The following is a 72,089-nucleotide window of genomic DNA, read 5'->3' on the forward strand; positions in this document are numbered from 1 at the left end:
GCTTGCTGTATTTCTTAGGCACCTTATTTGTCGCACCTTTCTGCAACTCCGTTAGTTGGCTAACCTCCCTCCGTGCTACTTTGATCTTGCCCTCTAGCCTCCTTCTCCATGGAGGGTACTGCCCCTTGTGGCTGTTCAACTTGTAGCCAAGCATCTCACTGATCACTGCTGCCGTATTGTAGATCAGCTTGTTAGTGTCGGTAATCGTGGTTGTAGGTATTGCCCGTAGTGCTGCATTAACATCATCTAGCAGACCTTCTGAGGGTACTTCACGTAATCTTGGTAACCGGCTACGGGGGATCCAGGTTTCAAGCTTGGCCATGATCCTATTTTTCAGGTCAGTTCCTCTCGCACTCAACGATCCTTCTCCTATCGCACTTGGGGCTATGTACCCAATCTCGGGTGGGGGTGATGATATCTCCCCCCTGACCTGGCGTCCTGACTCCTCCTTGCCGTAGCATTTGTGTTGTACCTCGTCAATCTCTAGCTGTGAGAGCAGTCCCTTCTTTCGAATGTTGGAACACTGAGCTACTAGTTGTTTCGCCGTCATTGTGGATGTTGGGTATCGAAGAATCCATAGGTCCCTCATCCTATTCATGTAGCCCCTTCCACCGGGGTTACTTGCGTAGTAGCATTCCAACAACGCCCTGTTTTCGTCCCTTGCCCACCGATGCCTTCTTGTTCCAGTAGCCCACTTTTCGTCAGGGTGCCCTGGTTCCTCAACACCTGACGCGGACCTTGTTGATCCGGGCGACGTCCGAGCCGGCATGCCTTCATATTTATCTGTCTCGCTCATGTCTGCGGTAGGCTTGCTTAGCATAGGGGGTCTAGCCTTAGGACCCTTACTGGATACAGACGCCCCAGGCAGGAATCGAACTTGCGATCCTCTGTTCCAAAGGCGTGTAGTTTAACCACTACGCTATCCAGCTGCTATAATGGATAGCGTATATATATATATATATATATATATATATATATATATATATATATATATTACAAATAAGAAGCTTTTTTGTTAAAAAGCATTATAAACATTTCTTTTATTAAAATCATCTATCATATATAAAATGTGACACTGAATGAAACAGCAGTTCTTCATAGGAGAAGATTAACAACAACAAAAAATTATATATATATATATATATATATATATATATATATATATATATATATATATATATATATATATATATATATATATATACACACACACACACTACCGACCAATAACCTGACTCAGTACCACATGGAAGCTCCTATCAGGCATCATATCAGCTAAGATGAACAGGCACATGGGTCAATACATGAGCGGGACACAGAAAGGAATTGGCAAGAATACCAGAGGCGCAAAACACCAGCTACTGGTAGACTGAACAGTCAGCTGAGACTGCAAGACCAGACTGACCAACCTGTGCACTGCCTGGATTGATTACAAGAAGGCCTATGACTCAATGCCCCACAGCTGGATACTGGAATGCCTAGAATTGTACAAGATCAATGGGACCCTAAGAGCCTTCATCAGGAACTCAATGGGGATGTGGCGCACAACACTAGAGGCCAACTCCAAGCCCATAGCACAAGTCACCATCAAGTCCGGGATCTACCAAGGAGATGCTCTGTCCCCACTGCTGTTCTGCATAGGTCTGAACCCCCTCAGTGAGATCATTAACAAGACTGGCTACGGATACCGACTACGGAACGGAGCAGTTGTCACCCACCTCCTGTACATGGATGACATCAAGTTGTATGCCAAGAGTGAAAGAGACATCGATTCACTGATCCACACTACCAGGCTATACAGCAATGACATTGGAATGTCGTTCAGACTGGAGAAGTGTAGTCGATGGTAACAAAGAGAGGGAAGGTAGTCAGAACTGAGGGGATTGAACTACCAGAAGGCAACATTGCAGACATAGAGGACAGTTACAAGTACCTGGGGATCCCGCAGGCGAATGGGAACCATGAAGAGGCCGCTAGGAAAGCTACAACCACCAAGTACCTGCAGAGGGTCAGGCAAGTCCTGAGGAGTCAGCTGAATGGTAAGAACAAGATCCAGGCCATCAACACGTACGCCCTGCCCGTGATCAGGTACCCTGCTGGAGTAATAGGCTGGCCAAAGGAGGAGATAGAAGCCACTGACATAAAGACAAGAAAGCTCCTTACCATGCATGGAGGGTTTGACCCCAAGTCCAGCACCCTGAGGCTGTACGCTAAGCGGAAGGAAGGGGGCCGGGGACTGGTGAGTGTCAGCACCACAGTCCAGGATGAGACAAGGAACATCCAAGAATACATTGGGAAGATGGCCCCAACTGACCGAGTGCTCAGTGAATACCTCAGGCAGCAGAAAGCTAAGAAAGAGGAGGGAGGCGAGGAACCATCATGGAAGGACAGGCCCCTGCACGGTATGTACCACCGGCAGATAGAGGAGGTGGCTGATATCCAGAAATCCTACCAGTGGCTGGACAAAGCTGGACTGAAAGACAGCACAGAGGCACTAATCATGGCAGCACAAGAACAAGCTCTGAGTACAAGATCCATAGAGGCTGGGGTCTATCACACCAGGCAAGACCCCAGGTGCAGGCTGTGTAAAGATGCCCCAGAGACAATCCAGCACATAACAGCAGGGTGCAAAATGCTAGCAGGCAAGGCATACATGGAATGCCATAACCAAGTGGCCGGCATAGTGTACAGGAACATCTGTGCCGAGTATAACCTGGAAGTCCCGAGGTCAAAATGGGAGATGCCCCCAAGGGTGGTGGAGAATGACCGAGCTAAGATCCTGTGGGACTTCCAGATACAGACGGACAAAATGGTGGTGGCTAACCAACCGGACATAGTGGTGGTAGACAAACAGAAGAAGACAGCCGTAGTGATCGATGTAGCGGTTCCGAATGACAGCAATATCAGGAAGAAGGAACACGAGAAGCTGGAGAAATACCAAGGGCTCAGAGAAGAGCTCGAGAGGATGTGGAGGGTGAAGGTAACAGTGGTCCCCGTGGTAATCGGAGCACTAGGTGCGGTGACTCCCAAGCTAGGCGAGTGGCTCCAGCAGATCCCGGGAACAACATCGGAGATCTCTGTCCAGAAGAGCGCAGTCCTGGGAACAGCTAAGATACTGCGCAGGACCCTCAAGCTCCCAGGCCTCTGGTAGAGGACCCAAGCTTGAAGGATAAACCGCCCGCAGGGGCGTGCTGGGTGTTTTGTTTATATATAATTGAATACTTTGGTCAAAATTGAAATTTTGACCAAAGTATATAAAGGAGCACACAGCAAAGATGTGTGCTCCTGTGACATACTAGAGGAAGAGAGGCTAGAGGAAGTGGACCACATGTGCCTTGATTTTAAAGCTTGACCGATAATCAGGCTGAGGTTTGCCCTCAAGGCTTCCAGTTTACAAAGAGAAATCAAAGACACTGTTCACAGCAGATCAAATATCAACATTAACAATATAAATAGATCAGTCTCCTCAGCATCTCCTGAAAATAGATGGCATTACATTGGATGGCATAAAAGAGGACTGGTGCAACCTCCTGATGCTACTGTGCAAGACAATGGAGAAGGTAGACATCCATGTCAGTGAGAGTTTATGTATTGTATTTTACCAACTGTATGAGTATTACAATTGGTCTTATGAACAGGGCTGGACTGTCGCTCTCTCTGTCTCAGTCTCTCAACATGTATATAATGTATGCATATATGGCGAGGTGGTCAGGGGAATTATGATCCGAATGCAACAATACCACCTAAGAGAATTTCACCCCTAGGAAATAAAAACAAAACGGATTACACAGGTTCAAAAATACACTACTGAGGCAGATTGGTTCCAATAATAAAATACCTTTATTAAATATATTTGTTTAAAAAAAGGAATTATAAGCAGTTGCAGCACGGATCACAATAAAAGTTGACTGTAGCACAGCCTATCATGTAGTAGTGTCCTAAATTAAGTAAAACAACCAATATATTAATATATATCAATATTGAGTCTTGAGACCTACCAGTAGCTGAGGACCACGAGAAGAGGAAGATCGCACATACAAACCAACCAAACTAATATTCAAACATCACACATACACACTTTTAAAACAAAGAAAATAAAAGGTTCACAATCCAAATAGCTTTTTACACTGCACAGGTGAACTGCAGCCTGCCAGGAGAGAACTGTAGATGTCATGGACCCGGGTCTGGGGACTCGGGGTCCATGGGCAGTGGGGACTATGACTGTTGTTATTCTTATTATTCTTATTATTATTATCATTATTATTGTCATTATTATTATCACTTGGTGTGTCGTCTGCATTGCCTCCTATCTCATCCGTATGTAGGCAGGTGTGTGTGTGTTGCTGTTTTCTGTGGCCATGTTACAGGCACCTTGTGGCCTGGCTTGAGGACTGGCCACACACCTGCTCCTCATCTGGGCTCGTCAGGGGAGCTATTTAGAAGAGCGATGGAGCTTCCACCGACGCTGGATTATTGAGTTTGACTTCACAGCAGTCTTCTAGCATAGTCAGAAAGTGTGAGTGTATGCCTGCTGGGATAAAGTGTGTAACGGCTGCCTCTATTGTTTTCCCTCAGGAGGAATGTGGGACGAGAAGGAGCAGTGAGCACGGGGAGTGCAGGGACACTGGGACTTTTCTGGGAAGAAAACACAACACGGGAGTCTGGGAAACTGGGGAATTTATTGTTGCTTACTTCACCACTCTGTAAATAAACACTGTTGCACTGAAGAGTCCGGCGTTTGGGTCCTCCCCACGGTCTGCCAGCCAGACCGTGACAGTAGACAACACAGTAAACAAAACAAAACAGTTGACAAGACAAGACAGGAGTTTCTCAAAGGACGGGCCACAAAATAGTGACTGCTGCAGGCGGTTTCCTCAACTTGACTGAGCCGGACACTCAAACGGAGGTTATGGCTGGCAGCGATCTGGTTCCCAGAATTAAAAGGATGCTAACTGTCCTCTCCACAACGGCCGGAAATAAGTAAGTCGGCCACTCGGTAACTGTTGCAGAGCCTAAAATGCCCAAAAAAGTACTGGCACCTGATACCATGCTCAGGAAAGGCAAAGGAGCAATTCTTTGTGATTAGTGCTAGCAATAGTAGCCTCCAGTGACTATAAAGAGTTTCTTACTACTTGTTGCTGGTACTGCTGCTGATGGTGCAGCAGCTGCTGGAACACCTAACATGTCAGTTAATCCAACACATTTTGCAGCAAGTTTTTTTTTTATTTTTCTGTCTTAGCTTTTCTGCCTTTCGCCACTTTTTCTACACTAAACTCTGTTCTACAAGAAGCATTTGCAAAAAAAGAAGTGTGCAGCACTGTGAGAAATCTTGGAGTAGTTTTTGATCAGAATGCATCATTTAATGTGCACATTAAACAAATATATTCATTTGTGAAATATCACTAAAACTTGAAACATCCTGTCTCAGAGTTATGCTGAAATGCTAGCTTATGCATTTAATACTTTCAGGCTTGACTACTGTAATTTATCAATATCAGGTCACTTGAAAAGAACCTGAAAAGCTTTCAGTTATCCAGAACAGTACCTTTTTATTCTAACAGAACACTTCATTCTCAGACTGCAGGTTTACTTGTGTTTCTTGGAGTTTCTAAAAGTAGAATGTGAGTCAGAGCCTGTACTTGGATTTGGATACAGGGCAATTGGGATGAATCATAATACCAAAAAAGAGGGTGGTGAAATATAATTGTCGATTTCTCTGCTGGAATCCCTCCAGTTAGTTTTTGCCTGTCTGTGACTCTGTCTGCCTTTCAACTCTCTGACACTTCATATGCTGGCAAAGTCACAAGAGAGCTGAGCAGAGCTGTCAATCACAAGTAAACACATACACAGAAGAATGAGCGTACATCTATCCCTAGGACATGTTATAATGATGCCTCCATGTGAATGGGTTAGTCATGCAGCAGGTGTTTAGTGTGTGTGTGTGTGTGTGTGTGTGTTCACATTATTTTATCAAAACTGAAAGAACTTTTTCTTTTCAAACATCTTGTGTGTGTAGTTGTCCACCATGCTTAGTCCATTAATGTTTCCAAGTAGAAAACCAATAAATTAATTATGCTAAAATAAACACACATATTTTATGTTTGGGGTCGAATTCTTGCCACAGGTTTAAACAAAGAGAATAAAGTGCCAGAACTGGGGGAAATCTGGACCGGCAGCAAGCGGCATACAGGCTACAGAGCACTGAGTAGGCAATTATGAAAAAACTGTGGATTAATAGGAGCTCATTTATTTCTCACTGCCATTTATTTTCTTAAGATATACACAATACAACTCACACTAAACAATGCATTCTTCCAATAAAATAACAGATTTCAAAAACAAAAATAAAGTTAAAGCATTCTTTCAAAAGCAAATTAAATACAAATTAATTTAAAACAAACACTTAAAACACTCACGGCTAAAGCATAACAGCATAAACCAAAACAACCCTAATCTAACAATCATACAACCTTTCCCCACATTCGCGCCATATACACCATTACTTTTGTATTTGGTGTCACCTGTGTAATGATAACAGCAAATCCTTATTTGTCTACAACATGATAATGTTTTATGTTGTTAATACTCCAAGACTGTAGGGGGAGCTAGAGAGCAGAGGGAGTTACCTCGGAGTAGACTGTGATGGTGAAGCTTTGTTAACATGTGAACCACAGTTCGATAAAATACCTTCTCTTCAAGTAATGGTGTCATTCTTAAGAACCCACAACATAAAGAAACAAGACATGGTGTCAGAAGATGGACTTGAAGAAAGGTAACGGACTACAATATAGCAGTACCAACGGATCAGCTTAGCAGTGAACGTAGTGTAGCTAACTCGCCGAGGGAGAGAAAAGAGACCTAGCGACATAAGCATGGACGCTTACACCCACCACCGATTCTTCAGTTGACTGGAAATGTGGCTGAAAATTGGAGAAGATTTAAGCAACGTTTCACATTGTACCTATCAGCGATTGGACTTGACGAGGCAAGTGATAAAAAGCAAGCGTCAGTGTTTTTGCATATAGTGGGTGATGAGGCACTGGAAGTCTATAATAACTTCATGTTTACTGATGGTGACGGAATGAAGCTGAATAAAATAATGGAGAAGTTTGAGGCTTACTGCATACCTAAGAGAAATGTGACATTTGAGAGGCACAGATTCTTCACATGTGTACAGAAGACAGGGGAGACAATAGATCAGTATGTCACAGAGCTGCAGAACAGGAGTAAAACATGTGAATTTGGAGGACTGACAGGCTCTTTGATAAAAGACAGACTTGTGTGCGGGATTCCAGACAACGGTCTGAGAGACAGGCTACTGAGAGAGGAAAATCTTGACCTGGAAAAAGCATTAACACTGTGCAGAGCAGCTGAAGCAGTGAGGGCACAAGCTAAAGAACTACTTAGTGACAGCTGCAGAGTGGATGCTGTGAATAAGAACACACACAGAGTCAAAAAGGAGAGTGCTGCCGCTGAAATGAAACTGCAATTGAAATCGCCAGCAAACAGGGACAGAAAAGAAAAGACTTGTGGTGGAATGGAATGCAACATCCTCCTAAATAATGTCCAGCATATGGGAAAAGATGCAATAATTGTAACAAAAATAACCATTATACTAGGTGCTGCAAAGCTCAAACCCTGAAACAAAGTGCAGTCCATACTGTGGATTAGAGCAGGGCGATATGGCCAAAAATATTTATCACGATATATATTTGAAAATTTGCGATAACGATATAACCGACGATATAATTGATGCGAGACAAAATACAACTCCACAACATTACTAGCGCAAAAAGACAACCTTCCATTTATTTTCACTTAAACAAGAAGCTGGTTTTTATGTACATTAAAGCTTTATAAAAATGTAACAGTGCAAATGCAAATTCCTTGCTGAAAGTTTAACCAAAAGGCATTTCCAGTAGAAATGGGCTGACATATCCTGAGCATAACCATGTATAATATCCACTGAAGTTAAAAAGAGGTGCTTTGCAACATTAAACTGCAGTGTGCAGTACGCATTTTTCGGACCATAAGGTGCACGGGATTATAAGGCACATTAAGCGAAACAAAGCAGTCAGATAAATCAAACTTTATTAAACTCATTCTTCTTGCTTCCTCCACTTCTGTACCATTGATTCATTAATGTTGAATTCTCTGGCAGCTGCTTTATTCCCATGTTGTTGCAGTATATTAATGACTAACCTCGTATTGTGGATGGATTATCTCAGTTGTTCTCCTGACTGAAGTTTGGTCCGTTTACAGCATCCTGCCATGCGATTGCATTTGTCTCTAACCATGAAGAACCTTCACGTTAACTTTTATAAGTGGAAAAGTGTTAGTGTTCGTCCTCCAGCTTCACTGTTTATGTTATGCTAACATAGCTGTGTCGCTAGTGATCACGTAGCACATCATTATATACCAGCTAGCCCAACTTCAGTAACCCTACAAACGTCACTGCTGTTTAGTTTCCTGTCTTCATTTATGTTGGAAGTGATAGCAGAGCTGTACGTTTGATTTTTTTCAGAAATCTCTCAGTCAGAACATGCAATATCATGCTTAGGTAACTAGCGAAACTAGCGAGCTAACTTCCGCTAGCTTCCTGCTAACTTCTAACTCCGTTAATAACTTTTGTTTTCATGGATGCCTGGAAGTTAAACTTTATAGTTACACCTGGTAAAGCAGCAATGCTGATCGTTTTATTAAAGATGAAAGAATTTAGACAGTTTTTAACTCTAAGTGATGCTGCAGTGTTGTTTGACCTGAAGCATACGGAGTTTAGGACCCAGATTACTCCCAGATTTAAGAGCATCTTAGTCCGACAAATATGACAATAACAACGGCCGCTTGCATGTTCTGCAAAAAAATGTGCTTTGTTGTGTATCTGACGGACAAACACCAAACCAGTTCCACATCACGGAAGTTGCACCATTTTTACAAACCAATTCTGGTTCATCTGTTTCACTCAACAATCGGCCATGTGCGTATGAAAACAAAGGCACTGCGCATGCGCGTTTTACTCCCATTCTATCGCGATATTTCATTTTCCTATCGTTGCCTAACATTATACCGGTATTACCGTGAACGGTATAATATGGCCCAGCCCTACTGTGGATGAAGAAGACACAGAGGAACTCTATGTAGCTGCAGTGACAGACAATAAGACAGGTGAAAAGGACTGGATAATGACACTCAAAGTGAATGACACACTCATGAAAGTCAAGCTGGATACTGGAGCTCAAGTGAATGTCATATCAGAAGCAGAGTTCAAGAAAATCAGACCTAGACCTAAAATGCATGCAACGAAGGTGAAAGTGAGTGGATACTCAGGTGCAGAAATACCTGTGAAAGGAAAATGCATGGTTAAATTGACACACAAAGACAAGGAGCACACGCTAACATTCATTGTGGTGCCGAAGACTGTGCAGCCTATACTAGGGTTACATGCCTGTGAGAGTCTGAACCTAGTGAAAAGAGTGCTCGTTGTGGAAACTGATGATGACATGGACTATAATGAGTTGATGAAGGAATATGGTGACCTATTTCAGGAACTTGGTTGCCTTGCTGGAGAACACACAATCAGAGTCGATGAAAGTGTAACACCAGTCATTCATCCATGCCGCAAAGTACCATTTGCTCTACAAAAGCCACTGAAAGCTGAGTTGGACAGGATGGAAAACCTGGAAGTGATTGAAAAGATCGATGAACCAACGGAGTGGGTGAGTTCTCTTGTTATTGTGGAGAAAAAGACTGGAAAGCTCAGAGTTTGCATGGATCCTAGAGATCTGAATAGAGCAATAAAGAGAGAACATTTCAAACTACCTACAAGAGAAGAGATAATGTCACAGCTTGCAAAAGCGAAGTACTTTAGCAAGCTAGACGCTTCATCAGGATTTTGGCAACTGAAGCTGGAAGCTGGAAGCAAGTTCAAAACTGTGCACGTTCAACAGCCCATTTGGCAGGTACAGATTCCGGCGACTACCATTTGGCATTGCTTCAGCACCTGAGGTGTATCACAAGACAATACACATGATCTATGAACACCTGGAAGGAGTAGACACATCAATGGATGACATCATTGTGTGGGGTAGCGCAAAACCTGAACATGACATGAGACTGAGAAATGTTCTTGAAGCAACCAGAAAAGCCAATCTGAAGCTGAACAAAGAGAAATGTCAGCTTGGGGCGAAGGAACTGACATTCGTTGGAGATATCCTGAGCAGTGAAGGCATCAGACCAGATCCTCAAAAGGTGTCTGCAATTGAAAACATGCCGAGGCCGCAATGCAAGAAAGATGTGCAGAGATTTAATGGCATGATAAACTACATGGGAAAATTCATCCCCAATCTCTCAGAAAAAATGGCGCCACTGAGACAGCTAACTGAAAAGAGAATCGAATGGGAGTGGAATCATGAACATGAGAAAGCATGGCGTGACTTGAAAGATCTGCTTACAAAGGAACCAGTTTGGAAGTTTTATGATCCAATGAGACCTATTAAGATCTCATCAGATGCATCACAGAGTGGGCTTGGAGCTGTTCTGCAGAAGTATGATGAGTGGCAGCCTGCTGCATATGCATCGCGATCCATGACAGACGCAGAGACAAGATATGCACAGATTGAAAAAGAACTGCTCAGCATAACATACGCCTGTGAGAGATTTCACCAGTTTGTGTCTGGGCAGGCCATCAGTGTTGAAACTGACCACAAGCCACTGATAGCATTGTTCCAAAAACCACTAAATGACTGTCCGCTGAGAATCCAAAAAATGATGATCCGGCTGCAACGTTACACGCTTAACGTGATGTACACACCTGGCAAGCTGATGTACACAGCTGACACATTATCCCAAGCTGTTGATCCGAATGAGCCAGCAAACACCAAGATGGATGATGATGTAAGAGCATATGTGAACATGGTCACAAGTGCACTTCCTGTTGCAGAAGGGAAGATGGAGCTCATCAGAACGGAGACAAGCAAAGGTGGAACGTTACAAGCACTGCGCAAAACCATCATAGATGGATGGCCCAGCTGTAAGCAAAACTGCTCACCTGTTATTCAAGAGTATTGGAACTGCAGAGCAGAACTGTCTGTAGTGGATGATGTGGTGTTCAAGGGAAGTAAAATTGTCATCCCAAAGAGCATGCGAGGAGAGATGCTCAAAAAGATACACGCAGGGCATCTAGGCATGGAAAAATGTAAAAGGAGAGCACGTGAGGTGATGTACTGGCCACGGATTAATCAGGATGTGACAAATGAAGTGTCGAACTGTTCAACATGTCTGACATATCAAGCAAGCAATCCTGCCGAGCCACTAAAGCCGCACCCAGTGCCAGACCGACCATATCAGAAAGTGGGGGCTGACCTCTTTGTGTCTGGAGGAAAGGACTACAGTGGGGCAAAAAAGTATTTAGTCAGCCACCGATTGTGCAAGTTCCCCCACCTAAAATGATGACAGAGGTCAGTAATTTGCACCAGAGGTACACTTCAACTGTGAGAGACAGAATGTGAAAAAAAAATCCATGAATTCACATGGTAGGAGTATTCTTCTTCCTCCAAACACGACGAGTTGAGTTTATACCAAAAAGTTCTACTTTGGTTTCATCTGACCACATGACATTTTCCCAATCCTCTGCTGTATCATCCATGTGCTCTCTGGCAAACTTCAGACGGGCCTGGACATGCACTGGCTTCAGCAGCGGAACACGTCTGGCACTGCGGGATTTGATTCCCTGCCGTTGTAGTGTGTTACTGATGGTGACCTTTGTTACTTTGGTCCCAGCTCTCTGCAGGTCATTCACCAGGTCCCCCCGTGTGGTTCTGGGATCTTTGCTCACCGTTCTCATGATCATTTTGACCCCACGGGATGAGATCTTGCGTGGAGCCCCAGATCGAGGGAGATTATCAGTGGTCTTGTATGTCTTCCATTTTCTGATGATTGCTCCCACAGTTGATTTTTTCACACCAAGCTGCTTGCCTATTGTAGATTCACTCTTCCCAGTCTGGTTGCAGGTCTACAATACTTTTCCTGGTGTCCTTCGAAAGCTCTTTGGTCTTGGCCATGGCGGAGTTTGGAGTCTGACTGTTTGAGGCTGTGGACAGGTGTCTTTTATACAGATGATGAGTTCAAACAGGTGCCATTCATACAGGTAACGAGTGGGGGACAGAAAAGCTTCTTACAGAAGACGTTACAGGTCTGTGAGAGCCAGAGATTTTCCTTGTTTGAGGTGACCAAATACTTATTTTCCACCCTAATTTACGAATAAATCCTTTACATCCTTTAATAAATCCTTGTCATCATTTTAAGTGGGGGAACTTGCACAATCGGTGGCTGATTAAATACTTTTTTGCCCCACTGTATATTGTGGTCACAGACTACTACTCTTTGTATCCGGAAGTAGACTGCAAACAACAACAGCAGAGGCTGTAATCACCTCTATGAAAGCTGTATTTGCACGACATGGTGTGCCAAGTGAAGTTTTCACAGACAATGGACCACAATTCTCCAATATTAGGTTTGGACAGTTTGCCAAAGAATGGGACTGTGGTGGGGCGTGGTTTGCGGTGCCGTGCGGACGCACCTGCACGGCATCCGCAATCACGCCCGCCGTGTTAAAACACGGGGACTCAGGGGTTGGTGTGTGTGTGTGGTGTGACGTGAATTAAATAAAGTTGGCTCTGAACGTTGCTCCGTGGTCCCGCCGTGCCTTATTCACGCCACATTGGTGCCGAAACCCAGGAGGCGGCACGGCGGGTCCGTATCGGAGCCAGGGAATGGAGGAGCTGGCCCGGAGGGTGGCCGAAATGGCGGCCGCCCAGCGGGAGCAGGCGGCAGAGGTGCGTCGCCAGCAGGAAGAGCTGCAGGACCGGTCCGAGCGCCACCTGGAAAGGATTGGGGAGCTGGTGGCGCTGCTCTGGGCCTGGGCGCCACCCCTACAAGTGTGTCCCGAGGACAGTGAAGCGGTGGAGCGGTGGAGGAGCCGCTCCAATCGGAGGCGGAGGACGAGGCGGGCGAGGGTCTACACCTGCCGGAGGAAGAGGAGTCGCTCCACCCAGAGGTGGACGAGGGGCTGTGCCTGCTGGAGGCGGAGGCGCAGTGCGGGGAGCCGCTCCAAACGGGAGTGGCGGAGGCGGTGGCGGAGCAGCTGTGTGAGGAGACGGAGGTCCCTGCTCCAGGGCAGCCTGCGCAGCCGGAGTTGGAGGCAGAGGAGCGGGACAGCCCCGCTAAGCCGGGGGTCGGCGGGCTGGCTAGTCCAGCCTCGCTGCCACCAGTCGATTCTGCGCGCCTGACGTCTGCCCAGCCGCCTGGGTACAGGAGCTCACGGCCATGCCTGTGGGGCCGTGTCCGCTTGCTACGCGGCCGACCTCCGGACCAACTTCGCCGTTGCCGCTGGATGCGCGGGCGGCCACCAGAATGGACGCTTCCCCGTCGCTTGGGCTGGGGTGCCGATGTTTTGGGCCGAGTCTCGCCCCAGTTCGCGCGGGGGGGGGAGTAGGTTCGGCCAGATTGCTCCCCGGCCTCAATCGGGCGATGGGGGTATGTGGTGGGGCGTGGTTTGCGGTGCCGTGCGGACGCACCTGCACGGCATCCGCACGGCACCGCAAACCACGCCCCACCACAGGGACTTTGTTCACACAACATCAAGCCCGCACTACCCACAATCTAATGGACTAGTGGAAAAGTCTGTCCAAACAGTGAAGAGGCTGATGAGTAAGGCGAGAGACAGTGGTGTGGACTTCTACCAAAGCCTGCTAGTATACCGCACAACGCCACTTGAGTGTGGTATGTCACCAGCACAGCTTCTTATGGGACGACGCCTGAGATCAAACCTGCCCATTCAGGATAATCTGCTTAAAACAAAAGAGGGAAACAGCGTGAAGAAGTTTAAGGAGCAACAAAAAGCAAAGCAGAAGTTCTATTATGACAGAGGAACAAAAAACCTACCTGAACTGCATGCTGGGGATCAAGTGAGATTCAAAGACAGAACCAACACATGGGCACAGAAAGCAACTGTTCTAAGGAAAGGCCAACCACGATCATACATCATTCAGACAGAAGATGGAGCTATGCTGAGAAGAAATCGCCGAGATCTTCTTAAGGGACCAGTAGTAGTGGAGCAGAGGTTGGAGGCTGCTGAACAACCCCAACACACACATGAGACACTATCAACTGAAACACCTATGCATACACAAGAACAAACACTGAGAAGATCTGTAAGACAAGTGAAGCCACCTTTGAGACTGATTGAACAGATGTAATGTGTTGACATGTTGTTTGGAAGATGATGTCATAGTATCTATGCAAGTTTCACTATGTTTGGTTACTAGTGTTGAATGGACCATAATTGTTGAAAACTAGTTGTGTTGTTAACGTTACTTTGACAAAGCCTGGTTTAACAAGTAAAAACAACAAATAGAGACTGTTTGTGTTTGTGAAAGTAGGTATGTTATTTTATTGAAGGAAGATGTAATGATAACAGCAAATCCTTATTTGCCTAGTATCATGTTTTATGTTGTTAATACTCCTAGACTGTAGGGGGAGCTAGAGAGCAGAGGGAGTTACCTCGGAGTAGACTGTGATGGCGAAGATTTGTTTACATGTGAACCACAGTTCGATAAAATACCTTCTCTTCAACTAATGGTGTCATTCTTAAGAACCCACAACAACATAAAGAAACAAGACAACCTGAACATAACACAACATGGCGACAGACAACTGCAAATACCACGCTCACCAACTTACATCTTTCGCCATAACACCCATACTCAATACTGCCTGGCTAACCCTAGAACAAATTCTACACCACATTTTCTGAAGGTGCAGGTTGCCACTAACATAACATACACTTATAGTGCTACTTAACATACTAGCATTCTGCAGATGATACACTGACGCTCTAAGGAGCTTGGAAAGAAAAAAAACATCTGGACTTCTTTAAGTTGCTTGAAGACGTTTCACCTCATTCAAGAAGCTTCTTCAGTTCTACGGTCAAATGGTGGATATTTAAGCCCTGTTGGAATATCCCTCCAAGAGGGACAATGGAATGGTAAATGGCCTGGATTTGTATAGCGCTTTTCTAGTCCCTAAGGACTCCAAAGCGCTTCACACTACATTCAGTCATTCACCCATTCACACACAGGCGATGGCAAGCTACATTGTAGCCACAGCTGCCCTGGGGCGCACTGACAGAGGCGAGGCTGCCGGACACTGGCGCCACCGGGCCCTCTGACCACCACCAGTAGGCAAACATGGGGTTAGTATCTTGCCCAAGGATATTTGGCATGCAGTCAGGAGGCAGCCTGGGATCGAACCACCGACCTTCTGATTAGTGGCTGACCTGCTCTGCCGCCTGACCCCCTACTGATCCTCTATCTAATCACACAAGCCAAGTTGTGAAAATGGGTGTAGGTCACAATCAGCCAAGGTTTCAGGTGAGCTCATTGTGAAACCTAGCCCCACCCTATCATGTGATTTCCTGAGGTCAGATGGCCCAGGATATGAATGGGCGTTAAGGCGTCTGGGAAGGGATCTCAAAACTGGATTATAGATGGCAGACAGTTGGTGTCGTAAACCACCACCTCTGTTCAAAGATGGTCGCTCACAATGGAAAGAGTGACCTTTGTCCTTTAGATGCAGATGGACCGCCGAGTCTTGTCCCGTGAAGGTGGCTCTTCTATGTTGTTGTGTTCCTTCTTTTTTCCTTCAGACTTAGAGGGAACATTTTCTGCCCGGTCTTGTGAGGTCCTGATTAGTCCAAGTTTTTGACTCCCACCACCCTCTGAAACACAGAGGACGTACTGGTCCATGTGTGAGGGCTTCCAGTAAACTTCCGGTAAAACTGACACTCATTACAACAAAATACCACAAAATGACATCGTCACAATCATCTCAAAACGAGGTCGAACAGTTGTTACTCAACTTATGGGAGTTTTAGAACCACTTTGGTAACATAAAAGTAGCCAATGATGAAAAAACTGGATTAATAGAGAAGACACTGCAGTTTGCGTCTTGCTCAGGCTGGAGCTCATTTATGTCTGAACTGCGCAGACATAAATACTGCGCATGCAGTAGTTGCACAGCAATGCAAGAGCACCATCTACTGACATAATGAGGTACAACCGCGGTAAGGAAATGCAAGGGGGGGGAGGGGAGTCTTTTCCTGGGATAATGGTAACCTTTGCTCTGCATAGAGGTTTTGGCATTGGTCCTCTGGGATTTTACAAACTTACAAAATAGTTAGTGTAGCAAGATGTTATATGTTAGGTTTTGTATTGTTGATTGTCATTTATGCTTAGAAATATTTACTTATGTATGCTTAGAGTTTTATAATTAGTTTTAGATTGGTAGAGGTTTGATCCTTAGTAGTCTGCAAACTTTGTGTGCACACCTACATCCTGGGAGCATGGGAAGAGGTCGTACCTTGTCTTATTGTTTTATGGTCGGATAAACGTGGCTATATCTGTTTTATGCTAAGTGCCTTTTGTTTAGATGAACTGCTAGACTTCCAGACCAGCAGGTTTAGGGAAGTCATTTATGGGGTCACACTCTGACCCCACACACACACACACACACACACACACAGGCAAGGTACTCTTTGTTTGTATGTAGACGTCATATGTTAATGACCCTATGCATATTCATGTAACCACAATAAAAGGAGTGCTATGGGGAACCTGGCTGAGAGTCTGACGGAGGTCAAGTGGTGGGACGATACTTGGCTCCAGGCAGGTCTCCCTCATGCATGAGTAACACGAAGAACTTTGCCTACTTGGTGTTCAATGCTTTTGCTGTGTAATTATATTGTCTTCAACGTTCCAGCGAATAGGTTCAAGCTACAAACCTATCCTTATATTTCATACATTATGTATGTAAGTTGTGCCATCTCTTTCAAGTCCTTTGGCACTGACATTCTGCATCTTAAAAGAGTTTACAAAAAAAGAGTTTACATCAAAAGTATCTATTTGTTTTATGGTCCTGCTGTAAGGAGAAAATCAGTGGGTTTGTGTTGTGTCTGTTATTCAGACAGTAGGGATGTGACGTTAAAGCACTTTAAATGCTGTACGTAATGTCGTGACTTTCAGAAAAATGGTACGACCGATGACCTCTCAACCAGCCAACTAACCAACCAACTAAACCTTTACAACAACTCAGTTGTTTAGCACACTCACAGGCGCCTCTAGAGGAGCAGTTCCTCTACTATGGTCTCTTTTATTTTATTTTCTTGTCCACATTAGCCTGTAGTTGCCTGACAGACATTAATTTTCTCATCACAAACACTTCTCCATCTTTTGACATTTACATGACATTTTGCCCTGCAGTTTGCAAATTTTCATCCCCAGAATTTTGAGGTGATGGAAATACATTTGCACAAGCCATCCTCAAATTGTACATATTTCTCACCTCCGTGAATGACAGTGACACTGCAATTTAACTTGTCAACATGCGAAGGACATATACAACTGCCTTCAGTGAGAAATGTCAATCATGATGACGACCTGCTTTATTCCGTTTTTAATTAACTGTTGGTCCCTGCCTCAGAAACCACTCAAAACCCCAGGACCATCACTGAGCTGTGTGATGATGACAGTGTAGAGACAAGCTACTCTGTTTTATGTTCATGGCATGGTGCTCACTGACCCAGTGAAGCTTTTGTGAATTAAATACATCAAACACTAGCACTGGATGTTGTTTCTTCACTTTACATTCTACTCTGGAATTGCTTTGTGACAGAAAACTTAATGATAGAACTTAATGATTCTGTCATTGCTCATTTATGATGGACACAAATACACATTTTAATCAAACCACATCAAATTTAGGTGGTAAGGCCACAAAATCCCAAGGACACATGAGCTGAAATCAACATATAGGCAGACATTTTCCACAAGACACTGTAGTTTTTGTGTCAAAAGTTTGCATCGTTGATTTAAAAGATGCTATAACAAAATAGAACATTTGTCAGAATTGATTTACAAAATTAAAAAACTACAAAACAGTGAGAAAAAAAAGACATAAGTTCCATTTTGCTGCAGAAGCAGTGCACATAAACACACTTTTATTTTTAACCTTTTTATTCAAAAGTTGCACTCATCACTTTTACCAGCACTCACTGGCAGGGCTTTTATATGCTTAGCCTTTAATCTGGCAACCAAGGGGATTGTTATAAATTCCTACCTTCCCCTTTTGAGTGTTCTCTCTATATCACAACAATATTTTCTGCAGCACTTGAAGGCAGAATCATCACGGCTGGAAGAGAACTGAACTGTTTTTCCATGATGGTTCTTAATAATAACAGAAAAATACAAACGTGATGAAAGCTTTCCTTGAAGTCTGTTTAAAAATAACAGGTACATGAGCTCAATTTGACAAAGCACCAAACTTAATAAAGAATTCAGGCTACAAAGTGAGCAGTTAGTTTGCACTTGATCCTACTTCCACTTTTAAATAATCGAAGATGGGACGAATCAATAATGCATAGTTTTCTGGTGGGTCTCTGCAGGCACTCAGCAGCGTGTTTCTGCCCAAAGAACAGCTGACAGCAGCATAAACAACACTTGCTGTATCTGAGGGAAAAGGTTGACAGTGTTGCCCTTTCCATGACTGTACGTGATAGAATGGTGAGTGAGTGTATGAGAGAGGCTTTGTGTGACCTTAGCAGTTTGTGATTTAAGTGTTGGTCTCTATGTGTACCTGTATGTGTGTCCATGTAGCCTGATGAGTTTCTGTTGGCCTTTGGTGAGTGCAGCGAGTGTCTGATAAAACATTCCAACTCACAGCACAAGCCACAAGAGCGTGTTCCTTCCTAAAGTGAATGATATGTTTTGCAATTTTAAAGAAACTGATCCAGACTAGGACCAACATTTCAAGGGTTTTCTGCAAATAGTCCACGTCTCTGCCAAATTTCACAAAGTTTGGCTTTGTGGCTTTTTACTAATCTTTTCGATAAACAGACAAACAAACAGAAAGCCTTAGCGTTGGCTCTGTTCTTTACAGAAAAGTAATCTAGCATACTGACATCAGTCAGGAAAACCTTTGAGCATTTTACACTGAGAAAAAAAGCGCATAACTATCTTTGTTTTAATGTTAGCTACACAATGTTAGCTACACAATGTTAGCGTGTCTTTCACATTTGTGACATTATAGCTCAGCCTCGCGGCAAAATGTGAATAATGTTTGTTTAATGAATTAAAATTGTTTCATTTGCTCATTTGCTAGGTTTTTCTTGATTTACCGGTCAATCTACGTCCCTACCCTCACCTCTGGTCACTAACAAAACGTGACAAAAGCATGGATGCAACACTCAATCACAGATTTTTTTTTAGAGGAGTGGACAATAAAATGAACGTGAGTGAAGAGCTACTTGACCTCCAGAGCCTTAAGGGCCAAACAAGAAGAAACAGATTTATTTGCTGCTGTTTGTTCTGCTGTAGATGACATGAAACTACCGTGCAAAAAAGTCACTGCTATTATTGCGGATGGCGCACCTGCCATGGCTGGGGAGAGAAATGGATTAAGAACCCTAGTCTGTAACAAAGTCAGCAAATAAGGAGGTAGAGCTATAAAACTCAACTGTATTATTCACCAACAAGTACTCTGTGCTAAACATTTAAAATATGACCATGTTATGAAACCGGTGATAAATAGCTGCAGCTGGAACTCATTGAGCTGCAGTGTGACACCGAGTATCGCATGCTTGTGCGAGAAGACATTCTTGGTCATGAAAATGACCAAGAACCGTGTGAGGCGGAGATTAAGGCTGTTTAACTCCTCTCTGGAGGGGAGAGGGAGGGGAAACAGGAGGACAAAGGAGGGGGGAACAACTAAGCTGTAGTGCCTCTTCACCTCACTGTACAATACCTTGTGCAATACTTTTTGTAAATAGTCAACAGTGCAATAGACTCAATACTTGAAATGTGCAATTCACTTGTATTTTTATTTTTTATTCCTATTTATTCTATTTATCCCCTTTGTATATTTTATTTATATTTGTCTCTGTATTTATATATGTGTGTGTGTGTGTGTGTGTGTGTGTGTGTGTGTGTGTGTATATATATATATATATATATATAACAATTCTGTAACTGTAACTTCGGTCGTTGCTGTGCTTTTTGGAAGTCGAATTTCCCAGAGGAACCCACCCGAGGGATTAATAAAGTTCTATCTTATCTTATCTTATCTTATCTTATCTTAAGTGACTCTCACTTGTGTGACATTTTGCTCATCAAAACCGCTGTTTTTGAGCTAAACCCAAGGCTGGACTGGGACAAAAAATCGGCCCGGGCATTTTGACTAGAGACCGGCCCACCAGGATAAAGATTGAAAATGTGACGTCATTCAGGGGTAAAACCGCAAAGAATTCTGGGAACTTGTGGCAAGAGGTACTAGCGCACGCAGGCTTTCAATTGAACTCAGTTACAAAGCGATAAAAAGAAACCCAAAAAATGGCAAGAAGCTGTTGTATTATTAACTGCAATAGCCGGTCGCATGACAGCCACGGGAAGCCGACGGGTAAAGAGATCGTTTTTTTTTTTAATCGGATTACGTTGTTGAAGAGAATTTTTTTAAGCCATGTTTCCGAAGTAAGAACCGACGGATGGTCTGGATATACCAAATATAACGTCTCAGAACACTCCAGCTCACATGTTAGTCTGCTCCAAGCATTCCCACAAAGGTCAGAGTTTTGTAGTAGTTAATACGTCATTTTTCTTAACATAATTGGTGATATAGGTTACAAGCAAGTCTGGCGCTGAACAGAAATTGTCGCGCTATGCTCCTTTATTTATTGTGCATAAATAGTGAATTGTCCTGACACAATATTGCGTTTTGCTTCTGTTATTACCATGGTACATTGACAAAAACATATACTTTTATTCACAGGATAAAACAGTTGTTTTGTATCACTAATTGTCCAGTGCGATTACAACATACAATATTATTGTCACTGCTACATTTCTGTAACACGTACCAGAAATTATTTCCACTACTAATTAATTACCGTTGAGCTCAAAGGTTATATTAATAAACGGTTAACGAATGTGTATTTATGACGACGATTTGTGAGACTGGTAAACTTACCTTTGAAAGTAAAATCTCAGCCCACACAAATATATCAACAACAGTGATCACAAAACGGTGTATAACTGAACACAGTAGTGCAATTTTTAACCAGGTCTTCCCATTAACACCTGACCTGTCCAGAGGGTCAGTCAATGAGCTCGTCAATAGCTTCAATGCTAACATGTTAAATGTAATGGACACTATTGCTCCCATTAAGGTGAAGGTTATCTCTGGAAGGAAAAAGTCTCCATGGAGAAACTCCACACTGGTGAAAAATGAAAAAAGAGAGTGTAGGAAAGCTGAGCGCAGATGGAGAAAAACAAACCTCCAGGTTCATTATGACATTTATAAAGAGAAACTTCACAATTATAATTTACAACTGAGGAATGCAAGGAGGTCCTACTTCTCTGACATCATCACTAAAAACAGCCATAATGCTCGGGTCTTATTTTCTACAGTTGACAGGCTAACAAACCCTCCTGTGTCAGTGGCAGCTGAACTTCATTCGACCATGGCCTGCAATGACTTTGCCAAATTCTTCACTGAAAAAATCCAAAAAATTAGACAAGCAATTGGTACATCAACAGCAGATCCAGGATATGTACTGTGTCCACCAAAAAACTGTTTAAACACCATGAAACAGTTTCAACCTATTAACAGCAAAGACCTGGAGGACATCTTAGGTAAACTGAACTCCTCCTCCTGCTGTTTAGATGTCCTGCCAACAAGTTTTTTCAAAAAGGTCTCAAAGACTTTAGAGTCAGACCTGTTACAGATCGTCAACTTTTCTTTATTATCAGGTGTGTTTCCAGAATCACTAAAAACTGCTGTAATCAAACCTATACTGAAAAAGGACAATCTTGACAAGACACAAATGAACAACTACAGGCCGATCTCAAATCTCCCGTTTTTAAGTAAGATCATTGAAAAACCAGTTTCTCAACAGTTCAGTTACTTCTTAAAACAGAATAATTGCTACGATGCCTTCCAGTCAGGTTTTAGACAGAACCACAGTACTGAAACCGCTCTGACCAAAGTGTTTAATGACATATGTCTGAATACAGACAGTGGAAAAATGTCAGTCCTAGTTTTACTGGATCTCAGTGCAGCATTTGATACAGTTGACCACAACATATTACTCAAACGACTGGAGAACTGGACAGGTCTTTCAGGAACTGTACTAAACTGGTTCAAAACATACGTAGAAAACAGGAAATACTTTGTATCAATAGGTAACTTCACATCTGAGCAGACAAGTATCACATGTGGAGTTCCCCAAGGTTCCATCTTGGGACCCCTTCTGTTTAACATCTACATGCTCCCACTGGCACAGATTATAAAGAACAACAAAATAAACTACCACAGCTATGCAGATGACACACAAATATATATCACAATGTCACCAGGAGACCGAGGCCCTGTACAGGCTCTTGGTAAATGCATTGAGGAAATCAATGACTGGTTGTGCCACAATTTTCTCCAGCTAAACAAAAACAAAACTGAGGTAATAGTCTTTGGCGCCAAAGAAAAACGATTACAGGTCACCAGAGAACTTCAATCTATACATCTAAAAACCACAAACCAGGCGAGAAATTTGGGTGTAGTGATGGATGCAGCCCTAAACTTAGAAAAACACATTAAGACAATAACAAAGTCAGCTTACTATCACCTCAAGAATATATCAAGGATAAAAGATCTGATGTCTCAACAGGACCTGGAAAAACTAGTCCATGCATTCATCTTTAGTAGGCTTGATTACTGTAACAGCATCTTTACAGGTCTACCTAAAAAATCAGTCAGACAACTACAGCTCATTCAGAACTCTGCTGCTCGAGTCCTCACTAAGACCAAAAAAGTGGACCACATCAGTCCAGCTCTGAGGTCTTTACACTGGCTGCCTGTCCGTCAGAGGATAGACTTTAAAGTTCTGATGCTGGCCTATAAAGCTCTGAATGGTTTAGGACCAAAATACATCAATGACCTCCTGACCCAGTATGAACCATCCAGATCCCTCAGGTCATCTGGATCCGGTCTTTTATCAGTTCCCAGAGTCAGAACCAGACACGGAGAAGCTGCATTCAGCTTTTATGCTCCTTATATCTGGAACAAACTCCCAGAAAGCCTCAGATCAGCTGAAACACTCAGTTTATTTAAATCCAGGTTGAAGACTCACCTGTTCTCAGCTGCATTTGAATAAAGCACCAAATCCACACTTTAAGCTTAAATTTCAAAACTTACATTTAACTACTGATTTTATCTACTGTTCTGATTTTATCTGTTTTGATTTTATATACTGTTGTTTGTTTGTTTGTTTGTTTGTTTGTTAATTAGTTAGTTAGTTTATTTGCTTGTTTTAATCAATTTTAAATCATGCTTTTTATTTGTTCTTGTTTCTAATGTCTCTGTAAAGCACTTTGAATCACCTTGTTGTTGAATTGTGCTATACAAATAAACTTGCCTTGCCTTGCCTTGCCTTGCCTTGCCTTGTTCGTACGATGGTCTTTCATTCTACACGGTGCATTTCAAGGTCCTGTACCCATCCGTCAGTAAACTGTACCTGGGCTTGTTGCAGTGACCTGAAGTTACTAAACTTCATGAGTGTATGCACTCACTGCAAGAACCGTATAATTATAAATCTGAGCGTGGTGAAAGTTGGGCAGCACGCTAACATCTTTTGTCCACTCTGTGTGCTCGTAAGGGTCTGACCCTTTCACTCCTTTGATTTTTCCTTGTATCTTTTCTTTGTCTTTTCGTCGAGTCTGTCTTTGTACGGACCGGCATTGTTCTCCTTTTGTTTTGTGCATTCCTTTTTTGTGCGGCAAAGAAAAAACAAGAAGGTATTGGAACCGGAGAATTAACGTTTTGCGGTGCTGCAAATGCTTGCATTTGATGCGGTACTTGGATTGTTTTGCCACTAATTCCCGGCATGCAATGCGCGGAAATCACGTGATTGCTAAACAAGGGGGAGGGTGCATCCGGCCTCCTCGGCTGTAATTGGTCCAGCCCAGAGTCGATCATGACCAATTGGCCAATCCAACACCTTTCATTATATATACCCTTCCTAAAAAAATAAAATAAAATAAAAAATAAATCCATCGGCCCATAAAAACAAAAAATCGCCAGCAGCCCACCGGGCAAATGCCCGGTGTGCCCGATGGCCAGTCCAGCTATGGCTAAACCTGGGCCATTTACTTCAGTCAAGGTTTAATTATCACCCTTCACATTAGTGCAGGCAAGTTATTTGTTTAGTTTTTTAGTCTTTTTTCGTCGTTGTTGTTGTTTCAATTAACACTCAAACCAGGTCTCCTAAACCCTACAAATTAAATAATAAAATCAAATTCGGTCCGGCAGCCGGTTTTTCAATTTCGTATCTTTGATCAGAGTTAAAAATTGAAATAATAAAAAACACATCCATTTTTGGTTTTGATGTTTTGTACTTTTGAATATGTTAACTCTTAATGTTATTTTCCTGTTCACATGTTTTGAATTTAGATGTTTAATTTTTCTTCATTTTGTGTGTTTTTCAAATACATGATTTTGGTAAAAACGTTTAATAATAAATGATTCATAATAAAAAAAAAATCATAATAAAATTTGTGTGTGAAAAAAGGGGGAAAAAATTATAAAGTCGTTCGTTTGCATTTAATGTTATTGGTTCAAAATATTTCAGGCTGAATGGTCGGCCCCCACACATTCTCACCTTCCCAAATCTGGCCCTCTTTGCAAAAAGGACACCCCTGGCTTACGCTGCTGCCCCTGTGACCCTAGATAAGCGGAAGAAGATGGATAGATGGTTTCATTTGTGTTTTTGGACACTAGAAAGCAGTGGTGGTGTGGAAAGCCACTTTCTACACCTTCACATTTTTAAATATGTGACATACTGGTGACCGGTCCATGGTGTATCTGACCTCTCACCCTTTAGCAGCTGGGATAGGGACTGAAAACTCTGCGACCCTGAACTGGATAAAGGGTTAAGAAATTGGATGAAATGTATTATCAAATAAATTTATCAACAGGCAGATGTGATTATGAGGGTGGAAAAGGAAAAGAATTTTTCTTATTTTCTTTGTTATTGTAAACAGTTGTTTTTGTCTTTTTGCATGAATTACAATTTTGAATACACCTCCATCAAAGAAGCTATTTTGTGTGCCACAGTCCTTTTGCACAAGCTGGCGTAATGTGTGAGAATTTCATCTGTGCAGCCAAGCAAGGAACAGAAAGAAAGGAAATTATACAGTGTGACAGAAGAATATGAAAGGTTAAAATGAAAAGGCAATCAATCAAAAAAGACACTTTTGCATTTATCACGGTGAGGTGAAGGTACAACGTGGAAGACTGCGCATGCTGAGACAATATTTTCTTTCCTTCTCCTAAAGGTACGTACCCCTGAAGTGTTCCTAAACATTATCAGTTTGAGACACAAAGACTAAAATAGCCACTAAGTCTCATGTTGCATGTATACGGCACTTTTTAATTTTTTGTTTGTTTGTGAAGAGGGAATTAAAGATAAAAAGTTAAATACACTCACCAGACACTTCATTAGATACACATTGTCAGTACCAGCTGTTGAAGCAGCTAGGAGTAGCCATAATCTGCCTCTTTAACTTAACTTGCTTTTAGCCCAGCAACTAGCATAACCAAAACCACCATGGTAGGCACCTACCAGTGAGGATTATGCACTGTTCATGAAAGCTAACAAAGGGATTGCTGGCAACTCTTCAATGATTTGAAAAAGAAAAGCTCAGTGCTGTCCAGCTGTAATGTGTGTGGACAGGGCACACAGATAGTCCAAAAAGTTAGTCTTGTTCAGTGCAAATCTCCATGTGAGTGAAGTTGCCCCCCCCCCTTCTTCAAATCCAACAAAAGTGGTATCAAACGTTTGTGCTACGTTTGTGCTGGTTTGTGCTGCAAAAATTTTCATTTGTGCTGCTATCATTTTAAAGATATTAATAAAAATTTCTAGAGGTCATCAGAGTTCAACCAGCCTCTCCACATTGATGGAATCAAACAAAATTGATGTCAAAGGCTTGTGCTACGTTTGTGCTGCAAACATTTTCGTGTGTGCCGCTATCATTTTAAAAATATTAATAAAATAACATCTTCATACGTGCTTAATCATCCAGGTACGTAAATCCCAAAAGGTTGATTCTGTTCATCTGGACATTTTCAGTGGGATAAACGTATGGAATCAGAACAATGCCACCTTGAAACAAAACCGAAAAAAATATTGAAACCGAAAAAAAACATTGTAACTGAAATAAATGTACTGAAAAATCTTGTATTGAAACCGGAAAAAAAAATTGATAGTGAAAAACAATCAATTGAAACTGTAATTTTTTTGTTTTCGCTTACAATTTTTTTTTTTCAGTTTCAATCCATTTTTTTTTTTCGGTTTCAATCCATTTTTTGGTTTTAATCCATTTTTTTCGGTTTCAATCCACTTTTCGGTTTTATATGGAAGCCTGTTTCCACCACTAAAAAAAAAAAAAAGATCCATGAAATTTCGAGTTATTTTCTCGAAATTTCGGGTTATTAACTCAAAATTTCAAGTTAGCGCTGCCAATAAGAAATCTATGTGGCTGATGTCATTTCCTTGTTACCCAGAAGGATATGATAACTGGATAAAAGGTATACAAAAACAGTGTGACATACAAAGTTGAATAGAATGCAACGTGAGGGTTAACCAAAGGTACCTATAAGGTTTCTGTTACACGCTAATGACACCTGTTACGTCTGATGAAACAGACGTTTTGCTGAAAGCATGCGTAATAAGTGTACAACACTATATAAAACAAAATCACAAATCACCCAAAACAGGGAATATGACTGACAACTATATAAATAAGGAACAAAACCAATAAAACTGTAACCAGACAACTGAGAAAATGTGGGATTGACTGTATTGTGATGCTGATTGTAGTTACAGTGCAAATGGACACTTAAAAATGCAGTTCCCACTTCTCCACCATAGTCAGAGCTCATAATGTAGGTAGGCACAGATACTTTGATGATAATATGGTGGCTTTATAATAGGTAATTTTAATTTACATCCTTCCTTACAGCATGGGAGACTTGACTGAATTCTTGAAACAAAGAGAAGTCTCTGAGGAAATTATACAGACCTTGGAGAATGAGAAGGTACTTAATTCCAACAAGATACTGGTTGAAATGCAACTTTTCCTCATTGTTCTTAAGTTAAAAATAGGATTGTATTTTCAAGGCTGGTATTTTTAATAAATCAAATTAATTTTCCATCTTTAGATTGATGCCAGTGTCATAAGTCTAATGACAGATGAGGAGCTGAAGACTTATTTGCCATCATACGGTGATCGTCTAGCAGTATTTGGATTTTGCAGACGTAGGGGCAGCAGCCGCAAGTCAGCGCTTTTTGAATGGCTGAAATCCAAACTGTCCAAAAGAAAATTATCTGAAGAGGATGGCAGTAGCACACGGCAAGAAGAACATTCCCAAACAACCCAAAAAAGAAATGCTCTGAAGAGAAATAGAAAAATAGAAATAGGATGGATGCATTATGATGAAGACACTGAGGTTTTCAAGCAGGTTAGAGCTAGATGAGGAGGAGGAACAAGAAAAATAGGCATTTGCAAGGATGCCAAGAAAAGGGACATATTACAGGTTGCAACAGGCCTGTTCTTTCCAGATGGAGGAAACATTCCAGGGGCCCTTAACAGATTTTGACTGTGATCTGAAGGATTATCAAGAGATGATAGTCCATGATGCATTGACAGTAGGAGAACTTTATCATGTTACAAAACTAAATATCCTCAGGTTCTACCTCACCACAAAGAAAAAACAAAATGACAGCCTTCAGAGCTCCAACCCAGGTTTGCATCCATCTTCAGAAATTGAAGTCCTCAAAACCAAACCTCTTCTTTTACTGTCACTACAGTCCAAACATCTGCTCCATTTGAAACAATCAGCCATGATGTGACATACATTGAAGACACTCCAAACGATAACCTTCCACAATCTTCCACGCAGTCTCTAAGTGCTAACACTTCTCACAGCAGTGACATTATTTTTGTTGGCCCCTTTTCTGACAGTGAGCCAATACATTTGGATGACACCCTGATTTTTTCTCCACAACCTGGTCCATCCAGTGAGACAGTGAGGAGAGTAGTGGTGGTCCACAGAGGGCAGGTAATGTCAGAGCTCATTTCACATTTTAGTGATAAGGACCTTGAAGATGTCGACATCAAAATCCAGGTCTTACTGCCTGATGGAACACCTGAAATGGCCCATGACGATGGGGGAGTTGTGAGAGATTGTCTTTCAGAATTCTGGAAAGAATTCTATGACCAGTGCACCACTGGAAACGTTTACAAGGTGCCCTTCATAAGGCATGATTTTGGGCAACCGGAGTGGGAGAGTGTATGCAGAATCATTGCATTTGGATGGGTTAGAGAGAAATATCTGCCTGTGAAAATTGCACCTGCCATTCTGGAACAAGCTGCCTTTGGATATGTAAAGAGTGATATTGTGGAGAATTTCTTTAAGTTCATGCCTGACTCTGAGCGTACAGTGTTAGAGGCGTGGCGATCAGACTTTAGCACCGTGGACCAAGAAGAACTTATAGACATACTTGATAACCACAGCTGCAGAAAGATACCAACAGCCTGCAATGCCACTGAAGTCCTATTGGAGCTTGCACACAAAACACTTGTCCAAGAGCCTGCCTATGTTATTGAACAGTGGGCAAGAACACTCAGCACTGCATGGGAAAGCCTTTGTGATTTATCTTCAGTTTATGAAACCCTCCAACCAACTGTGAGAAAAGCTCCCAAGTGTCTCACTTTCCCTGAAACAATGACGGCTCACCAGAAGCTCATTCAGAAATATCTGACTACATATGTGAAGAATACTGAGAAGGAACATTTGTGTTTGTTCCTCAGGTTTTGCACAGGTTCAGATTTACATCTGGGAAAGAACATCATCATTGGGTTTAACGAACTGGAGCTGTCGATAAATTATGACAGCTATCCTGACTTCAGATCGGAGATGAACAGTGTGTTGGAATCAAATGTGTGGGTTATGGACATTATCTAAAGGTTTGATTCACGGACAATGGCTTAAAAGCCATTGTTGTTTTACAACAGATTATATTTGAGTTGTGAACTAAAATTAAAGTGTTCCCGTGTGAATGTCACAGCAAAGGTTTCAGGTGTTTAAAAACTGAGTTCCAAGAAAAAGTCTTTGGTGAAATACCACTGTAATGCAATTTGAGGTACTTCTTTGTGTTTCTGTGTTTTCCTATTACAACTGAGGCAATATTTTTCTAAACACTTGTGAAATGCATTTCTGCAGAGGTCTCAAAGTGGCAGTCTGGAGACCATTTATAAGCATTCCCATTTCCTCAGTCAGCATGTGTGCATGTGAACAATGAAAGCAGTTTTCCCACCTTTTATTCAATTTTTCTATTATTTGAATCCAAAATCAACTTTAAAAAAATGCATTAGGTTAATTTTAATTTGTCAAATTTTATTAATGTAATGTCACAAGATGACATGTATTGTAGTGGTTCACCAGAAAATTAGAGATTGAGACCCCTGCAATATGTAGTATATAGTACATCTAGGAGCTATTGCATATATCTCCTACATATTTTATCATCGTGCACACATTTTACAGTTTACAAGTCAGGTTTTACTTGTCATTGTATTTTATTACAGTTATGTTTGTACAGTTCTGTTTAGCCATCTGGGTTATGGTGACTTTTGCTCAATTGAATGGCCATAAGGCACACCTATATGCTTTTATTTTGGATTTCTGTGAAATCAGCAATTGCTTAGCTGAAGGTTGATTATTAGTTGGCTTTTCCTGATTTTTGTAATGGAAAAAAACCCTTGTTTATCATAGCCCCCTTTTTTAAAACTGCACAGCCAATGGGGTAGTTATTTAAAAGATATTTTCCTATATTTCTGTTTTCATGATTGAGCCTAATGTATTTGCTTCATAGTGGTTTTAGACCACACGTTCTTATTCTTTAATTGTAGGATATTGTTATCAGATCTTGCCATATTATCCTCAATCTCTTTTTATTGTCCCATTCTGTTTGTATTTTTAATAATAATTGAATTTTTGCACAACATATTGCATATTTTTGTTGAGTGTATTGTCGTACTTTTTCCAAGTCTTGTGCTTGCAATTAGATTTTTATAAGAATACTTTAAGGGTTTTTGTGTTACTGTAAATACAGTACAGTTGTTATTTTGTTTTAAGATAAGATGATGGCAGAAGATCTGTGTTTTATAATAAAGTGTTCAATGAGACAAATTACATCTTTCATTTTGGTAATTTCTGGGTTTTTATTATTCTGAGGCGCAATCTGAAAAAAAACATAGGTCCATAAATCTCACTCAGTTAGGTTATCCATATGCTAAAAACTATATAATTATACTGCCCACAATCAGGAAAACAGTCGGTATATATAAAAAGTCTCAGCAGTGAAAATTGACAGTGAAAAAAAAAATTACTGCTACATAACCAGATATTTCAAAACATCAATAATTACTTAAATAAAAAGAAAGATGAAAAAGCATATTTACAAAAAGTTGAAATCATAATTCCAAGGTGACATGCGCTGCATATCCTCCAAATAGCAGGTCTAACTGACATTATGTGTAAATATGTTTTAATAATAAGTCTTTTAAAACAAAAAATTGGTTTGTTAATTGAAATAAACCATCCAAAAAAAAAACCCTCCAAAAATTAAATACAATTTTTATAGCCTTTTTCACTGTTTGTGAAATACATTTTCAGGCCCTCAAAACCCATGTATGTGTGCCCCAAAAACGACAACCATCCATAAATTAATAACTTATAAAATTTTACAGTTTAAATATGAAAATACAGCATTTAAAAAAGTGTCTTTTGGGGTGATATTTGTTGCAGACAGCAAATGTAGCAAAATTAAAACCAAACAAAGGGGGGAAAAGGCCTAAATATCCCTAGATGTCCCTGAAGGACAAGGGTCAAAGAATGTGTTTTTGCCACCTCAATCAAATGCATAACGATGTCTTACCTTTAAGGCAAAAGCTCCAACTCAGTAAGCATCAACTGCCTTAGCTTTACATACAGATCCACTGTATGAAACACATCATCTGAGAAGTCCAGGTTATGTTCTGACATGAGTTCTACACAGAGATGAAAGACATCCTCTTCACATGGAAAGTCTTTGAACACGCATTCTTCAAGGCAGGCTTCAACTTTGTCCATATTGACATGTTTGAGACAGTCCCTCGCGCCATAAATGTCTGGGAGGGCATACATAAAAGATGGTCGCTATGAGGACTTTGGGAGTTGTGGACTGTGGTCATTCCAGGCCTAAGCAACTTCATTTAATTCTTCCTAGATGAAAACAAAATGCACAAAAGAAACATTTTCAGGCATACAATATGAAAATGTTAATGTACAAAAGCACAACTAACTTCTACATTGATTTTCTTAGCTTACACACCATTAATGTAGCTTTGAGCTACATTAATGATATCTATCTGTATATATACACATACCTATATACATTGTGGGATTATAATATTATTTTATGACATGTTAGACCCTTAATTAAAGATTGTGAATTATTATGTAGTTTTAGTTTGCATTATTCTCCTGAATTAGAAGAAGGTGATAACTATTGCATTTGTTAAACTGATTTGCATTACATTAGACTGCTGATTTATTGTGAATGAATGATATTGTTTTATGATGCATTATACTGCTGAGTTATAAGAAATACTGCTCGCAGAAAGTCATCGCCTTATTTGTCTGATTAGAAGAGAACAGAACATACTGGAGAGGTTTTCTGCCCCATCTCAGCAGGAGCAGATAAACAGGGAGCCAAGGTCGTAGCTTAGGCACCGTGTGAGAGAAAGAATGTGAATGTTTAGGCTTTTATGATTAGGTGGGGGCCACTAGAGGCTATAAGAGTTTGATCAATGCTCCACCATTTTGAGATCTGATGCTGTCTGCGTACGGTGTCCATCTCCCACGCGTGTGATCATTAAAATCATCGTTTGACTGAACCCGGCCGGACCAGTGTTGTCATTTTGGTTTTTCCTCTTGTATCCATCCCCAATATTTGAATCCGTAACAACATATATACATATATACACACACACACACACACACACACACACACACACACACACACACATATATATACAGTGGGGCAAAAAAGTATTTAGTCAGCCACCGATTGTGCAAGTTCCCCCACTTAAAATGATGACAGAGGTCAGTAATTTGCACCAGAGGTACACTTCAACTGTGAGAGACAGAATGTGAAAGAAAAATCCATGAATTCACATGGTAGGATTTGTAAAGAATTTATTCGTAAATTAGGGTGGAAAATAAGTATTTGGTCACCTCAAACAAGGAAAATCTCTGGCTCTCACAGACCTGTAACGTCTTCTGTAAGAAGCTTTTCTGTCCCCCACTCGTTACCTGTATGAATGGCACCTGTTTGAACTCATCATCTGTATAAAAGACACCTGTCCACAGCCTCAAACAGTCAGACTCCAAACTCCGCCATGGCCAAGACCAAAGAGCTTTCGAAGGACACCAGGAAAAGTATTGTAGACCTGCACCAGACTGGGAAGAGTGAATCTACAATAGGCAAGCAGCTTGGTGTGAAAAAATCAACTGTGGGAGCAATCATCAGAAAATGGAAGACATACAAGACCACTGATAATCTCCCTCGATCTGGGGCTCCACGCAAGATCTCATGAGAACGGTGAGCAAAGATCCCAGAACCACACGGGGGGACCTGGTGAATGACCTGCAGAGAGCTGGGACCAAAGTAACAAAGGTCACCATCAGTAACACACTACAACGGCCATGTATCGTGAGATTTTGAGCCAAAACCTCCTTCCATCAGTGAGAACTTTGAAGATGAAACGAGGCTGGGTCTTCCAACATGACAATGATCCAAAACACACCACCCGGGCAACAAAGGAGTGCTCCATAAGAAGCATTTGAAAGTCCTGGAGTGGCCTAGCCAGTCTCCAGACCTCAACCCCATAGAAAATCTGTGGGTAACCCGTGCAGGTGAATGAATTTACCCTGACTAAAGAAATCAAGAGAAATGCCCCGGGCTGCTCAGTGACTAACCACGGTTACTGTACTTTTATTATGAGTATTCAGGGCTCTAGACTAACTTTTTGACATGGGCGCACCGGTATGCCTAGCTTGCCTAACAAAAGTTAGGCGCACTCAAATTTTTCAACCGCATCGCTTAACACCGCAGTTTTACATGTGCACTTCTATGGAAGTCCATACAGACAGTATTCATTTCTAAATTATTAGCAAACAAACTTGTGCTTAAAGGGCTTTGTCAATATTGTAGAAAATGTTAAACTTAATCATCATCTTGGCCTCCTCTGACAACCTGTTTGCTGCTGTCTGTTGCTGAAAGGCAGTGTGGAGAGGGGACACTTGGGCAGTGCATTTATTGCAGCATATAATGTGTTTCCTGAATACACTGTGCTTTTTCAGTATTCAAAGATTGATGGCACCGAGTCAGAGCACTGGCTATGAATTTCAGACAGATAAGGCCTTAACTTAACAAAAAAGTTATCAATCGTTCTTTTCATCTTTTCTCATTTTGCGACCAAATTGGTCGCACTCTAGAGCCCTGGTATTATACTGTAAGAACAACAGGCTGGACTCTGCTTCTGCTCCTGTGCAAAGCTGATTATTAAATATGTGCAAACAGCAGCATGTTTTCTGTCGCTTTCCACATGTGGAAGGACATTAACGCCAACTTTTAAAAACCTGGCACTTCAGTAACCCCTCATTAGTCAATAGCTACGGATTAAATAGCAAAGCCCGATACTTATGTACTGAAACCAACTACTTCCGCTTGTCCACTTAAGTTAAAATGTTACATTTTTTCCTCTGATTATTTTTTTTAGCATTTTTTTTACTGAGTTTGTTACAAATATTCAGGTTAAAAAACTGTCCGAATTATTTTTAATGAGTTATGTTCACAAAGTCACATGTGCAGTACTCTGTACAGCTTGCATCCTTTAGGACAAATAATTTGAAGCATTAATATTTCTTGTTCACTGCTGATAACACCTCCGTATGTTGTGACCAGGATGCAGCAGCAGACTGAACAAGAACTGAAACCTGCTCCATCATCTCATCTTTGCAGATGTCCATTTATAAAGCATCAACAACTCAAAGGTAAACATGATATTGGAAAATGTGTTAGTATATAAGGCCTTTAAAACAAATAAAAAATAAACAGCTCATATGTCAGCTGTCGGCAGAACTGTAGGACTGAACAACTTCAGATCCCGACTGTGCGAGGACAGAAGGATCAGCTCTATTTCAGATTTGAGAGATAAACTTTATATTTCAGTTTGTGATTATTCTGTTCTGTTTGTGATTACAGGAGCCGTCCTCAGATTCAGACCTCAGCACCACCCAGTGACAGCAGACAGATCATCCTATATCTTCAATCTTTGTGGTAACTCCAAAATTAACTGAAGAAAACAGTACAAAGGTTAAAGTACCACATGTGCTGTCAGTGAAAGCTGCAGCTGTTTTATTGATAAAGTTAAAGACAAAAAGTCAAAAGGATTAATCACCCCTGTAACTGTGTCACTATACATCAGCATTAACAGTACCTCAGTTTGGTGTTTCAGAAAACTGCTGATCTCAGACCTGCACAACTTCTGTTTTAAACACTGAATGTACCCAGCTACATGAAGAGCACATGATTAATTCTCTGACACAATTAAATAAAGCCTGATTAAAGTCAAAGGATGTTACTTGTATTTGAACGAAAAACTTGTGATCTGGAATTCTTTCACTGTTTTTTGACAATAGTGTGTTATTTATCATAAAGTAATTCAGAGTCATTCATACTAGAGTAACCAGAGAGCACAACATATATTTAACTTTCTACAGGACTTAAAGCTATTATATTATGTAAAAGTCCAGACCCTCTGAGGATTATCTGAGTACTTCTAACATTACACAAAGCAAAGGTCTCCATCAGTGTTCATGAAATGCTGGGTTTATCCTTCTTGTGAAGGAGCTGCTGGTGAAGATCACGAGCCCTGCTTGATCCCGGCGATGAGTTTCAGTCTTCCTGGTGTTTCTGAAATGATGCCTCTCACTGTGGGTCAACAGAACATCTGGCACAGGACAGCTGTAATGAAAGAAATTGAAGTTTTGAAAAAAAAATCTTGGAAATGCCCTATATGTGAGAAGCAGATTTTGTATTTACTTTTCTTTTGCCAATCAAGATAACTAGAAGTATAATTTTCACCATACAATTACTGACCTTGTCATCTTCTTCACTGTCTGTTTTGGGCTCTGGCCTTGTCCTTCCCAGCACTCATGAGACTGCTTTGCTGCACTGTGGTATGAGGTGCTAACCTGTTGACAGTGTTGGGAAGGTTAATTTTAAAATGTATTCCACCAAAGATTATAGAAGTAATGTATTGTGAATACTTTACAACTACATGAATGTACTATTGCTGTGTGATTTATTACTATTACTGAAGGCTACTCGCCATACCAATACCTCTCTGCACGGCCCTGGGTAAGGCTGCACTTTTTGCAGCAATCTCGTGTAGAAAACTATTCCGCGCGTATATAAAACAGGTCAGCGGCTCCGAACCGTAGTAAAGGGACCTCTGGCTAATACGTCGGGTTCGTGTCGGGCTCGTAGCTGAAAACTAGTTTTACTTTGTTGTCTGGGTCGACTTTGCTAGCCAGAGACAGAGAGAGGCGTTGAAAGGCTGCTCCAACGGAACTTATTGTTTCAGAGGAAAACACGAACACGGTATACAGTCGAGTCTTAATAGCTTACTTACAGCTGGGCTCGTCAGGCACTCTTTTTGGCTGCAGTGTTTATTATTATATTTACATGCTTCCAGCTCCCGTTTCTGCTCCATGACAGCTCGTACTTTTCCTTTTTCTCCCTCCTCGCTCACAGACACATCACGGGTATGGCAGTCCATTCTCCCTGCAGCACGGACTACACTGCCGATGAGGCTACATTGTTTAGGGTTAGGCAGAGTGTTACAACAATGTAACACTCTGCCTGTCGCCTTCATATTAAATCATTTTTGTATAATAATTTTTAGAGGCTCTTGTTTGGGTTTCCACCGGTGTGGAATTACCAAAAATTGAGAGACCATAGCCTAACATATGAAACAGGAAAATACCGCCATGTAATCCATTTATTTCAACAAACTAACTGTATTCTCAATATCACCTATTGAACGGTAACTGTAACGGATACATTTACTCATATTTTGTATTTTAAATACGTAACGCCGGTGCATGTATTACATTACTCCCCAACACTGCCTGTTGATGAGATCTTGTGCCGCTCCTAAAACACCGGCCTCCAACTCCTAAAGAGACACGGGTGTCCCTAAATTTAGCAAATATTAGCTTCAGGCTAGCTTGCTACAACGAATAGGCTAATACCAGCATTTTACCACAAGTTCACCAGATGTAGCTAAAAAAAAAAACTAAACTAATGTCCAGTCCAGTGGGACAGCAAGGAAAAATGACAAAAAATGATTACTTACTTGCGGTTTCGAGGGTCAAGCTGAAATTGAAGCAGCCATTGAAAGACGGGAAGAGAGAAAGTTGGCAGCTTGGCCAGCACTAGTGGCCTCTATAATGCATGCAAATACATGCGGGCCGGAATCCCCGCCCCCCCAGCGCGCCCCCGGATGCCAAAACAGTGCCAGCAGATTGAAACTGAAAAATGGTTTGAAACCGAAAAATGGATTGAAACTGAAAAATGGTTTGTGTTGCGAAATCAGTTTTACCCCGGTTCTTTTCATTCCTCGAGCGTCCAGAGATGGCACCGGACTCAGTAGTCATTTTCACAAAATCTTTATTCATCTTCATTTACTCATCTTTATTCATCTTCATTTAAGCATGCACTTCTAGAAGGGAAGACGAGGCCGGTGTCCCTCTCCAAATCTTCACCCCTTTGTCTGTGAAACACAGTTTTATAGAAGTGACCCCATCATAAAACCCCCTACGGTGTGCTGCAAACTCTGTCTGTGTCTATGTGCACGAGCACATGAATGCCTACATGTGCGCGTTCCCTTGTGTCTATGTGAGTGCTCGTGAGTGAGTGTGTGCGCATACCTGTGTGTATGTGTGTGCACATGAGTGAGTGTGCGTGTGGATGTGTGTGCGTGACCGTTAAAACACTGTGGGTGTAGGTGACTCCCTAGAGGTCATAAAACCCCTCTCACTTCCAGACCACAGTTACAAATGTTGAGACCCCCACCCTAAAACTTCCCCTGGGGAATTTCCACTCAGTGGGGGAGGTCTACAATCTACTCCTACAATCAGCCTTTATTATAGTGAGGGCAGTGTCAGTGTCTCTACAACAGTTCTACATTATATTTTAACACATTTCTAAACTCTAAATCAGCTAAATATTCTACATTTGAAACAGAAAAAAATGGATTGAAACTGGAAAAAAAAATTGTAAGCGAAAACAAAAAAATTACAGTTTCAATTAATTGTTTTTCACTATCAATTTTTTTTTCGGTTTCAATACAAGATTTTTCAGTACATTTATTTCAGTTACGATATTTTTTTCGGTTTCATTTCAAGGTGGCATCGTTCTGATTCCACATAAACGCTTCATCACTCATCCAAGTGACTTCTTCAGTCTCAGCTGACTGCAGATTTCCCCAACCTTATAAACAGTACATTTTCATAGTGAAGGAAACTAACGCCACGGAATGAACAATGTGCTGGGGGGTTAGTTCCATGATTGTTAGTATGCAAATTCTTATGGCCATTGATCAATGACAACTAATCAAAGCCTACTGATCAATGGCCATGAATACCATTCACAGAAAGTGGGGAATGACTACAATCACAGCATTATAAGATGGCGAAAGATGTACCCTTGGGCCCCCCTTCTCGATTCAGAGATGGTCAGCATCCTGACAGCCCAATGGACGAAGCTGTCTCTCAGTCTGCGTGTTCTGGCCCAGAGGCTCTTCAGTATCCTTCCTGATGGCAGCAAACTGAAGACGCTGTTGAAGGGATGAGTGGAGTCACCTGTAATAGAGAGGACCTTCCAGATGAGGCAGGTGGAGTAGATCTCCTGCGGAGGGAGGCAAGAGAGGTCCCCACAATGCTCTCGGCTGCTCTCACTACCCGTTGTCATTTTTTCCTGCAGAACCCAGTGCAGGAGTCATACCACACAGTGATGCAGCTGGTGAGGATACTCTCAACTGTGCCTCTGTAGAAGGTTCTCATAATGGGGGTTGAATCCCTTGTGCTTCTCAGTTTGCAGAGGAAGTAGAGTCGCTGTTGGTCTTCTCCACATTCAGTGACAGGTTGTCGTTGCTGTACCACTCTGGCAGATGGTTAACTTCACCCCTGTAGTAGATCTCGTCGTGGGTCAGCAGAGTGGGGGCTCAACACACATCCTTGGGGAGCCCCCGTATTCAGTGTTCTTGGGCTGGAGGTCTTGCTGCCGACCCGTACTGTCTGCTGTCTTCCTGTCAAGAAATCTAGCAGCCCATTATACAGCAAGGTGCTGATCAGGGCATTTTGACTAGAGACTGGCCCACCAGGTATTATAGGAAAAACCATAAAGCCTTTGAATTAGTGATGGGATTTCCGGCTCTTTTTAGAGAACCGGCTCTTCCGGTTCGGCTCACTAAAAAGAGCCGGCTCTTTCGACTCCGAACCGGCTCTTCAGGCTGTTTTGTTGCTTTCATTTATTTATTATTAACAATAATATAAAATTATGCACAAAAGGAATTACTAATGTAAAAAAAAAAGTGGGTTTTTTTATATATGTTTATATATAAATATATACGGTGGCCCCTAGAGACAAAACACGTACAAACTACAAAAAGCACGTACAAACTCCAAAACACTTTTCTAGCATGAACTGAACTTCCAAAACAGAGCTACCTAGATCACTTAAATTGCACAATTGAAAGCATGAAAGCACATGTGTATTGTTTGTGTATTTATACGCAAGCATTCATATATAGTCAAATAATAATAAAAAATTTCATTTACCTGTTATTACCACACACCAAATCCAGTCGTTGGTACTTGCTGGCATGTGTAGCGACTAGGTAACAAAAGTTCAACGCTGCCCCCTAGCATCCTGGAGCACTTCTGTTGTCTTTTGTACGTGTTTTGGAGTTTTTACGTGTTTTGGAGTTTTTACGTGTTTTGGAGTTTTTACGTGTTTTGGAGTTTTTACGTGTTTTGGAGTTTTTACGTGTTTTGGAGTTTTTACGTGTTTTGGAGTTTGTATGTGCGTGTCATGGATCGCTGTGTGGCAAGCAGGAGGAGGACCCAAATGCAAAACTCACAGACACAGGGATGAACTCGAGAAACACAGCTTTAATGCTGGCACGGCAGAACACAGGAAATACAAAACTAAACTGGGGAAAAGTAAACTAACACTCGCAGGTAGACACAGGAAGATCCACACAACATGAGGGACGACGCGACACTGACTCAGAGAAACACAGGGTTTAAATACACTGGGAAGTAACGAGGGGAATGAGACACAGAAGGAGGGCACAGCTGGGAGAAATCAGGACTGACGAGACAAGCAAAGCAGGACGCATTCACATGAGACACGGACCATCAAAGTAAAACAGGAAGTATCACACAGAGACACGAACTTGACACAGTGGAGACAGCAACTAAGAAATACAGAGACATAAACCATAAGGCAGAGGTCTAAGAACCAAAATACACAGGGAAATACTCAGCTGGGAACACAAGAGACTAGACTAGAGAGAGTAACAAAAAACCAACCATGAGAACATAATGCACAATGCAGAGTGACAGAAAACAAGAAACTCAAACATGCAAAGACACACAATTACACAGAACAGAGGGGACACAGAGAGACATGAAGGGCAAGGGATCAAAACTAGAAGCCATAGAATAAATCACACACAAGTACAATAATACAAAAAAATCACAAAGAACTAAAAACGCTGGGTCAGGAGACCCAGGACCGTGACAGTACCCCCCCCTCAAGGGCTGGCTCCAGACAGCCCAAACACAGAAAAACAAAACCAAACAGAAAACAACCCAGGGCGGGCGGCAGGGGCCCAGGACGGAGGGCTCAGAACAGAAAACAAAAGAAGAGCACAGCAAACACCGGAGCCCAAGAAAACAACCCAAACACAGAGCAGTTCAGGGGGCCGACCATGCGGAAGGCAACGGCGGAGACGTGGAACCAGTTCAGGAGGCCGGCCGTGCGCAAGGCAACGGCGGCGACGTGGAAACAGTTCAGGAGGCCGGCCGTGCGCAAGGCAACGGCGGCGGCGAAGGAGACAACGGAGCAGTTCAGGAGGCCGACCGCGCGGAAGGCAGCGGCGGCTCTCCAGTGTTAGGCGCGCTGGCCATGGCCCGGTGGGCACAGGACCAGTCGGGGCCGGACCAGGCGACGACGGGGCCGGACCAGGCGACGACGGGGCTGCAGCAAGGGAAGCACAGGCTGGAGCTGCAGCAGGCGAAACAGAAGCCAAAGACTCTGAGGCCGGGCCAGACGAGGACGAAGACTCTGAGGCCGGGCCAGACGAGGACGAAGACTCTGAGGCTGGACCAGGCGGAGCTGCAGAGGCCGAGGCTGGACCAGGCGGAGCTGCAGAGGCCGAGGCTGGACCAGGCGGAGCTGCAGAGGCCGAAGCTGGACCAGGCAGAGTAGAAGCAGGGGCCGGACCAGACGAGGATGAAGACTCAGATGAAGCCGGACCAGGCGAAGCACAGGCTGAAGCTGGACACGGCGAGGATGAAGACTCGGATGAAGCTGGGCCAGGTGACGACGAGGCGGCCGCGGGTGGCGGCTGGACAGGCTCCTCGGACCCTCCAGCGGAGACAGGAGGCTGAACGGGCCCCTCGGACCCTCCAGCGGAGACGGGAGGCTGAACGGGCCCCTCGGACCCTCCAGCGGAGACGGGCGGCTGAACGGGCCCCTTGGACCCTCCAGCGGAGGCTAAGACAAAGCCAACAGGCATGAAGTCCTCTGGCGGACATGAGGACAACTGGCGCTGCACTGAGCACTGACTCTGCCCAGGCAATGCGAACATGGTGCAGTTCTTAGGGGGCTGCTTAAACTTCAGGGGTCCAGAATCAGCTGGGGACTGAGACCTAGCCTCTGGGGAAGCCCTGGAGTGGCAAACTGTGCCAACGGCGGCTAAACCATGAAAAGTACCCTGAGTAGAAATCAAGTTACCTCTCTGCATGGAGTGAATGAGCAAAACTGGCGACACAGGAGACTGAGCAGAGAGCGGCTGCTGGGCAGCTAACTGAGCTACTGGAGACACAGGTGAGAGTGGGAGCTGAGCTACTGGAGACACGGGTGAGAGTGGGAGCTGATGGTGGTGAAGTAGATAACGGCACGGGAGACTGAACTGAGGGCGTCTGCACCGGCACAGGGGACTGAACTGATGTCTGTTGTAATGGAGGTGGTGAGAGCGGAGTAGGCAGGGGAGTTGATGACTTCACAGGAGAATGAACCAGAGGTGAGTGCACAGGAGACTGAGCTAGAGGTGGTAGTGATAGTTGAGGGGAAAGTGGAGCTGGTGATTGAGTGGATGACTGTGCTAAGGGATGCTGCACTGGGGACACTGGAGACTGCACTGGGGACACTGGAGACTGCACTGGGGATACTGGAGACTGCACTGGGGACACTGGAGACTGCACTGGGGAAAGCAGGGCTGCAGGAGGCTGCACTGGGGACACTGGAGACTGCAATGGGGATTGCAGTGATGGTTGTAGTGGAGGTGTGACGGGTGGAGGAGTGGCTGAAGTGGCTGCGGGTCGGGCGGCTAGTGGCTCAGCTATAGAGCATATTAACGGCAGGGCTATGGGTTGAATGTCTGACTGAGTAGCAGCCTGAATGGCTGGGTGTAGTGATGGTGGTGGTGGAAGGGAAACAGGTGGTAGTGTGGATGACGGAACTAAGGGCGACTGAGTGGCAGACCGAACTGATGACTGAAGCGATGGTAGAGGTGAAAATGGAGCGTGTGGTGGAGTTAATGGCTGTGCTAGCGGGGACACAGGAGATGGAGCTAGCGCTTCTGGCTGGGCAGCTAAGTGAAAAAACACAGCCCCGGAATAAACAGTCCCAAAGTCAGGAAACTCTTGATTGTCCCTTCCACTCACCACAGCTGGCAACTCAGACGTCTCGGGGTCTGGCTGTGGCGGTGGGTGTCGGCGGCGTGAATGCCGTTTTCTTCGGGAAGCCGGAGGTGCGGTGATGGAGGAAACTGGCAACGACGGAGAGATCACGGCCGGCTCCTCATCCTCCGACCACATTGCTGCGAGAAAAGCAGCGGGTGAGTGACAGTCAGAGTGGAGGGTGGATGGAGAGGAGTCCAGTGGCAGCGGCGTGGAAACGTTTCCCGATTGTGGCGGTCGCTGTTGCGGTATGACGAGCTCGCGAGCTTGTACTGTCTCCTTGGCTTTCTGCAGATTGGACAGTAGGCCCGAAAATCCTGAGAGCTCGCGAAGATGGGGATTCCCCTTGAGAATTGCCTCGATGGCGTTTATCCCAATGGACATTGCTTTAATGTCCGAGGCATGGGAAACTCGCTCCCACAGGCTGAAGATGCGGGCCAAATCGCTTTCCCGGGAGGAGCCTGCTGGGTCCATGTCTGGTCGCGTCGTACTGTCATGGATCGCTGTGTGGCAAGCAGGAGGAGGACCCAAATGCAAAACTCACAGACACAGGGATGAACTCGAGAAACACAGCTTTAATGCTGGCACGGCAGAACACAGGAAATACAAAACTAAACTGGGGAAAAGTAAACTAACACTCGCAGGTAGACACAGGAAGATCCACACAACATGAGGGACGACGCGACACTGACTCAGAGAAACACAGGGTTTAAATACACTGGGAAGTAACGAGGGGAATGAGACACAGAAGGAGGGCACAGCTGGGAGAAATCAGGACTGACGAGACAAGCAAAGCAGGACGCATTCACATGAGACACGGACCATCAAAGTAAAACAGGAAGTATCACACAGAGACACGAACTTGACACAGTGGAGACAGCAACTAAGAAATACAGAGACATAAACCATAAGGCAGAGGTCTAAGAACCAAAATACACAGGGAAATACTCAGCTGGGAACACAAGAGACTAGACTAGAGAGAGTAACAAAAAACCAACCATGAGAACATAATGCACAATGCAGAGTGACAGAAAACAAGAAACTCAAACATGCAAAGACACACAATTACACAGAACAGAGGGGACACAGAGAGACATGAAGGGCAAGGGATCAAAACTAGAAGCCATAGAATAAATCACACACAAGTACAATAATACAAAAAATCACAAAGAACTAAAAACGCTGGGTCAGGAGACCCAGGACCGTGACAGTGCGTCAGGGTTCATACATGCTTCAGGGTTCGTACGTGATTTGAAGTTTGTATGTGCTTTGTCTGTAGGGGCCAACGTAAATATACTTTTATTTATTCACGGCACATAAAATGTAATAAATAAATCATATAATACAAAAACCAACTATTCACATTTCAACTTTTAACTATTTAAATTTTCAGCTTTTTCCTTTTACAAAATTAAAGTGAAACAACACAAAACACTGCAAACCAGTTGTGGACGATTACTATACCTTTCTAATGTGACGTTGTTGTCCCTGGCTCTCTTTCTCTCTCTCTCCCTCCTGCTCTGTTCAGTGCTACTGAGTGTAACTACCGCCCTTCTATGTAATCAGAATGATGCCACCTTGAAACGAAACCGAAAAAATATTGAAACTGAAAAAAAAATATTGTAACTGAAATAAATGTACTGAAAAATCTTGTATTGAAACCGAAAAAAAAAATTGATAGTGAAAAACAATTGAAACTGTAATTTTTTTGTTTTCGCTTACAATTTTTTTTTTTTCGGTTTCAATCCATTTTTTTCTGTTTCAATCCATTTTTTTTCGGTTTCAAACCATTTTTCACTTTCAATCCATTTTTCGGTTTCAATCCATTTTTCACTTTCAATCCATTTTTCACTTTCAATCTGCTGGCACTGTTTTGGCGTCCGGGGGCGCGCTGGGGGGGGTATTTCCGGCCCGCATGTATTTGCATATATTATAGAGGCCACTAGTGCTGACCAAGCTGCCATCTTTCTCTCTTCCCGTCTTTCAATGGCTGCTTCAATTTCAGCTTGAACCTCCAAACCGCAAGTAAGTAATCATTTTTTGTCATCTTTTCTTGCTGTCCCACTGGACTGGACATTAGTTTAGTTTTTTTTAGCTACATCTGGTGAAGTTGTGGTAAAATGCTGGTATTAGCCTATTTGTCGTAGCAAGCTAGCCTGAAGCTAATATTTGCTAAATTTAGGGACACCCGTGTCTCTTTAGGAGTTGGAGGCCGGTGTTCTAGGAGTGGATCTCAGGATCTCAACAGGCAGTGTTGGGCAGTAACATAATACATGCACCGGCGTTACGTATTTAAAATACAAAATATGAGTAAATGTATCCGTTACAGTTACCGTTCAATAGGTGATATTGAGAATACAGTTAGTTTGTTGAAATAAATGGATTACATGGCGGTATTTTCCTGTTTCATATGTTCGGCTATGGTCTCTCTATTTTTGGTAATTCCACGCTGGTGGAAACCCAAACAAAAGAGCCTCTAAAAATTATTATACAAAAATTATTTAATATGAAGCCAATAGCAGAGTGTTACAGGCATCGCCCTAAACAATGTAGCCTCATGGGCAGTGTAGTCCGTGCTGCAGGGAGAATGGACTGCCATACCCGTTATGTGTCTGTGAGCGAGGGAGGGAGAGAAAGGAAAAGTACGAGCTGTCACGGAGCAGAAACGGGAGCTGGAAGCATGTAAATATAATAATAACCACTAAAGCCAAAAAGAGTGCCTGACGAGCCCAGCTGTAAGTAAGCTGTTAAGACTCGACTGTATACCGTGTTCGTGTTTTCCTCCGAAACATTAAACAGCCTTTCAACGCCTCTCTCTGTCTCTTGCTAGCAAACTTGACCCAGACAACAAAGTAAAGCTAGTTTTGAGCCCAACACGGAACCCGACGTATTAGCCAGAGGTCCCTTTACTACGGTTCGGAGCCGCTGACCTGTTTTATATACGCGCGGAATAGTTTTCTACACGAGATTGCTGCAAAAAGTGCAGCCTTACCCAGGGCCGTGCAGAGAGGTTTAAAGGCGCGGGTGCTCAAAGTTAAAAAGGGGCACATTGAACCAGGCTGAATAACAACAACACACATTCATCAAGAATCTAATATGGGCAACAAGGCAAAGCAAACGTAGCCAATGTTTTAGCTGTTGAGGGGTTGCTGCTGATAGTGCTGGAGGGCAGGGCTGTGTTGATCTGAGACTGTAGACACTAAAAAGTCCATAGGAGAGATGGTAGCTGATTAAACAAGTGTCATGAGATAATAACAAAATGCAAAGATTGGTGACAGCGCTTGGAACCATAAGGACACAAAAAACTGTGAGAAATAATTTAGGCTCTGCCTGTGAATCACTCTTTGCTTCTCTTCTTCCTTCCATCCCATCATTTCATATATCATTCTCCACTTGCTATGTGAGAACAAGGCACAACTTGCTATTGCAATAAACTATAATCTAATTATCCACACCTAACAACTCTTGCACTTAATCTATAATAAAATGATGACAGAAAAATGTTATAGCATTGCCTTTAGTAGCCTCACACAGCTCCTGCTGTTTCCTCCTCATGTCCTTACCAGCCATGTCTGGACAATGTTATATCAGGAGTAATATTTTTTTTAAAAATCCATCTAAATAAAACACACACATGCACGCACACACAGTGACATTTTAGACCTTCTTCAGTATACTGTATATACTATGGGCATCATGGTGCTGATCCAGAATCCTTACATTATTATTTATTACTAGAGCTACAATAATAAAGCAATGAGGAGGGGGAAGTAATAAATATGAAATAATGTCATTATGATGATTCCATTTGTTTCACTATCCACTCTGTGCAGGGGCAAAGCTTATTACATTTTTAAACTGTAGAGATACAATAATTTTACTGCTGTAAAATCCAAATTTTGTACACCTACTTACTGGTTTTGTCGCATCAGTCTGTGTCTCTGAGTTAACTTGTGTTTCTCCTACAGCTCCGGACCGCTAAAAATGCGCGTGCTCTTTGTGAGCTCGTTCCCGGCTCGTAACCAGCGTGTTCTGCCGTCAAGGGCGATCATTGGTTAAATGTGATCATGTGACTGATGCAAGCCAGATCCTTTTATTTAGCAAAACTGTGATTAATAGTTAAATATTATTGTTGAGGGGCACAGACAGGACTCCGCACGCACACACACACACATAAAAAAAATAATAAATTTTTTTTTAAAAAGTTGCCTCAACAAAAGGGCACTTTGGGCACCCATCAGGAAAGGGGCGGGTGCTCAAGCCCCTCTAGCCCCCCCCCCCCCCCCCCCCCCCTGCCTTACCTAATGTCCACCTACTGTTACTCATTTATATTAAGATTTTAACATCTAGTTGGTATTGGTATGGCGAGTAGCCTTCAGTAATAGTAATAAATCACACAGCAATAGTACATTCATGTAGTTGTAAAGTATTCAGAATACATTACTTCTATAATCTTTGGTGGAATACATTTTAAAATTAACCTTCCCAACACTGTCAACAGGTTAGCACCTCATACCACAGTGCAGCAAAGCAGTCTCATGAGTGCTGGGAAGGACGAGCCCAGAGCCCAAAACAGACAGTGAAGGAGATGACAAGGTTAGTAATTGTATGGTGAAAATTATACTTTGTTATCTTGATTGGCAAAAGAAAAGTAAATACAAAATCTGCTGCTCACATATAGGGCATTTCCAAGATTTTTTTTTTTCAATACTTCAATTTCTTTCATTACAGCTGTCCTGTGCCAGAAGTTCTGTTGACCCACAGTGAGAGGCATCATTTCAGAAACACCAGGAAGACTGAAACTCGTCGCCAGGATCAAGCAGGGCTCGTGATCTTCACCAGCAGCTCCCTCACAAGAAGGATAAACCCAGCATTTCATGAACACTGATGGAGACCTTTGCTTTGTGTAATGTTAGAAGTACTCAGATAATCCTCAGAGGGTCTGGACTTTTACATAATAAAATAGAATAGAATAGAATTCAACTTTGTTGTCATTACACATGCACAGGTACAGGGCAATGAAATGCAGTTTGCATCCATCCAGAAGTGCTTTAGCCATGCTATAGGTATATTACAATATATATTAGCAATAATATAGATATGTGAGTATATTACAGAAATGGGTCTATTATGGTATGTTACAATGTACACGGTATAAAGTATGTTAAGAATATTCTATAAGTATAAGTATGTACAGGCTGTAGTGAGTACAAACTATGTACAGGCTATGAACAGGATATAAATATGAAAAACTATACAGAAATCTGAGATATACAGTTATACAGAAATGTGAACTAAGCCTGTTCAGTCCTACAGTTCTGCCGACAGCTGTTTATTTTTTTTTATTTGTTACTAACACATTTTCTAATATCATGTTTACCTTTGAGTTGTTGATGCTTTATAAATGGACATCTGCAAAGATGAGATGATGGAGCAGGTTTCAGTTCTTGTTCAGTCTGCTGCTGCATCCTGGTCACAACATACAGAGGTGTTATCAGCTCAGTATTGAACAAGAAATATTAATGTTTCAAATTATTTGTCCTAAAGGATGCAAGCTGTACAGAGTACTGCACATGTGACTTTGTGAACATAATTCATTAAAAATAATTTGGACAGATTAACCTGAATATTTGTAACAAACTCAGTAAAAAAAAAAAAAAAAAGCTAAAAAAATAATCAGGGGAAAAATTTAACATTTTAACTTAAGCTGACAAGCGGAAGTAGTTGGTTTCAGTACATAAGTATCGGGCTTTGCTATTTAATCCGTAGCTATTGACTAATGAGGGGAATTTAAAAGTTGGCGTTAATGTCCTTCCACATGTGGAAAGCGACAGAAAACATGCTGCTGTTTGCACATATTTAATAATCAGCTCTGCACAGGAGCAGAAGCAGAGTCCAGCCTGTTGCTCTTACAGTATAATACTCATAATAAAAGTACAGTAACCGTGGTTAGTCATTGAGCAGCCCGGTGCGTTTCTCTTGATTTCTTTAGTCAGGGTAAATTCATTCACCTGCACGGGCTAGCTAAACGAACTTTACAAAAGAAGTTTCCCCGACAGCCGAGTGCTCATCTTAGCTAGCTACCTAGCTAGCTAAGGACCTAAATTACGGATTAGCTTACAAACACCATCACCGCATCAAAAATGATGCGGTGGGGCCTCAGGTCCTCCTGTCCGGTAGTCCAATTTACTGAAGAACACCTCAGGCTGTCACTTTGAAATAGTCGGTAATGTAAACGATGGACCTCTCAGCATCTGCCATTCCCGAACGTGCGAGTTTGTCCGTGACCGCAGCCGCGTCGTCAGTGTTTTCTCCAGTCATTGGTCAGCATTATAATATATGCAGATACATGCGGGTCAGAATCCCCGCCCCCCCCCCCCCCCCCCCCCCCCCAGCGCGCCCCCGTACGCCAAAACAGTGCCAGCAGAGTGAAACTGAAAAATGGTTTGAAACCGAAAAGTGGATTGAAACCGAAAAGTGGATTGAAACCGAAAAATGGATTGAAACTGAAAAAAATGGATTGAAACTGAAAAAAATTGATTGAAACTGAAAAAAAAATTGTAAGTGAAAACAAAAAAATTACAGTTTCAATTAATTGTTTTTCACTATCAATTTTTTTTTCGGTTTCACTACAAGATTTTTCAGTACATTTATTTCAGTTACAATATTTTTTTTCGGTTTCAATATTTTTTTCGGTTTCATTTCAAGGTGGCATCGTTCTGATTCCATACCCTTCCCCCCTCTGCCCAGCATAAAGCACAAGGCTCGCATGCTGAGTGAAGCGGAAAAAAGTGCGAGAGAGAGAGAGGGTGAGAGAAAGAAAAAAAGAAAAAAAAACTCCACGGCTCGCGATAAGGAGCTGGCTCGCGTCGTTCACGTCAAAGACCTGGCTCTAAGAGCCATTTCGTTCGTGACCGACCCATCACTACTTTGAATGAAAACAAACGCTGTTGTCACAGTGATGTACACTGTCTTGTTGGTATATATGTATCAATCTAATAAACTTAAACCTACACCATCCTCCCTATTCTGGTATTCTAAACAGTACCCAAAAGTAGACTGCTTGGTCGAGTTAACCTCCTAAACTATCTAGAACACATGGTGAAAACCTGAAATTAAGACAGAGGAGACTAGAGGTCAGACATGATCATTACTGATTACTGATGACAGATTTAGATATATTTTCATAAACCATTCATTTGCCACATCAATAAACAGCATGGCAGGGCAAAATATTTTTTCTAACATGGCAACCTTTAAAAAGTGAAAAAAGATAGAAAGACAGGTGAGAAAGAATAAAACTTAATTGACTTTTTGATGGCATTTTACACACAGTATCTAGAAAATGTGGGAAAATACTGGCATCATATACAGTACTTCTGAAGAAATTATGTTGGGATCCTCGAAAAAATTACTATGTACAATAATGGATTTCTATACATTTTACATCAGATGAAAACGTTTGTTGTAAGAGTCAGATAATTATTTATTCAAAGTTTCTAAATGACATAACAAAGAAAAGTATTTCCTCCTCCTTGAATCGCTACCTTATCGTGGTGGAGGGGTTTGTGTGTCCCAGGGATCCCAGGGGCTATGTTGTCTGGGGGCTTTTGCCCCCTGGTAGGGTCTCCCATGGCAAATTGGTCCTGGGTGAGGGACCAGACAAAGAGCGATTCAGAAGACCCTTATGAAAAGAATATCGAGGGAACAGTTTACCCTGCCCGGGATAGGGTTACCGGGGCCCCGCCCTGGAGCCAGGCCCGGGGAGGGTGCCCGAGGGCGAGCATCTGGTGGCCTGGCCTTAGTCCATGGGGCCCGGCCGGGCACAGCCCGAAGAGGAGACATGGGCCCATCCTCCCGCAGGCCCACCACCCGCAGGAGGCGTCATAGGGGTCGGGTGCATTGTGTGCCGGGTGGCGGCCAGGAGCGGAGGCCCTGGCGGACTGACCCCCGGCTGCCAAGACTGGCAATAGGGACATGGAATGTCACCTCTCTGGTGGGGAAGGAGCCTGAGTTAGTGCGTGAGGTTGAGAGGTACCGGCTAGATATAGTCGGACTCACCTCTTCGCATGGCTTGGGCTCTGGAACCAGTCTCCTGGAGAGGGGCTGGACTCTGTCTCAGTCTGGAGTTGCCCCTGGTGAGAGGCGGCGGGCTGGGGTGGGTATTCTAATATCCCCTCGGCTTGCTACCGGTACGTTGGGGTTTTTCCCGGTGGACGAGAGGGTTTGTTCCCTGCGCCTTAGGGTCGGGGAACGGGTCCTGACTGTCATCTGCGCTTATGCGCTGAGTGGCAGTTCGGAGTACCCAGCCTTCTTAGAGTTCCTGGGGGGGGGGGGGGGGGTGCTGGAAGGTGCTCCACCTGGAGACTCTGTTGTCCTGCTGGGAGACTTCAATGCTCACGTGGGTAACGACAGCAAGACCTGGAGGGGCGTGATTGGGAGGAATGGCCTCCCTGATCTGAACCCGAGCGGTGCTTTGTTATTGGACTTCTGTGCTAATCACAGTTTGGCCATAACGAACACCCTGTTCGAACATAAGAGTGTCCATAAGTGCATGTGGCACCAGGATGCTCTAGGCCGTAGGTCGATGATCGATTTTGTAATCGTATCAGCAGACCTGCGACCATATGTTCTGGACACTCGGGTAAAGAGAGGGGCTGAGCTGTCAACTGATCACCACCTGGTGGTGAGTTGGATCAGGTGGCGGGGGAGGACGCTGGACAGACCTGGTGCACCTAAACGCGTAGTGAGGGTGTGCTGGGAACGTCTAGCAGAGGCCCCAGTCCGCGAGATCTTCAACGCACACCTCCGGCAGAGCTTCAACAGCATTCCGAGGGAGACTGGGGACATTGAGTCCGAATGGACCATTGTTACGATTCGATGTTGTCAGTGTTTTGTTTTAGGCGTGACTGTTATGTGTTTTCTGTTTTACTTTGAAGGTCTGTCTTATCTCAGTGTGTTCAGTTCACGCTTCCTTGTCTCGTCAGTTCTGATTTGCCCCAGCTGTGTTTCCCTCCTGTTGTCCATTCCCTGATTGCTCCCTCTATGTATTTAAGCCCTGTGTTTCAGTTTGTCATGGTCGTGATCTCCCCCCGTGTTGTAAATAGTTTGTTGTATATAGATGTAAATAGTTGTCGATACTTTTTTAACTCGTTAGCTGTAGGGGTGAGAAGCCATTTTTCTTTGGGAACCTTTTCTCCTGTTTTTGGTTAGGGAGGCAGGTAAGACACCTGTAATTTTCATTTGAGGTTTTCTGTGAAGGTAAGCCAGCTGCATTTCATTTCTAGAGTTTTTGTTTGTTTTGGCCATGCTCACCCTGATGCCTGCTACCTTTTGGGACTCAATAAACTGACTGGCTGTTGTGAAATCCGTGGTAGCCGTTTTTTGTTGGTTCGTCCTCCTTGAGAGCAGGGAGTGTGGGGGGCATTTTTTCCTTATTTTTATTTTCCTTATGTCGCACGCCGGTTCCCTGGGCTGGGGTGTAACACCATGTTCAGCGTCTCCATTGCCGAAGCTGCTGCATTGAGCTGCGGCCGCAAGGTGGTTGGTGCCTGCCGTGGTGGTAATCCCTGAACCAAATGGTGGACACCAGAGGTGAAGGGAGCCACCAGGCTGAAGAAGGAGTCCTATCGGGCTTGGTTAGCCTGTCGGACTCCGGAGGCAGCCGACAGGTATCGACAGGCCAAGCGGAATGCAGCTCGGGCAGTGGCTGAAGCAAAAACTCGGGTGTGGGAGGAGTTCGGAGAGGCCATGGAAAAAGACTTTCGGACTGCCTCGAAGACATTCTGGCAAACCGTCAGGCATCTCAGGAGGGGAAAGCGGTGCTCTACCTTCACTGTGTATAGTGCTGGCGGAGCGCTGCTGACGTCGACTGAGAAAATTGTCAGGCGGTGGAAGGAATACTTTGAGGACCTCCTTAATCCCACTGACACGTCTTCCGAGGAGGAAGCAGAGTCTGGGGATGAGGGGAATGACCCGCCAATTTCCGGGGGCAAGGTCACTGAGGCAGTTAAACAACTCCTTGGTGGCAGAGCCCCTGGTGTTGATGAGGTCCGCCCCGAGTTCCTGAAGGCTCTGGATGTTGTAGGGCTGTCCTGGTTGACACGCCTCTGCAATGTTGCGTGGAGATCAGGGGCAGTACCTGTAGACTGGCAGACCGGGGTGGTGGTTCCCATCTTTAAGAAGGGGGACCGGAGGGTGTGTTCCAACTACAGGGGGATCACACTCCTAAGCCTCCCTGGGAAAGTCTATGCTGGAAAGGAGAGTTCGTCTGCTAGTCGAACCTCGGATACAGGAGGAACAATGCGGTTTTCGTCCTGGTTGCGGAACACTGGACCAGCTCTTTATCCTTTTGAGGATACTTGAGGGTGCATGGGAGTTTGCCCAACCAGTCTACATGTGTTTTGTGGACTTGGAGAAGGCATTCGACCGTGTCCCTCGGGGTGTCCTGTGGGAGGTGTTGCGGGAGTATGGAGTGTCTGGCCCATTGCTACGGGCCATTCGATCTCTATACAACCGTTGTAAGAGCTTGGTTCGCATTGCCGGCAATAAGTCGGACTCGTTCCCAGTGGGTGATGGGCTCCGCCAGGGCTGCCCTTTGTCTCCGGTTCTGTTCATAATTTTTATGGACAGGATTTCTAGGCGCAGCCAAGTGGCAGAGGGCTTTCACTTTGGTGGCCTCAGAATCTCATCTCTGATTTTTGCGGATGATGTGGTTCTGTTGGCTTCATCGGGTGAGGGCCTCCAGCTCGCACTGGAACGGTTCGCAGCCGAGTGTGAAGCAGCAGGAATGAGGATCAGCACCTCCAAATCTGAGGCCGTGGTTCTCAGCCGGAAAAGGGTGGAGTGCCCACTCCGGGTCGGGGATGAGTTCCTGCCCCAAGTGGAGGAGTTCAAGTATCTCGGGGTCTTGTTCGCGAGTGATGGGAGAAGGGAGCCGGAGATCGACAGACGGATTGGGGCTGCAGCTGCAGTAATGCAGACGCTGCACCGGTCCGTTGTGGTGAAGAGGGAGCTGAGTGTAAAAGCGAAGCTCTCAATTTACCGGTCGATCTACGTCCCTACCCTCACCTATGGCCACGAGCTGTGGGTAGTGACCGAAAGAACGAGATCGCGGATACAAGCGGCAGAAATGAGCTTCCTCCGAAGGGTGGCTGGCCTCTCCCTTAGAGATAGGGTGAGAAGTTCGGCCATCTGGGAGGGGCTCAGAGTAGAGCCGCTGCTGCTCCACATCGAAAGGAGCCAGCTGAGGTGGTTCGGGCATCTGACAAGGATGCCCCCTGGGCGCCTCCTGGGTGAGGTGTTCCAGGCATGTCCCACCGGGAGGAGGCCCCGGGGCAGACCCAGGACACGCTGGAGAGATTATATCTCTCGGCTGGCCTGGGAACGCCTTGGTGTTCCCCCGGATAAGCTGGAGGAGGTGGCTGGGGAGAGGGAGGTCTGGGCCTCTTTGCTTAGGCTGCTGCCCCCGCGACCCGGCCTCGGATAAAGCGGATGAAGATGGATGGATGGATGGATGGAGAAAAGTATTTCTTTGTGCCCCCCCCCCTTTCCCTGTTAATGCCCTACATGGCCCCCTGGCAAAACTTTGCTAGACCCACCCCTGCACAGTTACCAGCTGTCAGCTACTTAGAAAAGGATCCTGGTGTTATTTAGCTCTCAAACTGTTCATAACTTCCCATCAACTCAATCATGTCACCTAAAAGGTAAATCTGTTTCTCCATCACCTGTTGATGATCCAGTGAGGACATCTCCTAGTTTCATCTTCATGTTTCCCTCTCACCAGATAACCAAACCGATATTATGACCAGCAGCTTTCACAGCTGTGGCTCCAGCAAACATCAGCTGAAACTAGAAATTAATATTAAATAAATTCTAACAACAGCTGATCAAGCTTAAACGTCCTGCTGTTGCTTAGCGCGACATCCGCCGGTTTCTTCTTTCTGGAGCAAAGTGGGAGATAAACAAATAAGAGAGAAAAGCCAATCAGCTGATCATTGATCAGTTTCATGATTGAAGTAGAAACAGGAGAGGGAGGGGAGAGAATGAGAGAAGAAGAGGCAGCTGTGCAGCAAAGACACGGAATAACTCCAGTTTTGTGTCTTTTTCATTGTAGCTGAAGTCCGGTACAAACTGTTCCTTTTCACCTCAATACGAAACAAGCAATATTTTCTCTGAATACCAGAAGATTCCGTTTTTTACCGGACGGTTGGAAACTCTAATAACTAACCTTATAAATAAAATAAGATAAAACAAGTTCAACATCAATAATATCATAGCACCCGCCCAGCAATATAGAAACTCCATTATGCTAGCTAGTAGCATAATGGTTATTATTGTAATAACAATTACAAGTTATTGTAACTGACTGTAAAAAGTCTGTAAAAACACAACATTAAAAGTCCAGTGGAGCGGTACAGAAGGGAAACCCGGCGGTGTCCTCACCTTCCTCTCCGCGTTCTGCTGTTCTGCTGCTGTTGATGATTTAAAGTCTCACACACAACCTGTCGAAGGGGGAGGGGGGCGGTTGCTTCCAAATAGAGCACATTTCATTCATAATGTTGTAAATCCAAGCCCATTATCTATTCATGATTTGAATCCTGGGTTGTGCGAAATCCTAGAAATACACCTTAGACAAAGTGAATCTGTGTTAGGTTATGTTGTGGTGATCCTCGGGTTGGGGGATTTGTGTTCATACTGGAGTGCAAAATTAAAACCAATGGAAGATGGACAAGAAAAGTTCAAAGCCATCAGGTCCTCAGTTTAGAAAAAAGAGAAAAGAAGAGGAGGAGAAATGAGAAAAAGATACAGGTAAGCAGATGTGTCATTGGATAATGGCAGGTCATCCTGAAACAATCAGAATCAGAATACTTTATTAATCCCTAAGGAAATAATGTGGGTTACAGTTGCTCCAAGAAGAAATTGTAAAAAATAGTAACAGTAACAGACTAAACATGAAACAATACATTATGTTACAGATTTGAATATATTATTAATTAGTCGTTGTCAATTGTTGATTCGTCCTGTTCTCATTGTATGACGAATTATGATAGCCGTTTGCATACTATGCATACTCTCTCTCTCTTCATGTGTGTGTGTGTTTCTCTGGTGAAATTCAGTATGGTTTCGACAACAGTTCTATGTTAATGTACAATCCTTAATATGTTTTGTGTGTGTGTGTGTGTGTGTGTGTGTGTGTGTGCATGGGGTGGGGGGCGTCAGAGGGAGTGCTCGCCCAGGGCGCCAAACAGGCTAGGACCGCCACTGCACCTGCCAGCGTGTTGCATCTGCTGGCCTCCACCACTTGCTAATGTTACTGAATCTGTGGAAGCTCTGCAATAGCCACCACCAAACAACTGAGTTATTTTTACACATCTCCCTTCATCTGGCCAATCCACCACCTTTCAGTGTTTATACCGTTACGGAAAAAAAAAAAACGGCCCATAAAAACGAAAAATCACCATCGGCCCCCCGGGCAAATGCCCGGTATGCCCGATGGCCAGTCCAGCTATGGCCATGAAAGGTGCAATACAAATAAAATATTAGTTAATCATTTCACATTAAGATTCTGACAAGGGCGTAGATTTGGTTTTGGCATTGGTGGGGGCGGATGATTCAACCACCGAACCATGACGTTTCTTTTTTTCCCCTTTTTGTCTTTGCTTCTTGATAATTAAAAAAAGGAGAAATATACTTGCCTACATATGTTATTCTGCATGCTTTTAAACCATTTAAAATTACAATTCATAGTTTTATATGTGAAATATATAATGTTAAATTACTATTAAACAAATGACTAAAGTATTTTAGGCTTTAGTTTACTTCCACATTCCATATAAATCAGGTATCATACAAAAATAAAAATAGCTTCAAATACAGTCATGACAATAAAAGAATATGACTTTAAGGACTTAACAACATTACTTCAGTTATAGTACACCAACATCTCTGATACATTAGCACTAAGGGAACACTGAATGACCTGGTGGTTTTTGTCCATAAAACTACTCATCTAAGATTACCACAAAGTAAAAGATCTCTTAGCAAAATTATGCAACATTTTAGCCACACTGTTGCCCCAATCAAATCAGTGAGCTAGGACTTTTTATTCTAAACATGAACTACTGTTACAACAACAGACATGGACTACTGGTGTCCCACACAACAACTCAATGTCCACTATGTGAAGGAGCCGAACACACCCTTCTCCTCTCGTTAGCTGAGATAAACTGCTGGCATATTTGTTTTACATCTATACTGTCCAGTCTCTCCTGGTGGACAAGGCATACAGCAGCATTGTTTAATCTCATTTGAGTCATTGTTGACCTTAGCCATCTTTTTAGTCTTCTGAGATCACTGAAGTATCTTTCATCCTAAGTACATTCAAAGTTCAAGGTTCTTTATTTGTCACATGCATAGTTATACAAGTATAACACACAGTGAAATGTAGCCTGACACGCTCCTCGACATGTGCAAAAGTAGGGGGGGGGGGGCTGTAGAGGAAGAACATTATATATATATATATATATATATATATATATATATATATATATATATATATATAGTATATACATTGGGTGAATGTGCAGTAGTAGCAGCAAGCAGGTGAATTCTGTACATTAATAAGAATAGACATCTGACTATTTTACAGGATAGACCATATAAACATATTTAAAATTAAAGGAATTTGAAATGTACATTGTTCCTTGGTTTAGTGTCTGGAAGAGAGTCCTGTCTCAGTCAATTATAGATGATGTGAGATGATGTGAGATGATGTGAGCGGGCGGGTGTGTGTGTTTAGGGCACGGATGGCTTGGGGATAGAAGCTCCTCTTGAGTCTCTCTGTCCTTGCCCGGAAGATGCGGAACCTTCTACCAGATAGCAGAAGTTGGAACAGTTTGTTGCCAGGATGGGACGGGTCCTTCAGTATCTGCGCTGCTCTAGTCCGGCATCTCCTGGTGTAGGTGTCCTGAAGCGGGGGGAGAGCAATCCTGCAGCAGCGTTCTGCTGTACGGATCACTCTCTGGAGAGCTTTTTGGTCCTTCACACAGCTGTTCCCAAACCACGATGTCATGTTCTGTGTGAGGATGCGTTTTATCCTCAGATTAAAATTATTACCATGTGCTTGATGTGCCTCACCTTTGGCCCTGGCTCTTCCCCTCTGACTGCACTAGGACATATTGCTACCTGATAAAATAACACATTGATTCATGCAATATAAAAAGTGAGACATGTCAATTCAGATTCTTTGTCAAATATACACTAATGAATCAATTTACATCAGCAGCCTAACAATTGTTATGATGATAAGTACTAGTTAATCTATAGCACCAAATCATCAGTCAGTCACCTGTGACCTCGCCTCTTCACCTCTGTTTGAGCTACAACATGGCAGAGCTGCCTCTTAGTGATGGGTCGTTCGCGAACGAAATGGCTCTTAGAGCCGGGTCTTTGACGTGAACGACGCGAGCCGGCTCCTTATCGCGAGCCGTCACGTGGGGGTTTTTTTTCCTTTCTTTCTCTCAGCCTCTCTCTCGCACTTTTTTTCTGCTTCACTCAGCAAGCGAGCCTTGTGCTTTACGCTGGGCAGAGGGGGGGAGGGGCGGTAATTACACTCAGTAACACAGGAACAGATCCAGAGGGGGAGAGAGAGAAAGAGAGCCAGGGACAACAACGTCACATTAGAAAGGTATAGTAATCATCCACAACTATTTTCGGTTGCAGATGATAAAGGATTCATTAAGTTTATTCATGCAGGCCCATATGACAGATAATGTGCATGTTTCTTTTTGTTTTCATATTTTAATTTATTTTTAATTGTGTTGTGGTTTGCAGTGTTTTGTGTTGTTTCACTTTAAATTTGTAAAAGGAAAAAGCTGAAAATTTAAATAGTTAAAAGTTGAAATGTGAATAGTTGATTTTTGTATTATATGATTTATTTATTATATTTTATATGGAGTGAATAAATAAAAGTATATTTACAGTGGCCCCTAGAGACAAAGCACATACAAACTTCAAATCACGTACGAACTCTGAAGCATGTACAAACTCCAAAACACGTAAAAACTCCAAAACACGTAAAAACACGTACAAACTCCAAAACACGTAAAAACTCAGAAGCACATAAAAACCTCAAAACACGTACAAAAGACAACAGAAGTGCTCCAGGATGCTAGGGGCAGTGTTGAACTTTTGTTACCGAGTGGCTACACAAGCCAGCAAGTACCAACGACCGGATTTGGTGTGTGGTAATAACCGGTAAATGAACATTTTTTTTAAATTATTTGAATATATATGAGTGCCTGTGTATAAATACACAAAGAATACACATATGCTTTCAATTGTGTAATTTAAGTGATCTAGTAGCTCTGCTTTGGAAGTTCAGTTCATGCTAGAAATGTGTCTTGGAGTTTGTACGTGTTTTGTCTCTAGGGACCACCGCATATATTTATATATAAACATATATATATAAAACCACTTTTTTTACGTTAGTAATTCCTTTTGTGCATAATTTTATAATATTGTTAATAATAAATTAATTAAAGCAACAAAACAACCTGAAGAGCCGGTTCGGAGCCGAAAGAGCCGGCTCTTTTTAGTGAGCCGAACCGAAAGAGCCGGATCTCTAAAAAGAGCCGGAAATCCCATCACTACTGCCTCTGTCACCTGACTAATAGGACATACATGACAATAAGAATAAAATGTGTAGCTGCTTCAGTGTTTCTGCCAGTTTGTGAAGATCTTGACTCATCAGTAATGTTTGTAGCGTGAGTGCATTTTTAAAACCATTTGTGCAAACCGGTGTTGGGGAGTAACGGAATACATGTACCGCCGTTACGTATTTAAAATACAAAATATGAGTAACTGTATTCCATTACAGTTACCGTTTAAAAAGGTTTTATTTAGAATACAGTTACTTTGTTGAAATAAATGGATTACACGGCGGTACTTTCCTTTTTCATATTGTGGCGGGTCAGGACTGTTTGGGTTTTGTTTGACAGCTATGTTCTGTTGTTCCAGGCAGCAGCGTTACGGTTGCCGTGGTTACAGGGTGACGCTCTTTCTCTCTGCGTGTTTCCTGGGTGAGGGAGCGCCTTTTTGTTGTTGTTGTTGTGCTAAGCTGCAGAATACTACAGCTCTAAAGAATGTAGCCTCATGGGCAGTGTAGTCCGTGCTGCAGGGAGAATGAACTGCCATACTCGTTATGTGGCTGTGAGCGCGAGGAGGGAAAAAAAGGCAAGTGGAAAAGTAGGAGCTGTCATCGAGCAAAAACGGGAGCTGGAAGCATGTAAATATAATAATAACCACTGCAGCCAAGAAGAGTGCCTGACGAGCCCAGTTGTAAGTAAGCTATTAAGACTCGACTGTACGCTGTGTTCCTGTTTTCCTCCGAAACAATAAGTTCCGTTGGAGCTGCCTTTCAACGCCAGACAACAAAGTAAAGCTATTTTTCGGCTACGAGCCCGACACGGAGCCCGACATGGAACCCGACATATTAGTCAAAGGTCCCTTTACTACGGGTTTGGAGCCCCGGACCTTCAGTAACAGTAATAAATCACAGCAATAGTACATTCACGTTGTTGTAAAAAGCATGATAACATATTAAGTAATCCAAAGTATTCAGAATACGTTACTCTCGTCGAGTAATGTAATGGAATACGTTACAGAATACATTTTGGGGCATGTATTCTGTAATCTGTAATGGAATACATTTTAAAAGTAACCTTCCCAACACTGGTGCAAACTGCACTACAAGGTGGAATATTTGCAAAATCATGACTACCTCATGATATTTTGTCTCAAAAATTAACCCTATGAATATGTCAGTGCCATTAGGATGAAATTATTGTGTCACCAACATTTTAACGTTAGACATATAATTTTAACAGCCTCTGTAAATTAATATCCTGGCTTGCTCGAGGTTGACTTTTTCTCTGACAGTTTCAATCAATATTAGAAATGCTAACTAATAGTGCTGCCTGTTGTGCAGTTAGTTTACAAAATGCGTTATTTATGGTTACATACAATTTTAGACTGATGTGGGCCAAAGCCTAGCATAGCCTATAACGTTATTATGACGGACACATTTTATGAGTGAACTTGACTTTAAGTGACTTACAGGTTTCTTTGAAAAATACTTTTTTGTATCCAGATTCTTCCTTGTTGCTGCCATCCTGCTCTCCTCCTTGCAGGTCCTCGCAGCGCAGGCTTGCCACTGCTAAAACTAAACAGAGCTCCCTGAAAGGCTCAGCCAATCACATTGGCCATATTTGTCACATTAGGTAGGACTCCAGTAGAGAAGGTAATTTAACTCTTTCTGCACCGCTGGGTGAATGAGACGTTGACAGATCTTTTTTTTTCTTCTTTCTATTGGGTTTGTTTTTCTTTACTCGAAGAGATCATATTATTGGTGGGGACAATTCAATAATCGCTGGATATTGGTGGGGACATGTCCCTTCCGTCCATGCCAAATCTACGCCCCTGGAGTCACTTAACAAAACTCCAGCTAAGATCTTAACCTGTAAACTGTGACTTTGTGGCAGTTTGTTTTTGTAATCCAGTGGATCCCTTTGAAAACCCAGCTGCATAATGAATAAAAAACACTCAAGAAGAATATCAATATTCTATATCAAATCATTTATAAACAAAATCACCAGCTTTTCACACAGCTTATTTGCTGGTTAGTAATTTTTTTCACCTTAGACCCCTCATGTCTGTCTGTCTGAGTGCAGATGTAGATAAAGGCTTTGAACAGATCATGCTTTTGAACTCCTATCCACATATTTTTTGATGATAGCAAACCAAACCTAAACATCATAGCTATGTTTATCTGCCAGTGTCACATGAGCTTATCAACACATTCACCTGTCAGACCAGCTGAATAAATGCTAAAAATCTTAAGAACTAATACCTTTCTACCTTCTACTAAGATGAAAATAACAAATGTGTCAATCAAACATGATAGCTGGTTAAAGGATGATGATGATGATGTGATATGATAGGAAAACAACAGCCTCCAGTCAGAGTTTTACTGTGAGGTATGGGCTGACTTTACAACAGTAATTTACATGTTACAAAAGCAGCTTTGAAAAGATTGTTATGACTCAGGGAATGTCTTAATGAGCTGAGCTGACCTCATTTTGACCATTTTAATTTGAATTTTAAGATTACTGTAATGAGATGCATACTGTGAGAGCAGTTCCTTATAGACCATTAAAGCAGCATATACTAAAATAGATATTTATAGTTCTTCCATATTTCAGTTTTAATTAAATGTTTTGGGGGAAAATGCGTATTCACTTTCTTGCAGACAGACAGCTGGAAAGGTCAATTCTGTTCCCATGTCTGCTTTTCAAAGTGGCTGTAATCAATGAACATGAATGATGGATCATATAAAGAACATATTATAACAGAGGTACAAATAAACCAGCTGTTCTCCACGGAACCAGCCAAGGTGTACTCTCAGTGGCAGGGAACAATTTGACAACACCACCACCAAGGCTGAAGACAGAACAATACTGGAAGAGCATATGGGAGAAGGACGCAACCCATAACAGCAATGCTCAGTGGCTAGTGGATCTGAGGGCAGACCACAGCGACCTCCCTGAACAGGGTCCAGTAATCATCACAGTGGCAGATATCCAAGAAAGGGTCTCCAGTAGGAAGAGTTGGACAGCACCAGGTCCTGATATGCTTCATGCCTACTGGCTGAAAAAGCTGACTGCACTCCACGAGCGCCTGGCAGCACAAATGAACCAGCTGCTAGTTGATGAGAGACACCCAGAATGGCTAACCGAAGGCCGGACAGTCCTGATCCTCAAGGACCCCCAGAAGGGGCCGGTCCCCTCCAACTACCGACCAATAACCTGCCTCAGCACCACGTGGAAGCTCCTGTCAGGCATCATAGCAGCTAAGATGAACAGGCACATGGGTCAATACATGAGCGGGACACAGAAAGGTATGGGCAAGAATACCAGAGGCGCAAAACACCAGCTACTGGTAGACTGAGCAGTCAGCCGAGACTGCAAGACCAGGCTGACCAACCTGTGCACTGCCTGGATTGATTACAAGAAGGCCTATGACTCAATGCCCCACACCTGGATCCTGGAATGCCTAGAATTGTACAAGATCAACAGGACCCTGAGAGCCTTCATCAGGAACTCAATGGGGTTGTGGCGTACAACACTAGAGGCCAACTTCAAGCCCATAGCACAAGTCACCATCAAGTCCGGGATCTCCCCACTGCTGTTCTGCATAGGCCTTAACCCCCTCACTGCGATCATTGAAAAGACTGGCTACGGATACCGACTACGGAATGGAGCAGTTGTCAGCCACCTCCTGTACATGGATGACATCAAGCTGAATGCCAAGAGTGAATGAGACATCGATTCACTGATCCACACCACCAGAATATACAGCAATGACATCAGAATGTTGTTCAGACTGGAGAAGTGTAGTCGATGGTAACAAAGAGAGGGAAGGTAGTCAGAACTGAGGGGATCGAACTACCAGAAGGCAACATTGCAGACACAGAGGACAGTTACAAGTACCTGGGGATCCCGCAGGCGAATGGGAACCATGAAGAGGTTGCTAGGAAAGCTACAACCACCAAGTACCTGCAGAGGGTCAGGCAAGTCCTGAGGAGTCAGTGGAACAGTAAGAACAAGATCCGGGCCATCAACACCTACGCCATGCCTGTGATCAGATACCCTGCTGGGGTAATAGGCTGGCCAAAGGAGAAGATAGAAGCCACTGACATAAAGACAAGAAAGCTCCTTACCGTGCATGGAGGGTTTCACCCAAAGTCCAGCATCCTGAGGCTGTACGCTAAGCGGAAGGAAGGAGGCCGGGGACTGGTGAGTGTCAGCACCACAGTCCAGAATGAGACAAGGAACATCCAAGAATACATCACGAAGATGGCCCCAACTGACAGCGTGCTCAGTGAATACCTCAGGCAGCAGAAACCCAAGAAAGAGGAGGAAGGCGAGGAACCATCATGGAAGGACAGGCCCCTGCACGGTATGTACCACCGGCAGATAGTGAAGGTGGCTGATACCCAGAAATCCTACCAGTGGCTGGACAAAGCTGGATTGAAAGACAGCACAGAGGCACTAATCATGGCAGCACAGGAACAAGCACTGAGCACAAGATCCATAGAGGCTGGGGTCTATCACACTAGGCAAGACCCCAGGTGCAGGTTGTGTAAAGATGCCCCAGAGACAATCCAGCACATAACAGCAGGGTGCAAGATGCTAGCAGGCAAGGCATACATGGAACGCCATAACCAAGTGGCCGGCATAGTGTACAGGAACATCTGTGCCGAGTATAACCTGGAAGTCCCGAGGTCAAAATGGGAGATGCCCCCAAGGGTGATGGAGAATGACCGAGCTAAGATCCTGTGGGACTTCCAGATACAGACGGACAAAATGGTGGTGGCTAACCAACCGGACATAGTGGTGGTAGACAAACAGAAGAAGATGGCCGTAGTGATCAATGTAGCGGTTCTGAATGACAGCAACATCGGGAAGAAGGAACACGAGAAGCTCGAGAAATACCAAGGGCTCAGAGAAGAGCTCGGGAAGATGTGTAGGGTGAAGATGACGGTGGTCCCAGTGGTAATCGGAGCACTAGGTGCAGTGACTCCCAAGCTAGGCGAGTGGCTCCAGCAGATCAACAACATCGGAGATCTCTGTCCAGAAGAGCGCAGTCCTAGGAACAGCTAAGATACTGCGCAGGACCCTCAAGCTCCCAGGCCTCTGGGAGCTTGAGGGTCCTGAGCTTGAAGGATTAACCGCCCACAGGGGCGAGTGGGGAATTCTTTTATTTTATTTTTTATATAGCAATACCTACAACTCTTTCCTACTATTACCATTAATAGAACTTCATATTGGAAATTAAATAGTTCGCTTTTGAGCCATACAGTTGTAAAATCTGAAATTACATGACTGTTAAAACACTTTATACACAAGGCTAATATTGAGAATTCCTATCGCACAAATTGGGAAATTTTTAAATTTGAGACGAGTAAAATGTTGCAACAGTATGGGGCAAAAATAGCTAAGTCAAGGGCAGCAGAAGAAGAAAATCTAATTGTTCAAATTTCCGCAATATATCAACTCCCACCACTCGAGGTCTCAGAGGCTGATAAATTACGTCTTAGGACCTTTCAATTTAAACTGGAAGAGATTTACTGCCAGAAAGCTGAAGGAGCTTTTGTTCGTTCAAGAAAAAGATGGATAGAGGGAGGGCAGAATTCTGCTTATTTTTTCCACTTCGAAAAACATAGATCTAAAGCCAATGCTATTCATAAATTGAATATAAATGGTCAGTGATGATTCAAAAATTATCTCTCAATTTTGTTGTAATTTCTACTCAAAGTTGTATGAATCCAGTTATAACGCAAACATCGCTACCCAATTTATCGACTCTGTAAATAATGTTGAAATGATTAAAAGTGCTGATAGGCTTCTTTTTGTGACAGTCCGATTACTGAAAAGGAAATATTGACATCTACCTAGAATCCCTTAAAAACAAGAAATCTCCAGGCACAGATGGGCTGGTGGCTGAATTCTATAAATCATTCTCTTCTCGGCTAGCACCCTTTTTGTTGCAGGTTTACAATGAAAGTATTGAAAGGGGCACTCTTTCCCCCAGCCTCACTCAAGAAAAAGAATTAAATATATTTTGGATGATATTGTAGATGAGACACAGTCTGGATTTATGCCAAACAGGCACATCTCCAATAATATTAGACTCACCTTGGATATTCTGGACTACTCAGCATTAATATCTAATGACTCATTTATCCTTCTGCTAGACTTCTATAAAGCCTTTGACTCAATTGAGCATGAATTTATATTTCTCACACTTCAGAAATCTGGTTTTGGTGATATCTTCTGCAAAGCTATCAAAACTCTGTATTCCAATGCAAATAGTTCTATTGGAATGAAAAATGGCACTATTTCTCGTTTTTGTCTTAATCGAGGTGTACGCCAGGGATGCCCGACTAGCCCTTATCTTTTTTTACTTTGCACCCAAATTCTTGCCTCCGCGCCTATTTTGAATAGGCTCGTGAAAGGTATAAACACAGCAGACAGAGAGACTGTCATCACTCAACTGGCAGATAATACCACAATTTTTCTTAAAAATGCCAACCAGGTGCCAATTCCTTTGCAAGTTATAGAGGATTTCTCCAAAGGGTCTGGATTGATGCTAAACTTAAATAAATGCCAATTATTACCTGTCAAAGAGTGTAATGTTGAGAGTATTTGTAATATAACAGTTAAAAATGAAGCAACATATTTAGGTCTGATTATCTGCAAAGATCAAAAAAACTGAATTTCGCTAATTTTTTTCCCCAATTATTAAAAAATCTCAAACCAAATTAAATCAGTGGTTGCAGAGTGATTTAAGTTTAAGAGGGAGGGTATTGCTCTCAAAAGCAGAAGGTCTATCTCGACTGACTTATGCAGCAATTTCTCTACACTAAACAATACATTCAAGATTAATTGGGCAAAACATTTTCTTAAAAATCTCCATTTGGAATTTTATTCCTCACTACATTTTCTCTAAGTTTGGTGGTCGAAGTTTTATATTAGGTTGTGATTATAATATAGATAAGCTTCCAGAAAATCTTTCGATGTTTCACAAACAAGTTCTATTAGCTTGGTCCCTTATATATAAATACAACTTTACACCCCATACGTATTTAATTTGGAATAATAGGAACATAGTGCATAAAAATAAATCATTCTTTTGTCTAGCTAGGTTGAGAAACGGATTGTTTTCGTAAATCAGCTGTTTAATCCTAATGGGCATCTTATGTCTTATTCAGAATTCTTAAACACTTATAAATTTCCAGCCACACCCAAAGAATATGCCATATTATTTGATGCAATATGTACAGGTATTGTAATGCTATTTAAAGGTATTCAACCTTGTATATCAACTGTTTCTCTCCCAAACCCTGTGGATTCACACATAGGAAGAATCTGTCTAACAAACCATAGTAAAGGTAATAAGAATATTTGTGCTTTGTTCCAGAGAGAATCTCTATCTGTTCCAAATGTGATCTGTTATTGGAATTCCTTTGTCAGTGACATTAACTGGAAAAGAGTATTGACAATTCCTAACAAGTATCTGGTAACAAATAAAGTAAAAGAAGTTTCATTTAAAATACTGCATAAATATTATCCTGCTAATCATTATATGACAAAGTTGAAAAGGGACATAAATGTGAACTGTGGATTTTGTGGAAGCCATCCTGAGACTGTGCAACACCTCTTCTGGATCTGTTCACACACTAGAACATTTTTCTAAGACTTACTGGACATCTCTACAAGGACTTTACTTTGAAATGGGAAAATGTTGTATTTTGCTTCTTTCAAAGGCAAAAAACAGAAGATGTTTACTTTATAATAAACTTGTTAGTTATCTTAGCTAAATTTTATTTTCACAAATGCAAATACAGTAGCCGTAAGCCTAATTTTAAACATTACTATAATGATACTTTATGTTACATAAAATTGATTAATGGATCACTTAACAAAAAGGTTATGAAAACTATTACTATTTGTACTAATGACAAATTATTTGAATGTATGTAACTTTTTATATTACACCCCCTGGCATATGTTAATTTTGTTCAAGTTGTACACATTTTCTGTACAGTGTTTCTTAATAAAGTTTAAAAAAAAAAAAAGACAGCTAATATATTTGAATTATATATTAGCTGACTCTGTTAGCTCCTAGTATTTCTCAACAGCTCTGCCTCTTTTTTGACTGCCCGGGACATTTAAACAATGGATACCTCCGTATACAAACAAATTCAGGCTTTTCTCCTCAACAGAGAGCTTCCCCCGATTGAATAAAAGCGCTGTAAAATAGGAAGAATGGCGCATGATTACAGACTTAATAATACAGAGTTAGTAATTAGTGATGGTAAATTTGATTCTTTTTACTGAATCGAGTTTTAATGAGTCACTCACCAAAATGAATCGGTTTTTGAGTCATTTGATTCACTGAGTCAGTCGACCAGAGAGTGCAAAAATGTACATTTTCACTCAAACTTAATTTGTTTCTCTTTTCATGTAAATCCTACTGCTAAGATGAATGATTCTAAAAGAAAACAACTATTTTATAGAGCAAAAAAGAGCAAAAACATTTCTAAAATTAAGCAATTTCCTATCAAAATTGCTTAATAAACAATTATTTTATTTTATTTTATTTTAAATGTCCACTGAGCTGTGAGCCAGGGGGCGATAATGCGCCTTAACATTGGTTGCCAACCAAGAAGAAGAAGAAGCTGTGAGCCAAGGAGGGAGGGGGTGAGTGAGTGAGTGAGTACGGTGGCCCCTAGAGACAAAGCACGTACAAACTCCAAAACACTTGCAAACTCCAAAACACATGCAAACTCCAAAACACATGCAAACTCCAAAACACTTGCAAAATCCAAAACACTTGCAAACTCCAAAACACTTGCAAACTCCAAAACACTTGCAAAATCCAAAACACATGCAAACCCCAAAACACATGCAAACCCCAAAACACATGCAAATTCCAAAACACAACGGAAGTGCTCCAGGACGCTAGGGGCAGTGTTGAGCTTTTTTTTTACGTAGTAACTACACAAGCCAGGAAGTACCAATGACCGGATTTGGGCTGTATCCCAATTCAGGGTCTGCAGCCTTAAAGGCCGCATTTTAAGGCCGATTACATCACAGTGACACGACGAAGGCTGTCCCAATTTAAAGGCTGCTCGAAATGCTGCCCTCAAATGCGTCCTTAATTTCCCTGAATTTAAAGGATGGGTCGGTGTAGCCTTCATGGCCCAACATATCCCAGACTTCATAGCGCTGCGGTGGTGTGGACAATAGGGCTTTGGAGCGTGATGTCACGGGGGTGGGCGTGGAAAGGATTTTGGCCCGAGCCGCCATTTTGGGGGTCTAAGTAAGGAGCGAAAGCATAGCCATGGTTCGTACTTGCTGTGCGGTCGGCTGCAATGTTCGATCTTACGACCGGCACGGGAATAAGTTTGGATTGTCTTTTTATGCTTTCCCAACCTGGAAGCAACATGAAGGAGCTCATGTATCGGATATTACCAAACGAAGGCGTCTAGCCTGGATAGCAGCCGTGAGACGAGCTGATATCAAGTTCTGTTACGTCTCCAGATATCAGTTGGTGTGCTCAAGACATTTTCATTCCGGTAAGATCTAAATATGTTCACATCACACTTTATAGCTGAATAATATCATCGTTGGTGGTCTCAGAAGTTATAGAAATTGCGATCAAACATAGAATGGAGTGACTTGATTGGTTGATGTAAAGACAATAAATGAAATGAGACAGGAAGGACACAAATTGGCGTTAATAATTTACCCGATTATCAATGTGTTAACTTGCATGTACTTTACAATTATGGGCATATAATATGATAACGATATTTTAGCAGTTAAATGATAAATGTGTAACATTAATTATGGTGGGGGGTGGAAAATGGCTATTTCACTCGGTGCACTCCAGCTGACTTACTTTGACGACGTACTCAGAGTTTGGCGGCTTGAAAATAGCCAAATCTTGCACCCAGCCATTTGTAAATTGGATGTGCGCCTCCAGTGACTTGTAATTACGAAACTGGTTCGCTGTGTAAGCGCTTACTCCACAAACAAGATACGTGAAGATATCGGGGTAGGACAGTGGCGGTAAGTCGTCTGGGTCTTTACTCCACTGCCGTATTTCAAATGGGTCCAGATTTGCGATGCACTCTATTTTTTTTCAAGTACCGCTGCTTCGCCTCTGGACGCAATCGGTCTCTATACCGACCGTTTTCTTTTGAGCTGCTTTTAAGCATGTTTCTTGTCGTCGTCGTTCCAACACAGTGTGTTTGTTTTGATTCGTAGACCCCGAAAATGGAGCTGCGCTCCCACAATGCATTGCGGCGTGACGTCAACTCCAAAGCCCTATTTTGCCGAAAAAAACGGCGGAAGCGGAGCCGCCGAAGAGTAAACTTTCAGAAGTAAGTACTGAATATTATGTCACTTATTTATGCGCAAATGTTTTTACAATGAAGAACATTAAAACATTACTGTTGGCCACATGTCGGGAAGGTTATGTGACATTAGCGATGTTTGTACTAACTTGGTTTTAAAGCCTTTACTTCAAAATATATGCCGTTCAATAGTTGACTTTAATCTTACAGAGAATGTGATGATTTTATGGATAATTAAAGTCAGTCATATATCCACAAACACAACAAGCTGAAAGTCAGTGATGCTGCTCGGTTTGCAGTCCTGAATATCACAGCACAAGCAGGATTCACTGCACTGTTAATGTTAGCTATATTATATTGCTGCCTCTGTTCGGTGGTGTCGAGCCAGACGGACTTTAACGTGTGTTTGAACGAGCTGACGGTTCACTCGTTAAGCTGAAAGAAAGATGCTTTAATCACAGGAGTCACACGTGTCCACTGTACCATCTGGGAACTCTTCTTGTTTCGTAATAACACAAACACTTAATCCTCCTTCTTTTGTGCTGTTTTGTAGCAGTGTATACACCTGAGACTGTCACCTGTCTGTCTGTCCTGCACTCTCTCTCTTTTTCTTTCTCTCTGATTGTGTAATAAAAGTATGAATATTCATTTATAAGTTACACTTGTGTTTGAATCCTGCAGCTTATCACACATTTGATTTCCATGTGTGACAACTGCAAGTGTCCAGAATGAGGACAGACTGAGGGACCCACTGCTGCACATCATCTGTGAGGCTTTGCACCCCTGATGATCCACCAGGACAAACTCAGCAGTGTGTGAGGAAGAGGAGGAGGAAGAGCCAGCAGCAGCTGACAGATGGAGAGAATAGACAGACTGTTCCCTGTTTGTGAAGGACTGCTAGAAAAGTTTAGAATCACTAATTGTCTGTCCTGAATCAGTCTTATTAGGTAATGTTCAAATAATTTTATCCTCCCAGTGTTTTCAGTGTGGGAGAAAGTACTCAAGGCCTTCAAGTTACACACTATGAAAGGCAGCAACAAGTTTAATATTCAGAAATCTAAAGTATGTATCAGCAGCAGAATGGACCTAAAAATAAATGTTTGTTTCAGTTCTATTAAGCTTTGAGTAATTTGATTTAGCAGCACTGCTGTGTTTGTTGCATCATATTGCTGTAATTGTCTATATGCTTTATATATTCTGAGCTAAGTTGATCTATAGTGTTACATCATATTCTATAAGGATGTTAGGTGTTTGTATACTTTCTGCCCAGTTTGACCCATTTAGCACCTTCCCTCGTATGCTGCCTTTTTTCCGCACCCCAGTAATCTGTTTCTCTTTTGTTTTGCAGCTTCTCACAGCCCCGCTCTCGGCGTTCCCTGCGCAGTTCACCTCCCCAGTCCCTCGGTTTCTTCTGGTTCCATACGTTGTTTTTTCAGCTACCCTCACAGGACACCTTTAGTTATAATAAATTTGCTTTCTTTATTCCCTCCTACCCTCCTACCCAGGTTTTGAGGCAGGAGGGTGAGACGCCGTCTGGTCCGGGGGCTTTCCTGGGCTTCTGTTTCTGGAATAGTCGGCTCACATCCTGAGTGTGTATTCTGAGTTTCAGGGAGGAGGAAAGGGGGGTGAGAGGTGTGGTGGAGGTCGTTGAGTCTGGATTGGAGAGGGTGGTGGTGGTCGTTGAGTCTGGACTGGGGAGGGTGGGGGTGGTCGTTGAGTCTTGATTGGGGAGGGGCAGGGTGAAGGGGGGAGAGGTGGAAGGTGTGTTGGGGGTCAATGTCTGAAGCAATGTCCCTGGGGAGGGGAGGGTGGGGCGTGGGAGTCTGTCCGTCTCAAACCTGCAATAGAAAGTGTTTAACTCGTTGGCCAGGTCTTTGTTTGCTTCAACAGTGGGTGGGGGGCGTCTGTAGCTGGTGATTTCCTGCAGGCCCCTCCACACTGACGCAGGGTCGTTGGCTGAGAGCCGTTCTTCCAGCTTCTGGGAGTAGATGCTTTTAGCTGCTTTGATCTCCTTGGTCAGTGTGTTCCTGGCTTGCTTGTACAGGACCCTGTCACCACTTCTGTAGGCGTCCTCCTTGGCCTTACGAAGATGTTGGAGTTTAGGAGTGAACCATGGTTTATTGTTGTTGTATGTGCAAAAGGTCTTTGTTGGCACACACACGTCTTCACAGAAACTGATGTATGATGTCACAGTGTCCGTGAGGTTCTCAGATGCAGCTTCAAAAACAGTCCAATCAGTGGAGTCAAAACAGTCCTGCAGTTCCTGCTTTGCTGCGTTAGTCCACTTCTTCACAGTTTTGACTACAGGTTTGGCACGTTTGAGTTTTTGCCTATAAACTGGAATAAGATGGACCATGCAGTGATCAGAATGTCCCAAAGCTGCCCGGGGCACAGAGCGATAGGCATCTTTTAGAGTGGTGTAGCAGTGATCCAGTATGATGTTGTCCCTGGTGGGGCAGTCTATATGCTGTCTGTATTTAGGGAGTTCGTAGTTTAGGTTTGCTCTGTTAAAATCCCCAAGAATAATTGTAAAGGAATCCGGGAATTTCCTCTCCAGGGTAGTAATCTGGTCAGCCAGCTCGCACAGTGCGTTGTTCGCGTTGGCCTGTGGAGGGATGTAAACTCCGACCAGCATGAAGGAAGAAAACTCCCGCGGTGAATAAAAAGGTTTACAGTTGATGAAAAAACTTTCCAAGTGTGGGCTGCAGTGTTTCTGTAACACTGTGACATCAGTACACCAACCTTCATTAATGCAGAAGCAGACTCCACCACCCTTTGTTTTCCCTGAGAGCTCTGTTTCGCGGTCCGCCCGGTGAAGTTGGAAGCCCGGCAGATTTAAGACAGCGTCTGGGACTCGCTC

The 72,089-nt window shown here is 42.9% G+C and overlaps 2 long non-coding RNA genes across 2 annotated transcripts; one reads left to right on the forward strand and one right to left on the reverse strand.

The window, feature by feature from the left end:
* Positions 1 to 34,488: 34,488 nt before the first annotated feature.
* On the reverse strand, positions 34,489 to 37,551 carry LOC145432446 (uncharacterized). The gene is made up of 3 exons (XR_013912744.1): positions 36,627 to 37,551; positions 35,366 to 35,460; positions 34,489 to 35,230 (listed from the first exon to the last, which is right to left on the reverse strand). It is a non-coding gene; the product is annotated as an uncharacterized LOC145432446 (long non-coding RNA).
* A 6,403-nt stretch (positions 37,552 to 43,954) lies between these two features.
* Positions 43,955 to 47,474, forward strand: LOC145430519 (uncharacterized). The gene is made up of 3 exons (XR_013911103.1): positions 43,955 to 44,268; positions 46,745 to 46,839; positions 46,975 to 47,474. It is a non-coding gene; the product is annotated as an uncharacterized LOC145430519 (long non-coding RNA).
* The last annotated feature ends 24,615 nt before the right edge of the window (positions 47,475 to 72,089 follow it).

The sequence above is a fragment of the Astatotilapia calliptera genome, chromosome 2, assembly GCF_964374335.1.
Source record: "Astatotilapia calliptera chromosome 2, fAstCal68.1, whole genome shotgun sequence".
NCBI lineage: Eukaryota > Metazoa > Chordata > Actinopteri > Cichliformes > Cichlidae > Astatotilapia > Astatotilapia calliptera.